At 33.3% G+C, this 72,089-nt stretch overlaps 3 protein-coding genes and 1 pseudogene across 4 annotated transcripts in view; 2 read left to right on the top strand and 2 right to left on the bottom strand.

Moving 5' to 3' along the window:
- Positions 1 to 209, top strand: part of LOC131641194 (agamous-like MADS-box protein AGL104) — a 6,017-nt gene extending 5,808 nt beyond the window's left edge. The window contains exon 11 of the mRNA XM_058911498.1: positions 1 to 209. This exon is cut by the window's left edge and continues 329 nt beyond it. Coding sequence (XP_058767481.1) covers positions 1 to 80 — 80 coding nt within the window. The 3' untranslated portion in view covers positions 81 to 209.
- A 1,216-nt stretch (positions 210 to 1,425) lies between these two features.
- LOC131641195 ((+)-neomenthol dehydrogenase-like) lies at positions 1,426 to 2,842 on the top strand. Its single transcript, XM_058911499.1, has 5 exons — positions 1,426 to 1,445; positions 1,545 to 1,791; positions 2,038 to 2,103; positions 2,207 to 2,386; positions 2,465 to 2,842. Exons 1-5 carry the CDS (start codon positions 1,426 to 1,428, stop codon positions 2,840 to 2,842), a joined length of 891 nt encoding a protein of 296 aa, XP_058767482.1.
- Positions 2,843 to 33,968: 31,126 nt separating this feature from the next.
- Positions 33,969 to 35,776, bottom strand: LOC131641196 (uncharacterized; annotated as a pseudogene).
- A 17,345-nt stretch (positions 35,777 to 53,121) lies between these two features.
- On the bottom strand, positions 53,122 to 54,138 carry LOC131641197 (protein FAR1-RELATED SEQUENCE 5-like). 2 transcript variants are annotated; one of them, XM_058911502.1, is made up of 4 exons: positions 54,019 to 54,138; positions 53,843 to 53,915; positions 53,469 to 53,772; positions 53,122 to 53,233 (listed from the first exon to the last, which is right to left on the bottom strand). In XM_058911502.1, exons 1-4 carry the CDS (start codon positions 54,024 to 54,026, stop codon positions 53,220 to 53,222), a joined length of 399 nt encoding a protein of 132 aa, XP_058767485.1. In that variant the 5' UTR covers positions 54,027 to 54,138; the 3' UTR covers positions 53,122 to 53,219. The 2 variants fall into 2 exon arrangements, with proteins under 2 accessions (XP_058767485.1, XP_058767484.1); XM_058911501.1 differs by having other exon boundaries at positions 53,141 to 53,233; positions 53,320 to 53,772.
- Between the last annotated feature and the right edge of the window lie 17,951 nt (positions 54,139 to 72,089).

Below are 72,089 nucleotides of genomic sequence, written 5' to 3'. Positions count from 1 at the left end.
ATGAATCAACAGATCAATATGATCAATGTAAACAACCTAATCATCAGCTTAATTCATGCTCAATGACACATACTAATTAATATATGCTAGCAAGATCAAGAAGCCAATTAATTCTCTTTTCTTCTTTCTAATTTTTTTTTTCTTTTTTTACTAATTTGATGTTAACCAGCTACAAATTTTCATATTAGCTGGGTAATATATCTGTAAGATAATCACCTATAATGTGCATAGAAACTATACTTACTATCGTACTTGTATTACTAACTAAAGAAAATATTAGAATAGTTAGAAAAGAAACAACAAATAATATTATTTATGTTTGTTTGTTATGACTTAAACGAATGAAAAAATTATCGTTATATTGTTTTTTTTTTCTTTTCAAAAATTAGGTTTGAAGTTGGAAAAACCTCAAGAAGATTTAGATAGTTACTGTTTCAAGGGAAAGAAACTCGGCCGACGCTTAGTTTCAAGTAGTTGATGGTTCAAGAGAATTTCCTTGAAATTTTGTTAAAAAAACGAGAGAAAAATCGATTTTGCCTGACATGTTTGTTTTCTCTAAATTTCTTTAAAACGAGCCAAAGTTTTAGGCTCACGCTTCTACCATTTATGTCTTGCCACACTTACCTTTTTTTTATTTAGGATTTTCAGATGCGAGCATTAGCGAGACGGACATGAATTTTTGTAAACTTTATCTTTTTAAATTTTGTTATAAATTAGTTTTTACTCCTAAAAAAATTAGGTCAAACAGACACACTATAACATTATTTCTATCTTAAATCATAAGTTATTTTTCAATCTTTAGTTGTTCTAGGAGTGATTGGCGCAAGACTTGGTAAGAAGGACAACAATTCGATCTTCCGCAACTGCGAGCGAATGGGTGCTAAAACTATTTGATGTTAGAAATAAATCCCAAATCGGATTAGTCAATCCAATAGCCTAGATACTGGGGTGAAAACTAAAATCATAAGTTATTTTGTTAAAAAAACTTGCAAATCATTTTAATAAATAGATATCTACTAACATATTCATAACAATATTGATATTACTTTCAGTTCTTTTAAAATAAGGGTTTTCGATCCGGTCCTATACACGAAGTAGTGTTAAGTTCTCTACAATTATGCGCAAAAGATATTCTGTTTCTAAAAAAAAGAGATTTTCAATTCAATAAATATTATTCTTTATTTATATAAAATGTAACCACAACTATTTATTCTATGTAACATCATTGATTCTTTAGAAACATTAATATTTTTGACAGTTCAATATTAAAAATTTATCTTATTGTCTTGTCTTAAAACATTAACTGAAAGTTAATTATAATATGCAAACTATGTTACTTTTTTTACAGTGTGCAATTATATTTAAGTTGTGTTAGAGTCTTACAAATAACCTCTCAAAAACTAATACTTAAATTTTTTCGGACTAATGGAAGAATCAACAAAAAGGTACCACTGAATTTCTTTTTCACTTTCTTCATAGAAAAGGTATCACAAACAATTTTCAACATCAATTTTTGTAACATAATTTGTTTAACTGGTTTGTAGGACTGCAGTTGTGACAGGAGGCAATAGGGGAATTGGATTTTCAATATGCAAACAATTGTCTTCTAATGGCCTCAAAGTTGTGTTGACAGCGAGAGATGAGAAAAAGGGTCTTGAAGCTGTTGGGAAACTCAAAGAGCTTGCACTTTGTGGTGAAGTGGTTTTTCATCAACTTGATGTTACAGATTCTGCAAGTATTGCATCATTTGTAGAATTCATTACAAACCAATTTGGTAAGCTGGATATCTTGGTAAGATATTATTCCTGGGTTTTTTTTTTGTTATGAGTTACAACTCTGACCTCATAGCACCGATACCTCTAGCAAAATGTGTGTTTGTGATGAACACCGACACTGCTATTAGTGATTAAGTTTAATTTGTCCATTTTTTTTCAAATTTATTACCAGGGTTGTTGTGTCAATGTTGTGTTCGCTGGCTCTTGCTCAATTTGATTGACCAAAAATATGTGAAACTATAATTATAAATTTTGTATATAGGTAAACAATGCTGCAATTGTAGGAGCACATATAGATGGAAAGGCTTTAGCTTCCCTAGGTGTTGTGGTATTATTCCCTCCATCCCTTATGTGATTATCACTTCAAAAGCTTAGAAACTTTTATTTAAAATTAGATTGATGGAAATTACTATCAATAATGGATTGTGCAGGTAGATCCTAGCCAAGTTGATTGGACAAACATATTTTTTGAAAACTATGTATTAGCTGAGAAAAGCCTTAGAACAAACTATTATGGAACCAAAGAATTTACCAAAGCTCTTGTTCCTCTTCTTTATTGTTCCACCTCCCCAAAAATTGTTAACGTTTCTTCATCTATGGGAAGATTAGAGGTATGTATGGTATACTAAATAGGAAACATTTTTTATATGAAGATTTATTTATTTTCATGATACTTGTTTTTTTCACAGATTATGCCGAATGGGCGACCGAAAGAAGTACTAAGTGATATCCTAAATTTATCCGAAGAAAAAATTGATGAAATTTTGAATGAATTTCTTAAGGATTATAAGGAGGGTTCACTAGAAGCCAAAGGTTGGCCAACATATAACTCAGCGTATATTGTTTCGAAAGTTGGTCTTAATGCGTACACAAGAATTATGGCCGATAAGTATCCTTCTTTTTGCGTAAATGCTATTTGTCCTGGTTATGTGAAAACTGATATGAATCATGGTAATGGTGTTCTAACTTCTGATGAAGGTGCTGAACCTATTGTGAGATTGGCATTACTACAAGATGATAATACTTCTGGTCTATTTTTTTCTCGTGGTGAAAAGACATCATTTTGATTAAGATTTAGTTTTTGCTATGAAATAAAAAATGTGACGAATTATATTTAAGATAGTAAGATTAAGCACGCTTGATAGTCAATTTTAATATAATTTCGATGTATTAAGTAATGATCCTTCTTTGGGATGTTGTTCATATTGTATTACATTACATTCTTCTAATATGTTAATCGTGTATATTTGAAAAAACAAGAGTTTAGATCAATACATAACAGTCTTACACTCTTAGTCTTATCGTATAAGAAAACGATCACAAATCATAGGTAAGAGAGCAATAATCTTGAAACTCATTAAGAAAATGATCACAAATCAAAGGTAAGAAAGCAACAAATCTTGTAAATCCATTAAGAAAATGATCACAAACCAGAGTTAAGAGAGCATCAATCTTGTAAATTCATTAAGAAAATGATCACAAATTAGAGGTAAGAGAGCAACAATCTTATAAACTCATTTCATCTGCAAGCTACCGGACTAACATACCCCATCCAGTAAAACTATCATTAAATCAACTTGTATCAACATTCATATTCATGAGGACGCACAAATATACAGGAGGCTTAAGGGACATCTTGTTTATTAGCTTCATTGAATTCTTAGATAAAACTTACAGCCTTGTTGGCAATAGCTGAAGGCATGAAATTCTGGTTTTCAAGAAATGACTTGGTTCTCGCCTCCAAACGTAATGAGTATAAAAGTTGGGAAACAAAGATGTCGTGCTAGGTACTGATTTAGGCCAAATTTTCACAGATTACCTTAAAGTCAGAAAAATGAATTGAGAAAGAGAAGACAACTAGTGTGTATAAGGAGATACTCATTCTCTTGTTAGTGTGACTAGTTATCTCTTAGCCTTCAGTTTGCCGGGGCAGCAGCTTTACCACAACACTAACTGCATCTTATACCACCAAACCTTGTAGAACCTCGAGTTTTTTGCTACTAAAGGGCACCAAGAATTGAGGTTGTTAAAAATTTGGTGAGCTTGATAGGCGTTAAAACAGATGAAGAAGAACTCAATTTTCCCTCCACTGGATCATAAAAACTTAGTAAAATGGCCCAAATAGAAGACTTTCTAGCGTTACTCGGTCCTACAGAAGCCACCTTAGATCCATATTCAATTTGTCAAGGACATTGACTGCAGGTCTTAAAAGGTACTTGAAATTTATATTCAGTTATATGGTTGAGTGTTTTGAATGATGGGGTTAGCATATTGATGGCAGTGATGACAGTTGAGATCAATGTATATAATTATCCGATAGAAGGAACTTTGAGAGAAAATATTTAGTATGGTCGTATTCCATTTTCAAAAGAGGCTTGCCGTCTGTTGACCAGAATTGTAGTGTACCACAAAGCAACGGCGTGTGTAAGGTTCCACAAGCAAAGGGAGAAGCCTTGGATGATCCCATACTTGATACTTTTTTCCTGTACTTTTTCTTTGGAATGTGAGTAGTAGATGGTGATGATGTGGCAAGGAAAATGAAATTTGAGTAGGTGATGAATCCATCACAACTAGGAGGCAATAAGAGAACGAGAGAGAGAGAGAGAGAGAGAGAGAGAGAGAGAGAGAGAGAGAGAGATTGATTATCAGAGAGAGAGAGAGAGAGAAATATTGATTGAGAAACAATGTTGTTGTTGTTATTGTTTGTTTGTTGCTGTTTATAATTATTTGACGTCGCGGATTTGGGTGCAACAACGGGTATTTGCGGAATAAGGAGGTGCTAAACCATTATCTTTTCTTTGTAAAATTATTACTTTTTAATTAAACCACTTTATTTTTATTCATTATTCAAATTTTCTATAGTTTTATTATACAAAACAAATGTATGGACATATTTTATATTTTCCTCAAAAAAAAAAATTATTTATTATAATACTATTTTACTGATAATTTTTTGTTAATTCAGCTCACATCATAGTTGTAGAAGAACATCATGTGTAGGGTTTCGAATTCGAATTTGTGATATCTCATTTATCATCCACTAAATTACATGACCAATTTAATCAAAATTAAATCGATATTAAACCAATTTAGGTATAAATTCAAGATTTAAAGGCTTGATCGAGATTAAACTAAAGTTAAATTATGTGCTTATGTACTTGAATTCTTGTCCATGCAACTATTTTTTATTGGCAATTAATATTATAATATTACATTGAAAGGGAGTGAAAAAACACCAAAGTACAATAAAAAATGCAAGTCGTGTCAAAATACAACTAAAGGACAAAAAGAACAATAAAAGAACAACAAATAGCAAAAAGAAATCATGCATACTTCGCGTGTTCAAATCCAAATCAATCAAAAAATCGCAAACCGATCCAAAAAAATCAATAAACTGCACAAAAAACTTTGTCGAAGTAGATTCCTTCTTTCTGAAGAAATTCTTCCACCAAAAGTCTCGCCTTGTGTCAAGTTACTTCTCCTTTAGGGTTCATATTCACCTTGTATACCCACTTCACGTTGATTGCCTTCTTTCCTTGTGCCAATTTGAATAGTGATCAAGTGTTGTTGACTTCGAAGGACTTTCGTTCCTCATTCATTGCTTGCATCCATGTTCATGATGGTCCTATTCTTTCTTTCAGCAGTTCCATTTTGCTGTGGTGTGTAGGGTGGCACCACCATTTATAATTTCCCTTGTGTCTATAATTCATTATGTCTCTATATTATCCCAAATAACAAGTTCAATAAAAAATTTGTTGCCCTCATCATGGAATATTTCAGAACCTCTTCATATTCAATGTCAAGGAAGAAAGGAAATCCCACACTCTCCACTAATATTTTGCAGTTGAATTCTTTTGTTAAGCTAAGATCAATCAATACACTGATAAATTATCCAAATGGTCGTTCAAAAGAGGATTTGTTGGAAGCTGAGTCAATTCAGATAGGTGTGCCTATACTACTTGCAGTAACAAAGATTATGTGTGGCCTCCAATATTCTTTGGAGAGACTGTGTATCTGTATCCAAACTTGAGCAGAAATTTGTTTAAGCGTAGAGGGGACAAAGTTCTTAGACCATGGTAGAAGCTTGAGGTTTCCCTGATTTAAGGTCTAGGCATTAACCGATCTTACTCTTTAAACTTATTCTAGAGAAGGAAAAGAAAATTCAAATAAACCCTTTTCTAATGACGTAAACCCCCCCCCCCCCCCCCCCATTACCCAATTGAAGGCCATAGATCTGTGAGTTCGAGCTTAAGATTTACAACCGTTAAGTGCGTTGGCTCTTTGGGGCCATACCACTCTTCCATGAAGATGGTGTTTGTAGGCTTTGACCCCCAAGTTGTATTCCTCTTTTTCGTATTCTAATCTCAAGTCTATCACCTTTAAGATGAGGGATTAGTAGTTGACTTAGACGTATATCACAAACATTATTTAAAGATGTCAAGCGCAAAAGATTGTACTGTTTGATGATTTTATTTCTTCACATTTGTAATAGGTATGAGATTATAGCATTTTTTTTGAAAATAGATGGTGATCTTCCATGATGATATGAAAGCGGAGAAGAAATAGAAAGGAAGACAAAGAAGCAGTTGTGAAAAAAATTATAGTGAAAACTAGTCGTTGTCAGCAGAGCGGTGTTTCATACTTTTGTTAAATTCTAGCTGCGGTGGATTTTTCCTTAAACATGCGAGAAGAGAAAATTTAAAAGAGAGTAATAAATATTTAGACACTTGTCAAGTGTACTGTAACCTTTTAGTGTCGTGTCGCATAATTAGGGGTGGCAAAATGGGTCGCCCGCCCCTCCTTAAGCACGCCAAAAAAAAGAGCGGGGCAGACAAGCTCGCCAACTAAAAATGGGCATAAAAATCTAACCGCCCCGCCAAGGTGGCGGGCAGTAGTCTTGCCCGCGGATTTTTTTTTTTAATAGATTAACAGGCTTCTTTTACCTTTCAATTAAATTTTTTATTTATTTTTATAAAGCATCTTTTTAACAAATTTTACTTTAAAAAAATTGCATATATTCACAAATAAATATACAAAATAAAGTCATTCAAGAATTGTAATTATTAGAATTAACTGGAAAAAAAAGTGTGTTTAAGGCGGGACGGACTGAACGAATACGTGTGGCGGGCTTTGGCCGGAAGCGAGTTTTGACGGGACGAGCTTTGGCGGGACAAATTTTAGTGGACAACTGACTCAAAGTTCAACCCAATTTGCCATTTATTAGCGGGTGCACGAGTCACGACTCGTTTTGTCACTCCTACGCATAACATTGCTGCCTAATGTGAGAGATAATTCAATAATATATTTTATGAGTTTAATTTAAAAGTTGTTGTGATATTTATATTATTATGTGAGTTAAATTTAATTCATTAAATAAAATATTATTAAAATACAATTTTAATTGAATATTTTCTTAATTAAAATTTAATATTTTTAAATATATTCAAATTCTCTTACTGTCTTTCTCTTTTGCCAAAAAAAACACCAAATTAATTTTATTTCTAACATTTACATTTGAAAAACAAAAAAAATATTTCTTCATTCTCTTCACAGTTTCTCATATTTTACTCTGTAATCTTGTAATTTTTTTTTTAATAAACAAGATATCATATAACCGGAGAATTTAGAATTTTCCAACCAAATTACAAAAGAAACGGCAAAAACACCAAAACAAAGAAATTACATCTCATAATTATTTATCATTTTTTTTCTTTGTTTTGTGATTTAAGAGTCAAGTAATGTTGCATTCAAAATTTGCGATCAAATTCAAAATTATTACTTAAAAAGCAAATTGTAATATTTTTTTTAAAATCAAAATAAAAAGAACATCAGAAAGTCAAAATAAAAAGAACATCAGAAAGTAAAAATGATAAAGTATATAAGTAAGAGATATGACCCTAAAGAGTTATTCATTTTCTGCTGAACATTGACTTATTCCTATCCTATCCTAAGAGTTATGTGAAATCTATTATAAATATATAAAAACTAAAGTACTTGGTAATTACACTATAATCCATTTGATTAAAAATTTAAATTAATCTAATACTATACTAAGGATAATAAAGACTATTTACACAATACTTGATTTATATTGATTTGGTAATTAATACTGCTGATGTGGCAATCCAATAATTTTTGTTGCATTTTATATTTTTTTAAATTCCTTAAATTAAATAAATCAATTAGATATTAATTGATTTGAGTTTTTTTACACATTTAATTACACAAGGCACAAATTGGAAAGGCAAAGCATATTCAAATTCAAATGCATCATTGAAATTTGTCTCCCCTCAATGAACTTTCACTCTCCTCAATGTATTGAGAATTTAAAGGGCACATTGAGAGTTGTAGTAACAAAATATTCACTTTAAATCAATTCCTTTAATACTATCATTCTTCAAACCAAAAATCTCTCTTCCATCTCTTTCGTGTCGCTATGACTGTACACCACCAGTAAACCACCACGAACTTCAAATGTTTCTTTGTTAGTCTCTCTTTGTATCATCACCCATCACAAAATCACTGAACCCTTAAGTCTTTTTCTCTATAAAAATACCATATTTCTCTTTCTATCTCTATTCCTCACTATCAACCTCTCTTCCTCTCTCTCTCTCAAGCTTGAAAGTTTGTGGTTTTTTAATTTTCTACAAACGTTAAAGTACTGTGTTGAGGGTTTCGATTTTGAGCTGTGTCAGGAAAACGATCAAACTTTTCTTAAACTGATTTTTGGGAGTTTTCTTTCTATATTTCTTTAGCTTTAAAGTGGAATAACAAATGCAACATAATTTTCTTTTGTTTGTTGCTAGATATTTTTCCTTTCTATTATTTAAAGTTTTGTTTCTATATTGCTTTTTATAATGATTGTTTCTTTTTTGCTCTGTTGAAGATTAATTGAAGCCCATTTTATTATGGATGAAAAATGTTTCGCTAGCTTATAATAGTACTCTCTTATTGCGTAGGATAATCTTTTTAACCTTGAACAACAAACTTATTTAGAAATTAACTTATTGTTTAATCTTTGTTGTTGTTAATGAATTGCAGGCAGGTAGAAAACAAGTTAGATTTTAGCCTGTTCATGAGAAGTTTATAGCTACTACTACTGGAAACATTTTCAAACTAATTGATGTTCAGACTGTTAAAGTTGTGTGCAATCTAAAGGTAACTTAAAGGCTAATTCTTATCTATAGTATACCATAGTTTTTACCTTTCATTTCACTGCTTGAAAGTTAGGTTTTGCAACATGTATCATAACGGAACAAATGAGCAGAGTTGTGAATGAGTTGGAATCTATCCATTTATCCATAGGAAAAACATCTATGTTGGTCAGGGAAATTGATAGGCTGATCAATTTCTACAAAATCCACACATTTTATTTGGCATAGTTCCTAACTTTTTGAATCATTCATAGATGAACTTCCTGACATTATTATAATAGGTTGCTACTCACAAGTGTATTATGGCATTGTTTTTCCTATTGATTATTTTTTTTTAATAACAAATTAACGTTGCTATTAAATTTTTTTCGTTTTGATAAATGAATTAGTTTTTTTAATCTCTTTCTAGATCCTGGTGCTCTAATATAACTAGGATGTGGAACAATTTCTGGCACCCTTGGAGCTACTTGTGTATACAGGGGGGGTGTTTGATGCATTTTGCATAACTTTTAAGAATGAAGGCTTTAGAGGTTGCTACAAAGGACTCTTTCCAAATCTACTCAAAGTTCTGTCAGCTGCTAGCATTACTTACAGGGTCTATAAATATATGAAGAAAAATCTCAATTTGAGTTTTTATAGTTATTTTTTATGTAATTGAGCTAATACATATTACTCAGTAAATCTTGCATTGTTGATGACGAAGAAAAAATATTTATTTTTAGTACTTAAAGCAATCATTCATTCCTTCTGTGACCTTGAAACATGTTTATGTAGTCAGAAACATGGGAAACAGTTACTCATGGTTATATGAACAAAATGTTCAAGCAATAGAATTGTAGAATTGCATAATTGTGTTGATTGTAAGTCAAGTGAAAACCATAAATGCCTTGCATTTTTTATTTGAAAAAAGTAATTAGTCATATTGATTCTATTAATAAATTAAATTACTTTTAATGTTGTAATTGATGACGGTACAACTATTTATTCCTCAATTAATTTCACAATAAATATCATCCTCTTAAAAATAAAAATAAAAGTGATGTTTTTGTATTCTCAGATTTTGTTTTGAATGTATTTAATTGCATTAAAATATATATATATATATATATATATATATATATATATATATATATATATATATATATATATATTGATATGTTGCTTTCTTGAGTAAGTTTATTTGATTTGGAATAGATCAAATAATGTAGTTTAAACAGATTGAATGATAAAATAAATAAGTAAATCATTGTAAAGTATGAATCGTTAAATATTGATGAGACGGTTGAATTAATTTTTAAAATTTTAAGAACTCCAAATTACAATTACTAAAATGTTATATAGGTATAGATATAAACATAGTAAAATGAATGGTATGTAATGCATGCATTTAATTGTAAGAAGTGAAAATATACATATATACAAATATTTAGTTTTATGAAATAAAAATATACAAATATTTAATATATGAATTAGAACATTGTTTTGTGTAAAAAACTAAATTATAAATTCGTAAAACATTATACTTATCAAATAAATTAATCTTAAAAATATGAATTTATAAACTACATAACACATATATCATCTCCATCGAAAGATGTTTTAACTTAATAGAGATCAATATTATCAAATATCTCCCATTAAATGGAAACATTATAATAGATGTCATAACCACCCTCATCTCTCTTATGTGTACCATTGAAAAAATTTAAATATTTAATTTGTAGACAAGAAACTTATTTAAATACTCTTTATAGGTATGTTACTATGTTCTATACTCAATTTAATTTGTGAGAGTACAAAGCTTTTTCTATACATACACTTTTTTATCATAAACAAACAGAAGCAACACGATTCAAAACCTATTCTATTGTGTGCAGTGGTAGATAGTACAAAGAAATCGCATTGATCAACCAAAATTCACTGATTTTGTGACTTACTTTTTCTAGTATTTCATCAAATTTGTAAGTTTACATTACACAAGTATAAATTACTAGAGCAATAGTTTCCTCTTTTATACATTACTGTCAAATAAATCCAACCAGCAATCTCAATTTTAGTTGCTAATATATTGGTGTCTTGATCTTTCGTATCTGCGCAGAAGCTCCACTTTGCAAGAAACCATGGCAAGACCAAATCTACAACAGGAGCATGATTTTGAGATAATCAAAGATGTTGGTAAGCAGGTAGAGGAAGTGCTACACAGAACTGTTGCTATAAGTATGGAGGAAACACACTGCACAATCACGGTAATGCGGTCAGCAATTATGATCTTGACCATGGCAGTATCGCTGATGATGCGCGAAGTTAACAAACCGACAGTGTTGTCGGATTTGTCAAACCAGCCTACTTCAGCATTAATTAGCGGATTCATTAGGGGAACTATAAATTAAATTTGAGGCATGACTCCCCACTTCAAACTCAGCTTGACCCGAGGGCAGGGAACCAACTCTCACCCAAAATTTTCACCCTCTGCCCATTTCCAATGTTCCAGCAGGCCCCCATGTCAATGACACTCATCCACTCACAGTTGAAGTTGAAGACCAGATTGTGCTTCTAATATGGTAGACCGGGGGAATTTTTGGTCCTTGGACACTTTAGCAGCTTGTTGAGCATGACTAGCCATCCAACTCAAAAGTGTCCCTGCATCAATTTGTAAATATCACGGAGCCGATCACAGATAATCTTAAAGTCAGAACAATGAACTGCACAAGAACAGTAAGGCAGCCAAATTTAATATGGAAGATATATTGAAATTATAGATAGAACAAGTTCATTTAATCATTGCAATGAAGAAAACTAAGGGTAAATCGAAAACAACCTATCCCTGCAAAATTGCTAGCAATCGTCACATACAATGAAAATGCAAACATGTGGCGAGCCTTATTCTATTTGTAGTTACTCATGGAAAACGGAAACAAGTATAGTTAATTGCTTTTTATTAATGACATAAACAGATATTAGGAAATTGAACTAAATCAGATTGTTACATTAAAATTTAGATTCATGACATTGATTGATTAATACAACAGTTTCCAACAATTCGATAATGTGAGGATTATCCCTCCCTATCATCTGATAAACTAGTAAAACTAGTGTGTGACTACTTATCTCTTAGCCTTCAGTTGAGCTGAACTTGCTTGGGTAGAAGCTTTAGCCAGTGAGGTTGGTTTGAACACACTCTTGTGGTTGAGAACCTTCCTAAGTTTGAACATAGCCTCCGAAACTGTACCAATTGAATGCCCTGCAGCGTCAACGCCTTCATTTGTAACCTCAACTGCTGGCTCTCCCTATCAAATATAATCGAAAGAAACGAAAAAGGATCACAAGAAAATGGTTAAGCCATAGAATACTGGCTTAAGTTATATGTATTAACAAAACCATAGCTTACACAAAGCACAGTAAAAAAGAGAGATCAGAGATTAGCATAAAATCAGCCAAAATGAATAAAAATATTGAAATTAGACAATCAACAACATGTTCATTTAATAATTGCATTGAAGAAAAGTAAAGGGTAAACAGAAATACATTACCTGTAATTACCTGATAGTCATCATGACACAAGCATTGTAACAGATGGATCAAAAATAATTTTGGGAAATAAAACAACATACCTGAGAGCTGATTGATCAAGAATACACAAATGCATAATAATGGATTGAAAGGAACAATAAGTTGAGAGTTACTATCTAAATGACATCAAGATTGCAATTTTCCTCTTTCTTTGGGCCTCAACGGCTTCTTGGGTCTCCTCCATGAGACGGTACAGTTCCAAACGCATCTCACCAAGCTCAATGATTTCATCCATGAATTCTAACCGTCTTTTGAGCAGTGGTGAGGAAGTATGATGAGGTGATGATAGCGTAATCATGTGAGAAATTTCATCTAAAAACCGAATCTTCCCATTCTTATTAGGTTTTGGTGCTGGTGGAGGTGATGGAAATGAAATTTGAGAAGATGGTAATGAATTTGGTGAAGCCATCACAGAAGATGGTGATGAATTTGGGGAAGCCATCACAGAAAAGTAATCAGAACTCAGCAAGAAGCGAATGAGAATGAGGGAGACAAAGATTGAGAAACAAGATTATGAGACAATGTTGTTTCTTTGATTGTTTTTGTTGCTATTTATAATGTTTCACCTTCGCGGATTAGGGCGGATTAAGGCGGATTATATTCCCGGAATAAGGCGGTGCTAGTTTGTAGTTACTTGCCTTATTTTTATTATTTATGTTTTAGCAATTATTTTAGACACAAAAACTTTCACCTTCTATAAGTATTTTTAAACTAGACGTCCACCCGTGCGATGCACGGATAAAATTCTATTTAATTATTATTTTTAATTGAAAAAAAGAATTTTACATATATTATTATGAATATTTTTTATATTAATTAAGCTTATTTGAGATAAATGAATAATATATCTATTAATTTTTGAAATTAAAATTTTATAACTTTAAACAGTAAAAAAATAAGAATAATAAAAGCAAATTAAACTTCTAAGCCCTTCTAAGAAATTAACTGTTTCAACAACATATTTAAAAAAACAAAGCATTTTATGATGCTTTAAAATCTATACTTAGAAGAAATAATCAAAATTAAGAATAGTAGAATTAATTTATAGCTAAACTTTATCATCGTAATTAAATTTTTACATCTTAAAGTCAAACAAAAAGAAAATTGAAACATATTATTTTTATAAAATTAAAACGGTAATATAATTGAAAATAAAAAAATTATTTAAAAACTAAACAATATGTTAAATATATTTTGTGATGTCAAACTATATACCCATAAATAAATAATATGTTTTAAAAAAATTAAAACGGTAATATAAAACAAAAATAAAAATGAAAAATATTATTTATGAAATTAAAAAGGTAATATAATTGAAAATAAAAAATTATTTAAAAACTAAACAATATGTTAAATATATTTTGTGATGTCAAACTATATACCTTTAAATAAATAATATCTTTTAAAAAATTGTATTTTCTGAGTATATATCTACAAATAAAACATACAATTATTTATATATATATATATATATATATATATATATATATATATATATATATATATATATATATATATATATATATATATATATATATATATATATATATATATATATATATATGGAGGAAAACAAATTTAAACTAATAAAAAAGACAATAAAACAATATATAACTATCAAATAGATAAAAAAAGATTTTTCTGATGTCAAAGTCAATACCTACAAACAAAACATAATAAAGAATTCAAAGTTAACCATAATATTAAAAATAAAAGAAAATAAAAAATTGTAAAACAAAAAGAAGACAATAGTAAAATAAGGTATAAAATATAAAAGAGAAGATAAAATGAAAAACAATTTTACCAAGTAAAAGTTGTGACACTTCATTGTGAGAATGAATGAATTAAATGAATTAGCATGGACATAAAATTATAATTATTTATAATTATGAAATAGTACCATTTATTTATTAAATTAAATTATGATTTGTTATTTATTTATTAAATAGTATTATATTTATGTTATTTATTTATTAAATAGTATGATTTATTTATTAAATTAATTAATGATAGATTTTGGCGGGAAAATTTTGGAGGGAAGAAGTTGTAGGATTATAATTTAGTATGATTATTTTTATTTATTTATTGTAAAAAAACAAATACTTTAGATGACTCTTTTATTCAATCAAATTTCATACATTTTTATTCAATTAAATTTATTTTTAAAAATAAGTGAAAAATTTAATTGAAAAATAAAAAATTTATTATTTTATTAAGAAATAGAAAATATAGGTGGTCCGTTTTGCCACCCTTATATATATATATATATATATATATATATATATATATATATATATATATATATATATATATATATATATATATATATATATATATATATATATATATATATATATATATAGTATTTAATTAAGTTTTTTAATCCAAAAATCAATTTTTTTAATATTTTTAAAAATATAAAATAATAAGGTATTTTATAATTGATCAATTTGTTTTTACTAAAAATGCGAGTAACAGATATAGGTATAGGTACTTAAGTACCTATAGGATACTTGTATTTAAGTAAGAGGGTTTTTTCAAATCATTGATATTAGGACGATTACTATACTACTTAGTCCAAATTCTGTCCATTGTCATCCCGACACACTTTATTTATTGTTTCAAATAGAAATAATGTTGAAAATGTAGACCATCTTATTTTTAAATCATGTGGTATGACAACTCCAAAAACTACCATCGGATCAGGAATTAGCAGAAAATTCCGTAAGAATACCTGCGGATTTTGCTGAGGAATATATATTTCAAACAAAATCTCCCACTATAATAAAATATCGCAGGAAATATTCCTGCGGATTTTGCTGCGATATTTATTTTAATAAAACCTAACAATAATAAGAATCCGCAGGTAATTCTGCAGGAAATTTACCTGCAGATTTTGCTGCAAATTAAACATATTTGTAACTTATGTTTGTTTTAAAAATAATTAATCATTATTTTTTCTATTTTATTAATTTTTATTATGTTTTCTATTTAGTTTAATTTTAATCTTTATTTTTTCTATGCTATTACTTATGATGTATTTTAATTAATTTTTAATTTTAATCTTAGTTTTTAATAAAATAAATGGTATGCAAATTTTGATATATATTTATTTAATTCTTCAACTTATATTTTAATAATAAGTATGAAAGTTTTGAAAAATAAAATTGAAAAATTGAAAAAAAAATCTGATAAAGATTAACATCAAAAAAGGTATAAAAAGTTTAAATTTTTTTTAATGAGGATTAGACCAGTACTAAAAATCAATCCCCAATTTTAAGACATATTGCACCAAATATATGCCACTAAGACACTATATTCAATTGTTATTTTATTGGAACAAAAGTTATCTATACTTTATTAATATTGAATCTTTAAATTAAAAAGTAATATAAAAAAATATTATCTACGAAGGTTTTAACTGGGGACGAAAAACCGCATCAAACGTGTTTCTTGCGGAAATTTAGTTTAAATCCGCAGGAAAATTGAATATTTCTAGTAGTGTACTCTTAAGAAAAAAAATGGGGGAAATCTACCCCTTTCCTACTATTATGGGGTCTCGTCTAACCTTGTTGAAAAGTCTGACTCGTTGGTCAAATCATTTTGAGTTTCACCAAAGCTAAAGCAGAAGGTGGACTCTCTTGAAAAATTATCATTGAGCAGTGTAAAACCATTGGTTAGAAAGAAGTCGCTCTGGTTGTGGCAGTGTTGGCTAAGAAAAAACTAAAGAAGGAATGTGACAAGGTAGTTTATAAGAGTCTCGATGTTTTCAACAGGAATTTTTTCCAAGCTCTTTTCTATGCGAATGAGCTTCACCATTTGATTTTATAGAAAATTAAAGATGTTCAGCAGAAGATCTCCCGTGATTGGAGCATCAATCGAGACTTGAGAGTGTTAAAATAAGAGCACTAGCGAAGAAACCAAAATATCTAGTGGAAGAAATTGAGAATGCACTATAGGAACCTAAGGATGTGTTAGACGAACTAGAACATGTTGGGGGAGGAAGGTGATTCTTTTAGATCAAGATATTTTGGTTTACTAGTTCCTACAAACCATATCATTGTCTCATATTGAAATTTAAGATGATTGGAGACCATCATGGAATGTTTCTGGTGCATCTGAGATGATTCTTCGATGAACAAAGATAGTACTTGCAAAAAAGGATAGCACTCTAATGCTGAAGTTGGTAAAATATTGAGTTGAAACTTTGCTAATGGATAATGAATCTTATTTTAATGTGAATTAGAGTCACACTTATATATGAGAGGTTGTTGTATTTGTCTCTCTATTATCATACTTGAAATACGCACGACGATTAATGATGATCAAGTGGTTCAAAGTAAATGAGAGATGTGCTCTTGTGTGGTGATTCTTGAGAAAGGTCCACATGTGTAGGAGCATGAGAAATCCCCAAAAAGAATAAACCAATATAAATTAATCCATCTAAAAATAAAAACAAAAATAACATAATCTATAATATATGAAGATGGATGGTTGTGGAAAAGACCAATTTTCCCTATATCTAGTGTTACCATCTATCCAAGTGAGGGGTTTTCTTGGTCCAATTTCTGCATTCCTCAATCAAATATCCCCTCTGGTTCTACTATAACCTATTATTTTTGTTTCATTTACACCTATTTCAAATGTTCCCTCCACATTTCACGATTGAACATTTTATTTTTATTTGTAAATCAAATATAGGTAAAATTAATTTGTCTGCTTTTCCATCATAATTTCCTTTCAACCATCGCATTTCCATTACATATATCTATTTCTCTCCCAAATTTCAATTTTTTTTTACCCACTTGAACAACACACTTCCATCCTTTCTTCTATTAGTTTCACAAAATCACTCTTTAAACCACTCTCTCCATCCTTTTTCTCTCACTCATCTTTTCCTTCTCATTACCTTTCTTCTTCCTCAATTTCAACTTTATCAGATTACTATCTATAAAGCATAAAATTAGTCATTCTGTTGAGAGGGAAGTTTCTCTCCCTTCTTTTTGCATATCTTATGCTTCGTTGTTTTGTTTTATTTATTCTTAGAAGATGTTCTTTCATAATTCATGTTTTCTCTTTGTTGATACAAGAACATGTCTGATTTTAGTTTTTTTTCTTTTCTCTTTCTACATTTTAGATAACTTTATTAATGTACTAACTAATGTTTGACCATTTAAATGAGTTTGATTATGTTTTTCATGATTTTATATTTACATGATTTTGGTTTCATCATTTCCTTCGCCAATTAATTTTGTGTTTAACGATTTTTCTCATGTGTTTATGAATTTGATTGAAATATTTTCAAGTTTGCTATTCACGTTGATTTTGTTTAATATTTTGCCATTTTAATGACTTTGATAAAGTGTTATGTCTCTTTTTTGTTTTTTACAACATTTTTAAGGACTATAATATGCATAAGAAAATTAATATTTTTATTTTTTTGTTAAAAGAAAAACAGATCTACACAAGTAGCTTCAGTATAAACTCTGTTGACATGAGACCGTTTATGGTTATGGTTGTAGGCGAGGTTGCTCTAATTGTTATTAGTTTTGACTTGAAAAAAAAAAGAGAAAATGATTAAATAGGGAATACATATTTGGGGTGTACTAATATTCTTCATTTTATTTTATATTTAAAGTTTTTTTACAATAAAAAAATACTCCCTCCGTCCCACAATGAGTGACCCAGCACACCATTTCACACAGATTAAGGAAAGTGTAAAAAAGTAAGAGAGATAATATTGTTTTTACTATAGTACCCTTATTATGTATTGGAAATGGTGAATTTTTAAATAATTAGAGGGTAGAATTGGAAAAAGTGTATTGGAAATTGAAATGGGTCATTCATTTTTGGACACCATTTTATTCCAAATGGGTTACTCATTGTGGGACGGAGGGAGTAGAAAAGAAGAAGAAAATTGCATATAAAAAGAGGAAGGGAGAGAGCGTGATAGAGAAATATTTTGAGAAAAAAATGATTTGAGTATAGAAAGATTGATGTGATATTCTCAATATTGTAAGTATAAATCATTTTTTAGTTAATTACATTAACCATGAATCTGATTTAGTTTTTTTATTCAAAATAGTATCTTATTATTCTTTTTATAATATTTTCAAAATGATACCATCATTTTATATTCAAAATAGTTTGTTATTATTCGTTTTACAATATTTTCAAAATGAAACCTTCATTTTATTTTTATCTTCAAAAATAATTAATTTCTCAACCTAGAAAATATGCATATAGTGTTTTATTACTTCCATAAAAATCATTTTAACAAAAATACTAGATAGTATATGACTATAGAAGCGCAGGATGAGGTATGTACCATACATGTAATTAAAATAGTTTAATATTAAAATATACGAGTGGTTGTGGAAATTGGAAGACAATAACAAAAGTCTAACATAATATTAAGAGAAAAACTTGCATGGATACGAACATAAATCATTAGTGTTAGGAAAAACCAATCAGAAAAGAGAAAATTTTAAATTTATTTAAAATTTAACTTCTTTTTTAATTGGATTTATGAGGTGGTTATGATTAAGTAGGAGAGAGAAAAAAAAATATTTTTGTTTTTTAATTAATAAAAATTTGTGATTGGTTGTTTGTAAAGTCATTTGTTATATTTGTGGTCATGCAAGTATTTTTCTAATATTAATTAGTTTTTTAGGTTAATATAATCGAGTTCCAGTTTACATTGATGTTATTTTTTGTTGTTGTAAAAATAAAATTGCCATGAGAAAATGGGTGATGCACTGACAGTATAAAAAAGTTTTACACCGTCAACCAATCACGACCATGAATCAGAACAAATCCGATTATAATTTTAAAAAAAATTATATGACATGGCAAAACGATTTGTTTCTATTGGATGACAGTGTAAAATTTTTTTACACTGTCAGTGCACTACCTTTAGCCTCAATTGCCATATATATATATATATATATATATATATATATATATATATATATATATATATATATATATATATATATATATATATATATATATATATATATATATATATATATATATTGTGTTCCTTTAAATCTTGATCGAAAATCGCATATTTCAGGTGTCTATGTTATACTATGTGGCATTATTTTTTTATTTTTCACTTTTTTAAATGACACCTAGGCAAACTTAAGCCTTATTTTTTCTATTTTGCACTAATGAGTTTCTTAATATGTACACTAAAAAGTAAAAATACAAACCCAATTTAAGACATAGTGGGAGAGTCGACATCACTCAAGTACACGCAACCTTTCATGACCTTGTATTGCTGTGTTAAAAAATACAAAAAGAATTCAATAATTTATTTATTGAGTTCAATTTAAATGTTGTTAATTATGAGATTTATTTTATTCTATAAACTAAATTTAATTTATTAATAATTAAATAAAATATAATTAAAAACCAAAATAATTGTAGTTGAAGAGTTTTTAATGAAATAAACAGTTTTAAATATAATCAACTTTTTTATTATCTTTCTCTTATACTAAAAAAACATCAAATTAATTTTATATCTAACATTTTCCATTCAAAAAAGGAAAAAAAATCTCATTAATTTCAGTCTTTTTAGACTCTCTCACATCACCATAAATAAACACAGTCTTAGTGATCACCGTATGCAAACGAGTCCCTTCAAAAGCTAGAAAACATAACTTTATTGTTTAATCAAGTAATGATCTATTTCTCATAACTATTTCTTATTTATTCTCTTATTGTTTTGCAATTATAAAGTTTCAAACAGAGGAAACACGATCCAAATAAATCACATAGATCAATCAAAATTCACTGACTTAGTGAATCATTTTTTCTAGTATTTCAACAAATAGGTAAATACATGGAAATCATATTTTGTAGTAGTTCAATAAATAGGTAAAAACTTGGTAAGTTTACACTATACATTACTGTCAAATAAACCCAACAATCTCAATTTTAGTAGCTGTAATTGGTGTCTTGAAGCTCCACTTTGTAGCTTCTAGGAAACCATGGCAAAACTAAAGATTGAATTACCAACACATGCTGTTATATAAGTATAAGAATCTAACACGCACTTTTATAACAAGTCTCTGAAAAAGGAAAAAGAACAAGATAAACTTTGAATCTAACACTCACTTTGAATTACCAACACAACAATTGCAGGAGCTTATAAAGAATGCACAGGGCAATCATAGGTTTGAAAATATTATCTTTTTGCAGGAACAACATACTAGACTAGATCACCATATGCACATGCAGCAGGATAAGGAAACCGAACAACATATGGAAAGACTATATGAAGACAAAATCAGCACCTAGATCGGAACCAAGAAGATTATATGAATATGCACGACGGAATGGACAAGAAAACCCAAATCCAAGACACATCTCTCAGGCAGGAACCAATTAGTTTTGGACGATATCGCCATCATTCAGGAATCGTGGAACACGTCTCAGAAGGAGGACACACCCTTTACGCTATATGTCTCAAAGAATTAAAAAGAAAAAGAAACAATGAGCTTCCCAGGAGTGAAGGAATCACTAAAGAACTTGCATCAACATTCATTTTCTTGAGAAGCCCCCCCAAGTTGCGGCTGCAGGTACATGGGAGGCTTAAGGGGCATAATTTTCATTAGATTCATTGAATTCTTAGATGAGTTTTGCAGCATTGTTGGCAATAACCGAAGGCATGTAAATCTGGTTTTAGAAATATGACTTGTTCTTGCCTCCCAAAGTAATGTTAGAGAATTTGTATGATAATCCTGGATATCTTCAAGAATCGTGTTTGTTCACTTTCCGAACAAAGTATTTCGACCCTATTCTTTGTCTGGGTTCACGAAATCTTTGCGGGGATAATTCTTGAAGAACAATCTGTTTCTGACAATGGAGAACAGATCATAATGTAGAGAGGAAGTATGTAATTTCGTCTTCCAAATCGAGACCAAAAGACTCCTTATATAGGAGACCAATAATAGAAGCGAACAGACACACCTCTTCGGAAACAGTTATGTCTGTTGGAACGGGTGCAACTATTCAAACGAATCGTTATGTCCGTTGGGAACGGGTGCAACTATTCAAACGAATCGTTAAGTCCGTTGGGAACGGGTGGAACTATTCAAACGAAACGTTATGCCCGTTTCTATTATTCATATTCAATTACGCGTTTGGTTCGACGAGCGTGCACTCCGCACTACCCTAACTCGTTTCAAACTTAACGCATAATTGCATTGGCCTATAGTAAATCACATTACTACCAAAATGCATTGATGATACTAAAATCACCAACAAACTCCCCCCATTTTAGTATAATCCTTGATTTACTTTACAGGTATAACGATCAAACAAATGCATAGAAGAAAATGTCTTACGATTGAATTTTCATCTTAGTACAAATACACATTCCAATTATTCGAAAATCGGGGTGTCATAATGATTGAACCCGTCAATCCATTTGAATATTTAAAGATATAGTACACATATGTTTCTTACAATACTCTACTATTCATACTTGACACTTTACAAGCCATGTGTCCTTATCCATTAATAAGCATATAGGAAGTCAAGTCCAAGCTTCTTGAAGCGGCAAAACTTCATGCTCACATAGGTGATCCTTTTAATCTTGCACCTGCATTTGCAATTTTTCAAAAGAACCATTAAGAAGATATACTTCAACCTAGCCATCACTTGCAGGTCTGAGCACATACCTTGGGAAGATAAACACAATTGCTCCAATCTTTAACTATGATCTTTCCACATTGAATTCTGCTTCTAACGTTGTATTAGAAGGGAATTGGGTATACCATAACTAATAGATTTAAATGGACTTTAATCCCATCCCAATTACCGACTTCTTCACTAAGTCTCTTGCTAACCCCTTCGTCAAGTGGTCAGTTAAGTTTTGTTGCGACCGAACAAACTCAATAGATATCACCCCATTCATGATTAATTCCCTAATCATACTATGTCTAATACCCAAATGTCTAGACTTTCCATTGTATATTTGACTATACGCTTTAGCCAGTGTGGCACTGCTATCACAACGGATAGAAATTGGTGATATCGGTTTAGGCCATATCGGAATCTCATATACCAAGTTCCTTAGCCATTCTGCTTCTTTACCAGCAGCACCTAATGCTACAAACTCAGATTCCATTGTGGAACTAGTTATACATGTTTGCTTCTTGGAAGCCCATGAGATGGCACCTCCCCCAAGCAAGAACACCCATCCACTTGTAGAGGATGAATCTTCAACATTATTTATCCAACTAGCATTCGAATAACCCTCTAACACCGAAGGAAATCCCATATATGAAAATCCATAATTCATAGTACCCTTCAAGTACTTGAATACCCTAGTTATCGCATGCCAATGATGTCTTCTAGGATTACTAGTAAATCTACTCAACTTTCCAACCGCATACGCAATATCCGGTCTAGTGCTAATCATAGCATACATCAAAGAGCCTATAGCTCTTGAGTATTCGAGTTGATCCACAGGTTTACTTGTATTTGGCATAAGCTTTTCTCCTGGATCCATGGGAGTACTTACTGGAGAACAATTTTCATAATTGAACTTCATGAGTATTTTCTCAACGTAATGAGATTGCGTAATTACAATTCCCTTATTCTCCCGTTTAATCTTAATACCAAGAATAACGTCCGCTTCTCCCATATCTTTCATGGAGAACTTTGATGACAAGAAATTCTTTGTTTTATCAACTTGATTTTGGTCGGTGCCAAAGTTCAACATGTCATCAACATATAGACAAATGAAAACTCCTTTACCGGATGTATCGAATTTGCTATATACACATTTGTCAGCTTGGTTTAGAATGAAACCATTAGACAAAACAACCTCATCAAACTTTTGATGCCACTGCTTCGGAGCTTGTTTCAGCCCATACAACGACTTAACTAGCTTACACACTTTGTGCTCATTACCATGCATTACAAAACCTTCAGGTTGCTTCATATACACTTCTTCTTTCAAATCACCATTCAGAAATGTTGTTTTGACATCCATTTGATGAATCACTAGATTATGAATAGCCGCCAAGGCAATCAACAATCTAATAGTAGTGATACGGGCAACTGGAGCATAGGTATCGAAATAATCAATCCCTTCTTTTTGTCTGAAGCCTTTGGTTACTAATGAATTCTTGTAGATGTTTAGTGTATCATCACTATGATACTTCCTTTTAAATATATATCCAAAATATATTTAATGCATAGCAATCGTTGACGAACTTTTGATTTGTGTTTTCAACAATCCTTGGAGAACTTTCCTCACAAGGTTTTTAACTTGTGAGAATCTCGAATTCTTTATCATCCACAATAAGGTTCTCAAAATTCTATATAAGGGGATTTAATAAGACTCCAAATTCATAGAAGTCATGAACCATCTTTAAATGATCTTCATGTGTCTTATAATAAAAAGTCTCATTGAACATAAACATGTTAGTCACATAGAATACAAATCAAAACTCAATTGCATAATTTAAAATCATGAACTTTAATAAATTCGACTACTTTAATAATCAACCAGTTCAATTTATACTTTAAAATTTCAAATTACAAATTTTAATTGAATCCAAAATAAATATAATAACAAAACTTATGCAAGATTTAAGATACATGCATGATATATATGAATTCTGATATATGTGAATTCTGCACCAATTAATAATAAACATTTATATATTTTGACATCTAATATTAATATCAACAATTGTGATATTAAATTGACTTGATAAAACATATACATACAGAATACACAAACATCCAATTATTAATGAAAATCATAATGATCATAATCATGTTAATAAATATTTTAAAAAGATTTCATCTTAAACGATATTCAATCGAAACACTATGTAATATCGCATACCAAACGAGATGTTACAGTGGAAATGTTTCATATCTCAATAAATTTTGAATATGGGTGTGAAGCGTTGCAATGCATGATAATATATAGACTTAATTAATTTTTCATTGTCACAATATTATTCAAAAAAGAACATGCTTTATAAGATTTCGTTTCGGATACGTTGCCTGAATGCAGAATGCATTACACTAACAACATATCAACACCCTGTGATAACAAATATATTATAATAGAAAAGTGCATATACTCAAAAGATTTTAAATTATCGAATTAAGCATTAATGAAAAACTTATAATATTGGTAACCAACCTTTAGAAAAGATTCATATTTAAAATTTGATATTAGATTTTCACTGCACATTAATTTCTATGAAAATTAATAAGAACGTACCCGGATTTATGATGACAATTATTATTCTTGTATTCAGAATGAGTCCATGATACATCAGTTCATTCTTTAATGCTTGAAACGGAAGTCTCCATTATCATTAAACAAAATACTATAAGATTGTTAGAAAAATCAATTTAAACCGAATGGAATCAAGGTTAGAATTGTGTACGGAACACTTTCTTTATAGTATTTCAAGCACTCCCAATTTGTCTTGGAGTTTCTACGCAGTAACAACCAGGATAATCCAGTCTTCTCGAGTTTGCGCAAGACCGACGAAAACTCGAATGTAGCGAAGAGTGCTCTGGAATTATTATAGAGGATTTGTATTTTTGTGATGTCGATTATTGTCCATGCAACTTGTCCAATTTTCTGAAACTTTTAGTCATCTCCTTGACGGTGCTTCCTCCTCCAGCCATGATTATCAGAAAAATTACTTTGTTCGTTTGTTAGAGAATTTGTATGATAATCCTGGATATCTTCAAGAATCGTGTTTGTTCACTTTCCGAACAAAGTATTTCGACCCTATTCTTTGTCTGGGTTCACGAAATCTTTGCGGGGATAATTCTTGAAGAACAATCTGTTTCTGACAATGGAGAACAGATCATAATGTAGAGAGGAAGTATGTAATTTCGTCTTCCAAATCGAGACCAAAAGACTCCTTATATAGGAGACCAATAATAGAAGCGAACAGACACACCTCTTCGGAAACAGTTATGTCTGTTGGAACGGGTGCAACTATTCAAACGAATCGTTATGTCCGTTGGGAACGGGTGCAACTATTCAAACGAATCGTTAAGTCCGTTGGGAACGGGTGGAACTATTCAAACGAAACGTTATGCCCGTTTCTATTATTCATATTCAATTACGCGTTTGGTTCGACGAGCGTGCACTCCGCACTACCCTAACTCGTTTCAAACTTAACGCATAATTGCATTGGCCTATAGTAAATCACATTACTACCAAAATGCATTGATGATACTAAAATCACCAACAAGTAATGAGCATAAAAGCGGGGAAACAAAGATATTTGACAAAGTAATGATTTGGCACTGATGTATGCCAAATTTCATGCCATATTTACTTGATCCAACTATTCCCACATTCCCCACTAGTTTATCACCTGCTTCCTGCATCGCGTAATTTCCCATCCCTTCCACCAGCACTAAGTTGCCACAGCTGAACTCATTTCCTCTCCATCACACCCTCCTCACATTGAAACAAGGCTCTTCTCCATTCTCATTCATATACGCCAATACGCCAATATCCGCTTATAAAGTCTACACATGTCACATCCTTGCCTAGCACCACAATTCAAACTCAGTCTGACCCAGAACCAGTTGTCAGCCAACATTTTCACCTTCTGCCCTTCCAATGTTCCAGCAGGCCTTCATGTCAATGACAGTCGTCCACTCATAGTTGGGTTGAAGAACAGATTGTGCTTCCAATACGGTAGACCGCGGGCAGCTTCTGTTCAGGAACACTCTAGCAGCTTGTTGAGCATGACCAGCAACCCAAATCAAAGGTGTGTCTGTATCACTTTCTAAATCTCGTGGAACCGATCACAGCAAAGCAAACTTCCTACCATGTTTTTGAGATGTTGGCTTTCCTTTATATTTGATCATACTCATGAGCATAGCAAAGGTGTGGTACCTGCAAAGACTCCGACGATCAAGTTAGTTATGAATTCAAAATTATTTTGGAAAATAAAACAACATACTACCTTAAAATGAGCTGAGACAATGACAAATCCCTGCAACCACATTGAAGGAAAACCACTTCAGAAAATTTGTACAATTCAAATAATATGAAGGATGTCTTTTGCCCAAGATCCCAATAAAATGATTTTAGAAGTCATACAAATATAATAATATTATGTAACTGCAAAATTCTTCAACAAATTCATATGGTCCAGTATGAAATTATCAATAACTCAATTATGTACCAAAATTTTGTGCAGTGACTGCCTCTACAACTCCACCTATAAATTGAAATAATTATCTCTTTCATTAAAAGCTCCAAAAAGCAAAGACAAAACTAGACCATATCATCATGTAGAGAGATATAAGGTTGGCTTGATGGTTGGAGGTTGAAGTGAGAGAGTTAAGGTTGATGGCTCTATTCCCACCCACAACATAAAACTTACATACTAACATTTGTCATTAGAAAAAACAACATCATCAAATGCATAGCATTTGTTTCCTGCAGCCAACCACATGATACAGGATGAGAAAACATTGCTAACTAATTAAGTACACAAAGTAAACCTTACCTTTAGAACACCTCTAGCATGACTTGCAGCTAAACCAACAACAATCCACCAAGAGCATCGGAAATTACCAGGATTTGAAATGAATTAAAAACAGAATGCAACTTCTCAAGTTCATGTACATCAATATCTATTAAAGACATTGTTACTACATTTGATAAGAGGTGTAGGTGCTACAGAGAAATTAACAAACAAGTAACACTTTTCATCTAGTAGAATCACAAATGTATGTGATTTAATTATAATGAAGTGCATGGAACTCAGTACAAAAAATAGCTGGGATGCAGACCAGATTATACTTCCAAATCAAAGATGCCCTGCATCTCTTTCTGTATCTTATGGAACTGATCACAGATTACTATAAAATCAGCAAAAATGAAATGAACAAGTGAAGTAAGGCCGCCAAATTTAATATGGAAGAAATATTGAAATCAGACAAAGAGCAAGCTCATTTAATCATTGCATTAAAGAAAACTAAGGGTGAGTCGAAAAAACATATCTCTGCAAAAATGGTGCGGTATGGGAAGCCTTAAATTGCTATCAATAAGTGAAACAACAGAATCCAATACAATGAAAAAGTCAGATACACATGCTTCCTTGGTGGGTCCTAATTCTAGTAACCCCTGAAAAATGCAAACAACTATAGTTGATTCGATTGCTTTCTAATAATGACATAAACAAAACTTAGGAGTTTGAACTAAATCAGATTGTTACAGCAGAATTTAGATTCATATCATTGATTGATTAATATGACAGATTCCAACTATTAAAGTGCAAACCCTATTCAAATCAAACAATGGAAGAAATAATCTAAAGCCAAACTCAAACATAATCAAATGGTCATTCATGAAGGAAAAATTGAAATAGAAACAATATCATAACATCAAGATTAACATGTATGCATTCTATAGGACATAAACAGAAACATGATTGATTACCATATGAGAGAATGTGGGACAAACAATTAACTGTTATATCACAGTAAGGGCAATGACATGATAGATATTAACTATATCATTTTAATATTCACCAACCTTCTTCCAAGTAAATAAGCTCATTAGGACAACTAAAAAAGTGTTCAAATCAAGAAAAGATTTGACATTTTTATAAAACAAGTACATATTAATTAGATAAATGAAATCAACGAATGAACCTGAATAATTTGTTGAGCTCAAGCAAATCAAACCAAATGAAAAGAGTGAAACAAAAGAATGACCTCAAGATTGATTTTGACCTAATCGTGACATGAGCATATCATAGCAAAGGTGTTGGTGATTTTAGTATCATCAATGCATTTTGGTAGTAATGTGATTTACTATAGGCCAATGCAATTATGCGTTAAGTTTGAAACGAGTTAGGGTAGTGCGGAGTGCACGCTCGTCGAGCCAAACGTGTAATTGAATATGAACAATAGAAATGGGGATCCAAGGGGCGTAGCCCCTGGCGGGGTGTGGGGGAGCGCCCCGTCGGGGTCCAAGGGGCGGAGCCCCTGCCGGGGTCCAAGGGGCAGCGCCCCGAGCAAAAATTTCGTTTGAATAGTTGCACCCTTTCCCAACGGACATAACAATTCGTTTGAATAGTTGCACCCGTTCCAACAGACATAACTGTTTTCCGAAAAGGTGTGTCTGTTCGTTTCTATTATTGGTCTCCTATATAAGGAGTCTTTTGGTCTCGATTTGGGACACGAAATTACATACTTCCTATCTACATTCTGATCTCTCTCTATTGTCAGAAACAGATTGTTCTTCAAGAATTATTCCCGCAAAGATTTCGTGAACCCGACAAGAATAGGGTCGAAATACTTTGTTCGGAAAGTGAACAAACACGATTCTTGAAGATATCCAGGATTATCATACCATATTTCTAACAAAAGGTGTGGTACCTGCAAAGTCTCCGACGATCAAGTTAGTAATGGATTCAAAATAATTTTGGGAAATAAAAAGAGTAACTTTTTAGACTATAAAGTAACTTTTTAGACATATACATTACCTGAAGACGGATTTTGTCCAGCTCATCAATAATACAGAAATAAAACAACATACTTGACAGATGATCAAGAATGAATGCAGAAATGCATAATGAATTGAAAGGAACAATAAGTTGAGAGTTACTATCTAAATGACATCAAGATTGCAATTTTCCTCTTTCTTTCAGCGTCGATGGCTTCTTGGGTCTCCTCCATGAGACGATACAGTTCCAAACGCATCTCACCGAGCTCAATGATTTCATCCATGAATTCCAAGCGTCTTTTGAGCAGTAGTGAGGGAGTACGGTGAGGTGATGATAGTGTGATGATTTGAGGAGGAATGTCATCTAAAAACTGGATCTTTAGTTTCTTATTAGGTTTTGGTGGCGGTGGGGGTGAGGAAAAGGAAATCTGAGAAACTGGATCTTTCGTTTCTTATTAGGTTTTGGTGGCGGTGGGGGTGAGGAAAAGGAAATCTGAGAATGTGGTGATGAATGTGGTGATTCCATCAGAAGCAGAATTGAACACAGCAAGAGGAGAGCAGACCAAAGATTGAGAAATAAGATTGTTAGAGAGAAATGATTTGATTGAAGCAACGTTGTTGTTTCTTTGATTTTGTTGCTATTTATAATGTTTGGCTTCGCGGATTAGGGCGCGTCGGTACTATCGTATTCGCGGAATAAGGCGGTGCACCTTTTCTTTGTAAATATTGTTTATCACTAAACATTATTATTATTATTATTATTATTATTATTATTATTATTATTATTATTTTTAAAAAGACACTTGAAATTGTTACAATAATTTGGTCTAATGACCCACACGCCATTATCATTTTCAGATTTATTCTCTGATTCGGAGATGTATCTTCGAACGCATCATATTTTATTTTTTAGAGATATTTTCGGAGCTGCATCTTCAAAACACATTTTTTATTAAATTTTGGACTTTTCGGAGATGTATCTCCGAATTAGGATTTATACATTAAATCCACGAAATCTCTACTTTCAAACTCAAACACCCAAAACCTCTCAAAATCTCTACTTTCAAAACTCACATCAACTAATTTCTACTCATTTCAACTCCTAATATCAACACATTTCAACAATTCTCAAAGCTCCAAACTTTAGTAAGTTTCTAAAAATTCCTTTTTCTATCCTGCATGTGTAACCATGGTCAAGGAAGAAGTAACTACAATAAAAAAAGGAGAAATTCTACTTGTTATAATTGTGTAAAGTTTGGACACAAATCAGCTGATTGCAGATACAAATATCAGGTAAAAGTGGCAGAAAGTTCGTATCAAAATATCGGTGGGTACCTTAAAAATCCATAAAATTTATTTTTGGCAAGTAAAGCATTTGTAGAAGAATAAAATATTTGGTATTTGGACACTAGAAATAGTAATCATATGTGTGGAAAACGGAATTACTTATTCTCTAGATGAAACAATAAAGTTAGTGGTAAGTTTTGGAAACAATTCTATTCTCATTTTGGAGAAAGGCCAAATTTCTATAAGGTTGAAAGTTGGGTCACAAAACTTTATTGTTGGTGTTTTTTATACTCTTGGTCTACATCACAATCTATTGAGTATAGGACAACTTTCAAAGAAAGGTTACAACATACATATTCACAATAGTTTGTGGACGTTGATTTACAGAAATGGTATATTTATCACAATGGTAAGAATGACATCGAACCACCTATCCCTTTGAAAATTCAACATGAAAAATTTCCTTGCTTGAGTTCTATTATTCCAAATGATGATTGGTTGTGGCACATGAGATTTGGTCACTTTCATTTCTCTTGCTTGAATTACCTATCACGAAAATAATATGTTTCTAGTTTGCTTTTTATGAATATTTCAAATGAAGTATGTGGCGGGACTTGTCAAATAGGAAAAAAGCATAAAGACTCATTTCCAGCTGGAATATCTTGGAGAGCGAAGAAATTGTTGCAGATAATTCATTCATGCTTGTGTTTAGTGGAAATATGGTTGCAAGTACTTTATTACTTTTGTTGATGATTTTACACAAAAATGCTTGGATGTATTTCTTGAAACAAAAATAAAAAAATGTACGATGCCTCCAAGACATTCAAGGAATTTATATAAAATAAAGTGGTTGTAAAATCAAAACATTGAGAACAGACCGAGGTCAAGAATACCTCATTGGTACAAGTTTCTTTGAGCAACATGAAATTGAGCATCAATTAACAAAAATATACACATCTCAGCAGAATGGAGTTGCTGAAAGAAGGAATAGAAAAATCATGAATATGGTGATATGTATGCTAATATCCAAACAAATGCCAAAAGAATTTTGGGCAGAATTAATGGCTACTGCAGTTTATATTTTAAATAGATGTCTAATAAAAAGTGTTCAACAAAAGACTCCCAAAGGAGCTTGGAGTGGAAGAAGACTTTTAATCTGACACCTTAGAGTTTTTGGATGTATTTCATATGCTCATGTACTAGATCAACTGAGAAAGAAGTTACATGACAAATGATAAAGATGTATGTTTGTTGGTTACAGTTCAAACTCAAAGGCTTATAAGCTTTATAATTTAGAGGCAATGAAGGGGACTACCAATCGAGATGAGAATTTTGATGAAGGAGGAATATGGGATTGGTCCTCAAAGTTACAAAAGGATCCAATAGTGACTTCAAATGATTATGAAGACGAGAATGAACATAATCCAACACCTCATGATCTAGAAACATCCAACAGACAACAAAGGTCGTGTGGATTATCATCCAGACTGCAAGATTGTGTTTTGGGTAACAATAATGAACCATCTGGTGAAGAGATTATCAATTTTAATTTATTTGTAGATTGTGAGCCATTAAATTTTGAAGACGGCTTGAGTGATGAAAATGTGAGAAAAGACATGAATGAAGAAACCAATGCAATTGAGAAGAATCAAACATGAGATTTGACAACAGACAAAAGGCCTATATGAGTGAAGTGGGTGTACAAGACAAAGTACAAACCCAATGGTGAAATTGATGATCGCCTTAAAGCGAGGTTGGTGGCTAATGGGTACAAACAAAAACCAGGTATTGATTACTTTGAGGTTTTTTCTCCTATTGCAATATTGGATACAATTCGAATGCTTATTTCGATCTCTACTCAAAATATTTAGAAAATATATCAAAATGGATGTTAAGTATGAGTTTATTAATAGTAATTTGGAAGAAGAAATGTATGTTGAGCAGATTGCAAGATATGTAGTCAAAGGAAATGAAGATAAAGTCTACTGATTGGAGAAAGCATTATATGGCTTGAAATGTGTGCCGAGAGCTTGGTAGAAGAAGAATGATTCTTATTTTGTGTGGAATAATTTTCATAGATGTTTGTTTGAGCACATGTTATATATTAAAATTTTCGAGCATGGAGATGTTCTTATTGTTTGCTTGTATGTTGATGATTTGATTTTTACCAAAAATAATTCAAGGATGGCTACAGAATTTAGGGAGGTTATGATAAGGTTTTTTGAAATGACGGATTTGGGTCTAATGTCCTATTTCCTTGACATTGAAGTCATCCAATAAAACTATGGAATTTTTATTTCTTAAAAGAAGTATGCATGTGTTATTTTGAAGAAGCTCAAGATGGAAAATTCAAAGCCAATTTACACGTACATTGAAGAAAAGTTGAAGTTGGCAAGAGGAAATGATGGCGAGTGGGTAGACTCAACCCAATATAAGTTTTTGATTGGAATTCTGAGATATCTGATTACCACAAGAGAAAATATAGTATACGAAGTTGGATTGCTTATATATTCATGGAAGAATCACACATTAGTCGTATATATATACAAGTAGTGATTGGGGAAGCGATATAGAAACAAGAAAGAGAACATCATGGTGTGCATTTCATTTGGGTACTGGTGCAATATTGTGGTCTTCGAATAAACAATATATTAATGCACTTTAAATAATTGAAGCAGAATATATTGCATCAACTAGTTGTGTCACTCAAACAGTGTAGTTGAGAAGAATTTATAAGTGATATGCAAAAATAAAAACAGTCCAACAAATAAATTCTGTTACATCAAGTTAGTAATTGTAGTGAGTAAGAATCTAACTTTTCATGGATAGTTAGCTCAAGTGGTAGCAGGAATTGCTATGAATATGTACTTAACCCCTAGGTACATGGTTCGATTCCTGCAGGAGGCAAAAACAATATTTCCTGGGCAGCCGATAAGCGGACCTAGGGGGATTATTGATTCTGCCCAGGAAATATTGTTTTTGCCTCCCGCAGGAATCAAACCATGTACCTAGGGGTTAAATACGTATTCATAGCAATTCCTGCTACCACTTGAGCTAGTAGCTCAAGTGGTAGCAAGAATTGCTATGAATACATATTTAACCCCTAGGTACATGGTTCGATTCCTGCGGGAGGCAAAAACAATATTTCCTAGGCAGCCGATAAGCGGACCTAGGGGGATTATTGATTAAGCTGGTGACATGCTCGGTTGGCCGACACGGTTGATGCGTGTAACAGATATCGGGGTGTTACACCAAGCATATTGAAACTCAGTTTCATAATATAAGATAATTGATAGCTGAAAAAGAATCGTTGATCGAGTATTGCCTAACTAAAGAATAAATTACATATATATTTATAAAGTCTGTGAAAATTGAACTATTTTACAAGTTAAAGAAGATGTTTGAATTGATTACTTTAACAACTTGATTTAAAGATATATATATATATATATATATATATATATATATATATATATATATATATATATATATATATATATATATATATATATATATATATATATATATATATATATATACATACATACATACTGTGGCGGAGCCAGCTAAAAAATTTTGGGAGGGACGTTAATGTAAAATAAATATTATAAATAAAATATCAATAATATTTTAAATAAAACATTAAAGTTAAAATAAATATAAAGTTAATTACTAAAAAATTAAATTACATGACTTAAAACTACCTTAAAGTAATGCCTTACGCGTTCTGAGTGACTTGAAATCATCAATAATTAACTCAGAACTAATGCTTGCATTAATCTCCCTTTCAATATATACTGTCATGCTATCTCCAAGAAACCCATCATCCATCTTGTTTCTCAACTTAGTCTTAATAATTTTCATTGCTGAAAAAGATCTCCCAGTTGTGGCCGTAGAAACGGGAAGAGTCGTGATAAGACGAAGTGGTCTATCAATCAAGAAGTAAGTTTCAGCCTGTCCAGATGCAACTAAACATGAACATATTTCTTGAATAGTTGATAAATTATTCAAGTTTGATGCTTGACGGACAACAAATAGAAAATGTTGGAGTTGAAATTGCAAATTATTCTTCTCTTGATCACTAAAATCCATAGGATCAAATTTTTGAACTAAAGAACAAATAGTATCAATGCTAAAAGCTTTATATCCATCCTTAGGAGACAAAGAACAAGAAAGAGTTAACAAATCCATTGATTGCTCACTGAATCTGCTATTAAACTCTTGTAACTGTTTGTCAATGGTAGTGAAAAAGATTTCAAGTTTAAAGTAATGTTGAATCGTGACTTGATTCTCTTCAAGACGGGAGCGTCCAAATCTTGTTGTTGAATGAACATAATTAATATTTTTTGTTGAACGAACCAAGTTCATAGCATTAACTACATCTTGATTTTTTTTGTAAAGCTTGACAAAGCATATCTGTTATTACCATGATTTCTTTCATCAAGTGCAAAATAAATATAAAATCAAATGCCTTCAAGTAATTGTAACAACTATCTGCATCCCCACGTGTAGCATAACTTCTTATATCTTTTGCAATTTTTTTAAAAACTGAACAAGTTGCTTCATACATGTTTATCAAGCTAGAAATAGAATCGTAATGTGATCTCCAACGAGTATCTCCAGCTCGTTTCAATGTACCAACATGATTTGCACCTTAACCAGTTACAATCTCATCAATCTCTAACAAATAAGCAATTTCTTCTAATTGGGTAGCTTGTAACTCATCATGGCGCTTTGTAGAAGAACAAACAACATTCACAATAAAGATCAGCTTCTCAAAAAATTTATGAACAGGTTTGACTTCTCTTGATGATGTAATTAATGCAAGTTGCAATCGATGAGCAAAACAATGAACATAGTATGCATAAGGACAATCCTTCATAAAGAGGGCTTGTAAACCATTCCATTATCCTCTCATATTTCTAGCACCATCATACCCTTGGCCACGAATGTTAGAAACATCAAGGTTATGTCAAGAAAGTATATCACATATTGCTTCCTTAAGAGTTAAAGATGTGGTATCTTTAACATGTGCCACATAAAAAAATCTCTCTTGTATTAAACCAACTTTATCAACAAATCTTAATACAAGAGCCATTTGTTCCTTTTTTGACTCATCACGAGCTTCATCAAAATTGATGCAAAATTTGGAATCAACAATTTCCTCACGAATACTCTTTTTCATCCTACTAGAAAGAATTTTTAAGAGCTCTTTTTGAAATTTGATGTGAAGTATACTTTCAATTTTGTGGAGCATTTTCCAACACAACTTTTGCAATTTCATCATTATAGGATGCTAAAAGTTTCAATAACTCAAGAAAGTTACCTTTATTTCTTGATTTGCTAGTTTCATCGTGACCCCTAAAAGCACAAGCTTGTAGTGTTAACCAACGAACAATGTCAATTGAAGTCTTGAGTCGTAACTGATTATTCATTCTTTGACTTGAACTTTGTACTTGAATAACATTTCTAATATGACCATCTTGATTCAACAAGTCTTTACAAGGTTTCATTGCATTGTTGTGTGGTGAGCAAGGATCCTTCCCTACGTGTTTAAGAAAGGAACAATGTTTTCCATTCCTAACTTTCTTCTAATTTCTAAAACCCATAGAAATAGAGACAAAGTATGTTGAATATTCTAACCATGATGGAAATATGCTAAACCAAGTATGTTGAAATATTTTTGGATGATCCTTGTTACCGGACAAAGGATAGTTTTCTAAATGAATTTGATATGGACCCCATTTTAGATAAGCTCTTCGTATTGCATCCACTTGATTTGGTGGTTATGGACCCCATCGCGAAGATAAATCAAATCCGGCATGGAAGCATTGTTTTCCTTCTCCGAACACAAAAAGGTTGCAGTGCAACTATTGTGGGGAAGAGTTTAGTGGAGGAGTGCATCGACTCAAACATCATTTAAATGGTTATAGTAAGGACGTGAAACCTTGCAGAGCTATTCTGGATGAAGTTAAAAAGGGAATAATGACTGTTGTTATTGATTTGCAAACTAAGTTAATTATGAAACCAAATTTGTATGAAATTGAAGAGCCTAATAGTGTCGGTGGATCATCCAACTTTGTTGCAAAAACAAAAAGCGAAGAATAGATTTTGAACACCACAAATATGTTTTAGAAAAGTGGTGTATGAGTGACTTCTTAAGCAACCATTAACATCACGTGGAAAAAGGAGATGAGGGAAGATACGTGTAAGGCCATCGTTCTAAGTATTCACACCAATGGTATTCCATTTAATGTCAAAAATAGTGAAGAATGTAATCATATGTTTGAAGTTGTTGCTAAATATGGTCCAGGATTTAAACCACCATCCAATTATGGGATTCGAGGGAAATATTTAAATCATCACTTGAATAGGATCAATGATTATTTAGATGAACATAGGGCTTTTTGGAAGAAGTTTTGATGCACCATAAGACTGACGGGTGGACCGATAGGAGGAGAATGACTATACTTAATTTTTTGGTGAATAATCCTAAAGGTCATGTTTTCTTGAAATCTATTGATGTATCAGTGTTATACCCCAAAATTTGCCCGCATCTTTTTTCAAGAAAACTCCAATCTGAAAATTAAGAGTCTCATATAATCATGGATTTTTATTTCAACAAATATCCTGACATATGAAATACTTAGTTTTTAGAATTTTTCTTATACAGTAATTTGGCTTGCAGTTGAATTTATTCTTACGCAAACGCAAAATACTGTTTATTACTTCACACATGCTATTTATTTATTTACAGATAAATAGTACTGACACAATTGGTACAAAGTTAAATCTTTTTGCAGGCGATGAATCAGGAAACCCAGACTGTACTGGTAACAAATAGATTATTATTATCTTTTGTTTCCCACTAATTTTTGTACTATATTCCATTATTTTCAAAAATATTTTCAAATCTCTTTTTTCAAAAATTAAATCCTAACTTTATTCTCTACATCTCTCTTTTTCCCAACACTATCATACACTTTCTTTCAAATCTTACTTCCACTCAAATTTTCCTTTTGTACGGAATCACATCATTCCCCAACGTCTCTATCCTTCTTTCCACTCTATAAATACCTCTCATTTTTTCATAAAAATCTCACATCAAATTCTAATTCATCTCTCAAATTTCTACTTCATAATCCATCCTTTCTTCTTCCCCGACAAAATGGCGAAGCGGTGGGAAACGTGTTTTCTTATGGTCATCGCCATTGCTACGGTGATCATGTCTTTCTTCTGTCTACATAGCCCGGAACACTGTGGACCTGGGATGCTTATGCTCCCAATCATCTACATGTTACTATTTGTAGCATGGGTTATCAATCGTCATTCTTAAAATTTGCCGTATTTCTTATTTCTTAAATGTACCGTTTATTCGTACTGTTCAATATAGTATGTAATATTTGTACTGTCAGTATTAAATGTTGTACTATTTGTCATAATATTGCTTAGTTACTCAGATAATATTTTGTGTGTTTTCTGCCAGTCAAATATTCATTTTTCTGTGCATTAAATGATTTTCAGGGTTATTATCGGTAATTTTGCCCGCATACAGTAAATATTAGTTATTTATTATGTCTGTGTTTTTTAAACAAGTCATGTAAATAAACTTTCATTTTTCACATAAAACAAAAACAAAAACAACAAAAAAAAAGAAAATTAACTTTGACTGTTGATTTTTCACTCTAACTGCTACGTCAATACCTGAACAGTCAGTTGACAGCCAAACTGCTGGCAGTACAATTCTCAGTGTTTTGTACCATCAATCAAATCAATCTTTTACAATTCAAAATTCCAAGATTTTTGTTCTAGAAGTCTTCTGAATATCACGCGATTAGCAGAGACTCAACACTGCACAAAAATCAGGTACGCTTAACTATCTCCTACACAAACAGTCCCTGACTAGGGTTTTCTTGTTTTTACAGGAGAAACAAGTTTTTGAGACCTCAAATGGATTTCATGCACATCCATATATCTCAAAGTACCATCATACAAATTTTCAAACTTCAATTCACTCGGACGCACTGTCAGCAGCTCAAACAGTCAACAGACGACCCGTTTGACCAAAAAGTCAACAGACAGTCAAAATGAATTTTTTTGTTAAAGTCCATATTTTGTCAAAGGATTCATCATTTGATCATTGGATGATCATAATTCATCAAGGAAAGATCAAAAATCAACAAAACCCTAAGATTCAAAATTAGGGTTTTTGCCTGAAAAGTCAACTCAACTTTGACTGGTCATAACTCTCTCATCCTTCATCCAAAAAATTCAAACCAAAGCTCATTTTGAAGGAAATTCAATTATATTTCAAATGCAATTGATCCCATGGTCATTGCATTCACCATTTGAAAAATATGACCAAAGACATTACAGGTCATTTTCAAAGTCAACAAAAAGACATTTTTTTCAAAAGGACACACAAGGAGCATCAAAAATCATTTTGACATGAGACCAAAGACATTGGTTAGAGGACTCTTTGAGGTTTCCAAAAAGTGCAAGAACTCCTTCATATGACAAAAATTGAGGGATTTACACCTTGTTGAAGTTGGCTAAATTTTGGGAAAATGCATGAAACCAACATTGCTCAAAAATGTATTTTTTCCAAATGGGGCCAAGTTTTCATGGTTCAAACATCATTTCCATAATATTATGGGCCTCCCACGACCAAGACTAAGCCCATACCATTTTTATCCATTTTTGGCTTAATTTTATCTTATTTTAAGATTAAATTAAAAGGAAAAATGAATGGATAATGGATAGCTTACAATCTAAGCATGAGTCATCCAAAAATCTTCAATTTTCTGCAGAGGATTGAGGTACAAGGCAAGAGCATTGAAGGGAAGCAAGACTTGGTCAACAATTCAAAGGTTTTAATATAAAAAATCAAGAATTCAACAAAGGCAACAAGATGCTTCTTAGCTTCAATTCTAAGCACAACATAGTCTATATAAAGGCTATAACACTTCACAATCAAAGGAGGACGAATTCAGAAGCATTCATAAGCATATATCACTCTTGTAACAACTTGTAATATTCAAAGAAACTTGAAATTCGAATTTTGTTTCAGTCAATTTCAATACAAACTAAACATTCAAACATCATCTCTGAGCTTCACTGAAACTATTCCAATCAATTGCAAGTCTTAAACCTCATTGAATCGAGCCACACAGGTCACGATTTGCTCAAACAAAAACCAACTCATATCTGATCATACACGCACATTTAACAAGATGTAGATATATATTTGTGTTTAGAATGGTGCTCTGCTCGTTTCTGGAGCTTTAATTAAGTTTTAATGACCGTTTGCACAAAACCACCATTTTAGGGTTTCTAAGCTCAAATTTAGGGTTCTTCATCAGAGCCAAAATTAAACCAAATTAAGGGCATGGTTACATTCAGTGGAACAAGACGAATTTAATGGTCCTATCGCGCCTGATTTCTATGCTTGTTTACACCTATTCGCTATTTTGCAGGGATGAGTTTAATCTATTACAGCGCTTCTAGCCAGAAAGCGCTGTTAAAAGTGGTGTCTGGAGGTTGAAGATGATGCGTGTCCTCACCCCATTGGCCAGCCAGCGCGCGCGTTCTTTTAAATTTTCCTCTAATCAAGTGTTTTGCAGGTATACTGATTGCCATGCGCCTCAAAATCTGAGCCTTCTGATCCACTTTCCATCCAATCCAACGCGCCAGATCATGCATGAACATCATACTCCCTCATAATCAACCACATCTGATTAGTATCCTTTTATTTTTTATTTCTATTTTAATTTCTTTGCAAAATTAATTAAAAATAGTTTAAAAAAATCCAAAAAATACACAAAAAATATTTTTAAGCTTCTAAAATAATATATTATTTTCTGAAATAAAAATATTTTATTTTTCTTCATAATTCCAATATTTTGCATAATTAATTAGTATATATTTATATATTTGCTTTTTAATTATTTTCAACCAATCAAAAAAAATCATAAAAAAAATTGTTCTTTATATTAAATATTGTTTATATATTATAAACTAATTTTGTACATATTTAGGATAATTTTCTCTTTAAGTTTTAATTATTTGTATAATTATTTGCATAATTATGTCTTAATTAACTTAATAAACTTCAAATCAATTTCAAAAATTCCAAAAAAAATTAGTTTTGTTTTAATATTAATTAACAAGCACATTTGAACATATTTTTAAGCTTAATTTCTAGGTTTAAATTTATTTTCTTTTTCTCATTTTAATTTAATTAATTATGCATTAATTTTAAATTAAAATCAATCATAAAAAAAAACCAAAAACATGCATTTCTCTATTTATCTTATTGCAATTTAAATTCCTAGATAAATGTATAGGTTGTCAAAATCATGTAAATAGACTTAGTTTACATTTCCTGCACAATCGATGTAATAGCGTAGATTTACTTTCCGCACTTTACATTTCCGCATTTTAATTTCCAGCAAATATAAACTGCGTGTATGTCAAAGATAAAATTGAACCGTTAGATCACTAACTTCAAAGATAAAATATCTGAATCCAATCACAATCACACTTGCACCTTTTAAGGTAATCCCTTCTCATTCTTTTCAAAATCAAAGTCAAAATTCTACTGTTTCGAGTACAAAATCGAACCTTTTGTTTGTATCCGGTGAAAGGATAGATTTTTAAAGGAAATAGGATAAAGACCTTACAACTCAGGGTAGACCTCCTAGTTTGCTTGCTCAAATCAAAACAAACAAAATTCTCATACACTGTTGTTTTTCAAAACAAAACTTTCCAAAAAGACAATATTTTGTATACATCCAAACACGGATCATTACAAAGTTAACGTTCTTTTCAAAACATCTTTCGAAAGATAAACAAACATTTTGTATACATCCGCACAAGGATCATTACAAATTCAATTTACAAAGGTATTTGAAACCACATATGAGCATTCTAAAGCAATTGAAAAGTGATCGAAAAACAAGTGAGCTAAGCAAACTTAAGAGCCCATGGATAACCATGGATACAAAGGGTGCTAACACCTTCTCTTTGTATAACCTACCCCCTTACCCAGAATTTCTTAAAGGTCTTTTTTCTGTTTCTTTTATAAACCTTTCCTTAATTGGATAAAATAAAAGGTCGGTGGCGACTCTGTGAATTTTCAAAAATGCGAAAGCATAAGCGATAAAAAAGAGTCAGTTCACGTATCTCTCCCGCTCAGAGGTATGGCCCGAAAAACGGAGGTCCACAATCAGACATAAGCAAGACTGCATACAAGGTTTTAAGATGATTAATGATGTTGTTGAGGAGGTTAGGGAAGATAATGTTGTCCAAGTTGTTATAGATAATACAGCAGATTACAAAGCAGTCGGAGATTTGTTGATGCAAAAGCGGAAGCTGTTGTATTAGACACCTTGTAACACACATTGTACCGACTTAATCTTAGAGAAGTTAGAAAAGAACAAATAGACGATTTCAAAAGGTAAGAGGATCACAACCTTTATTTATGCAAGAACATGTCTAATTTCATTAATGCATAAATTTTCTAAAGACGGTGATCTGATTCAACCCGACCTAACTCGCTTTGCCACTTCATAGTTGACCTTGGGGTGTTTGTATGAAAATATGGCATCACTAAAAAACATGTTTACATCAAACGAAGGGAAGTCTAATAAAATTGCAAAGAGTAGTGATGGGTTCATTGTGGAAGGTTTGGTTTTATTGATAAGAAATTTTGGAAAGATGTTGTGTATTGCATAAGGGGTGCTTTCCCCTAATTAAGGTGCTTTGCATGGTGAATTCATATAAGAAACTAGCCTTGGGTTACATTTATGAAGAGACGGACCGAGCAAAAGAAAGGATTCGATCAGACTTAAAAGGAGTTGATAGCAGGTAACTATCTTATTCTTATCTTTCTTTGATTTTTAAATATACACACTTTGTTTCAAAACTAATTCATTTTGCCCATTTCTTAACTACAAATTGATATGGAAAATTATTGATGAAAGATGGGATAAACAACTACATCGACCATTGCATGCTGCTCGCAATTTTCTTAACCACGTCTTACATTATGCTCTAAATTCACTATTAATAATGAAGTTGTAGAAGGGATGTATGAATGTTTGAATAGGATGATGTCGGACTTGGAAAAGTGCACTAGGATTGATTACCAACTTGAAAGCTTCAATGAAAAGGATGGAAACTTTAGTAGTGATTTAGCCATGCTCACACTTAAAACCAAAACACCAACACAATGGTGGGGATCTAATGGAGGTGCGCATCCCGAATTGTAGGGCTTTGCCATGCGAGTATTGAGTTTAACTTGTAGTTCATCCGATTGAGAAAGAAATTTGAGTATCTTTGAAAGGGTAAATAAGATTTGCAGTATTCAACTTTTAAGAATCTTTATTATCTTGTTTTAATTTTTTATAATTTATTTAGTTTCACACACATAAAAGAAATCATTTAAAGAAAAAACAATGAATGATGTTGTTTTTGTGATGGCTAATTTAAAGTTTGGCAAAAAGAAGGAGCTAGGAAATCATCTTATAACTTTTATGAATATATTCCATATGAAGATGAATGACAAAAGAATAGAGATGATAATGATCGTATAGATGAAGACGTCATGCTTAATGTTGGAGAAAATGTCCTTATTGGTGGTGTTAGAGATGATTTGGATGTTACTCTTAGTCCTTTTAATGATATATGATCCGGTTGATGAAGAATTAGAAGAGAATGAAGATGAAGAAATAGAAGAGAATGAAGATGAAGATGGGGATGAGGATGACTATGTTTATATGGAATTTGATGACATTTTAAATGTTTAGAATAGTTACTTTTAGATTGTTTTCATTTTTAACTAAGTTTTTCTATGTTTTGTTTGAATGTATGATTATTATCGTGAACTTATTATTTTTATATATGATCATTTTGGAGCATATGCATGTAATTCTACATGTAAAAATATTTTTTTTCTATTGGTAGTAGAATCTTACGATCCTAGAGTTACGATTTTCGAATCCTCTATCGATTTGTAGTAAACTCTCATTTTTTAAACATTGCCGTGAATGTTTTCGATGTGATTGAGATGGTTTTTCAATAGACAAATATGGTATCTACGAAAAATGTTAGCACTCTAGCACTCAAATTCTCATTAAAAAAAATTGAGGTGAAAATTTACAATTACAAGTTGAATGATACCTTTGCATAACTAATGGTCACATTCATATATGAGAGACTATTGTAATTCTGTCAAGGGGAGTAGCGCAACTTACCGTTAGGCGGAGATCTTATGGCTTAGAGCAAAATGGAGGTTGCTTTTGTGTGGTATTGTGAATGGAGGACTAATTTCAAAACATTGCCTTGAGAGGCCTTGTGAATGTGTCTATCATAACAAATAATAGATAAAATTCAAATCTATTTTTTTATGCAACAAATCTAATATTTTTTAAAGTATGTAAGATGAGTTTTGCATATAGCGTTGTTCTCACTCCTGGTGGTTGGTTGGTTGGTAAGTAAAGGCAAACATCAATGTTAGAAAAGCAAACGTAGGAAACAAGACAACACACTGTATATAGAAATAATAAGATGTAAATCTAAAAGCGTTTTCTCAAAACCACGGCAGTCCACTAGTTGAAATTGTGTAACGACCACGGCATACGTTTGCAATGACATACTCCTACCGCAAGCAATTCATGTGGAAGATCAAATATCACTACAACGACAACGACAACATAAAAAACACTAACGTTAAAAATAGGTAAATGTGAACCATACTTTTTGAAATAAGAAAAAAAAAACAATAAATGGGTCAAAGTCAAACTAAACGGTATGAGACGGATTTTCTTTCCTTGTTCCCCAAGCCTATACCAACTCTATATATATCCAAATTCTCCCCAACTTTCTTCTCATTTTTCATTCAATCATTCGTACTATTTTCTAACTGGGCATGGCATCTGGAGGGTATGGACTGGCTGAAACATATGTGATGCAGAAGCTATACAAGGAAAAACTGAAGAAAATATCACTAGAAGAGAAACTACAAGAGGAGAAGATGATTGATCCAATCAAAACAGGTTCTATGGATAAAACATCAAGTGGTTGTTTCTCCTTGTTTCCCAAGAAACAACACAGCAAAATTTCTCATATTTCAGATTCTAACGATTCATAACCTGAAAGTGAAACTGCCAATTCCTTTCTTACAGAAAGGATGTATTATAATTTCCTATTACAAAGATTACTTAATTCATTCTTTCTTTGAAATACTAAACATTATCTGTTATTTTCTGTTGCTTAGTAGCTTTTTTGTTAGTTATTTTATATTTTCTGCCTTGTAACTAAGATAATATTTCCCAATTCATATCAATAATATTTGAGGTATATTTAGAATTTTGTTCTTGCTTCTACTGTTATTAATATGAACTCTAGTTATCCTATGTCTATGATGATCTCATGTTCATAGGTCACGGCAATATTTCCAAAGATATTACGTACTTTGAATCTACATTAATTGCATGCCACTTATCTCTTGCCATTACTCTAGTATAAACTTCCCAAATTCACACTAATTCAGTACTAGGGAACTCCACCCTATCTTAAGTGCCATCTGCATCCACCACTACCCATTTAAACATACTTGCACCAAACAATAAGAAAACAAACCTCAAGATACATCTTTTTATTGGCACAAAAGAGGACCTAAAAATTCAGAGGAAAGTATAGACAAGAAATTTTAAGAAGTCAAGGAAAAGTGACTCCTATAATTAAAATGGCTTTTAAACCATTTGCCGAAAGAATTAAAAGAATGAAGAATTCATTGTTGTTCAAAGCAGATGGATTTAGAAAATTTAACTAATGGCACAAAATTTTTACTTTAGTTTTAGATAAAAATAAATTTGTTTAACAATATTATCATTATTTTTTCCGTCCTTAAGTTTTTTTCTCTATATTGAGAAGTTGTAAAATTTTATAAAATTATTATAAATTTTTTTATTTGATTGATAAATAAATAAGAAGAGCAAATAAAATAATTAAAATTAAAAAAACATAAAAATTTACTACTGTAAAACTTGTTATTACTGATATTCAATATTTGTTGAACAAAAGAATCAGATATTTGAAAAAAAATAATAATTTAATGGGGCATTAATTAATATTTAATAGTATCAATATAAAATTATTCAACATTCTCTCGCCAATAGAATGAAGGAGTGCTTATCTAAATGCGTGTCTAAGGAGCAATCGACTTTTGTTGAAGGTCGGTCTATTCTTGACAATGTTTTGGTAGCCTTTGAGATTATCCATGCTCTGAAAAGGAAGATGAAAGGAAATAAAAGGGAGTTGGCTCTTAAATTCGACATTAGTAAAGCTTATGATAGAGTGGACTGGAGTTTTGTGAAAGGTGTGCTTAGCCGTATGGGCTTTGCAGAGAGGTGGATACATTGGGTGATGATATGTGTTACATCGGTTCATTATTCAACTTTGATTAATTCATATAGAGTTTGACCAATTCATCCAGGGAGAGAATTGAGACAAGTGGACTTTTTGTCTTCTTACCTTTTCATCCTAGTAGCAAAAGGTCTTTCCGCTCTTATTAATAGAGCAGTGGCTAGAGGAGATATCCATGGCGTTCAAATATGTAAAGGGACACCTCAAGTGTCCCATCTACTTTTTTCTGGTGATTGTTTCCTATTTTGTAAGGCTAGTTTATCAGAGGTGACACATCTTATGAAGTTGCTTAGAGTATATACAGAAGCGTCGGGTCAGAAAATAAATATGACCAAGTTTGAAGTGTATTTTAGTCGCAACATTAGTATACCAGCTCAAGAAGACCTAGCTCGAATAATGGTTGTCTGTCAGATGTTAGGCACGTGAACATATTTAGGATTAGCGCCAATGATTGGAAGAAGTAAAAATGCTACTTTTTCTTTTATCAAGGATCCGATTTGGAAGAGAATAAACTCGTGGAGGGTAGGTCGTTGTCTAAGGTAGGGAAAAAGGTTATGATAAAGTCAGTTCTTCAAGAAATACCATATTATATTATGAGTGTTTTTATTATCCCATATGCTATTGTGAATGATATTGAGAAGATGTTGAATTCTTTCTGGTGGAGGGAGACAATAATAATAAGGTTATAAGATGGCTTGCGTGGGAGAGATTAACTTGTACTAAGATGGAAGGGAGCTTGGCTTTAGAGATTTCAAATCTTTCAATATGGCTATGGGGGCTAAACAGGGGTGGAACATGATAGCAAAACCGGAGCCTTTGGTAGTTAGAGTTTTTAAATCAAGGTATTATCCTTGATCCTCTTTTTTTGAAGTTAATCTTGGTAATAATCTGAGCTTTGTTTGGAGAAGTTTATGGAAAGAGAGGCATGTCTTGTCTCTTGGTTGTAGGTGGAAAATTGGTTATAGGAGTAAGATTAAAGTGATGGTCAAACCTTGGTTAAGAGGTAAAGGAGAGTGTGGCTTAGGAGGTCCTCAAGGTCAAGGTGTGTACAATATTACTGTTAATGATCTTATGTTAGCTAACGTTAAAAAATGGGATGTTATGAAGATAAGACATTTGTTTACGCATGAAATTGTTAGGAAATTCTAAAGGTTCCCTGGTGGAAGATGTGTTAGAGGATTATATGGCTTGGAAAGAAGAGCAAAATGGAGATTATAGTGTCAAAACTAGTTACAGGTTGATGAGGAGTGTTCAAGCAAATTGGCTAAACCGTAGCGTAGAGGGGGATTGGTGTAGTTTGTTGAATATTATAGAGCCTTCTAGAGCCAAGCACTTACTTTGGCAGATAAGCAGGGGCTTCCTTCCTACCAGGATTAAGATTCGTCAATATTTTGTTCATTTTCATCTGAGCTCACAATTGTGTGAAGATAGTGAGAAAGATGAATGTAATGTATTCCTTGGTTATATTATTAATAATCAATGCTGGAGAGTTTCATGTTTGTCTTATATTATAGATCCTCGTTTATAAAATTTTAATGATGCAAAGGCCACTATTCATGATATTTGTAGTAAAGAGAATAAGAGGGTAGGAGGTAGAGTTGTTATCATTTGGATTCTTTAGAATAATAACCTTAACTTGATTTGGAATAATGAAAGAGATGAGGTGTCTAAGTTAGGCATGCAGGCCTTTCATACTTGGCATGATTGGTTTAAAGAACAAGAGTTCCATGGTATTGATAATGATGGCCACAACTATCTAACAATTTGGACTCCTCCGAATATAGGGTGGGTGAAGTGTAATATTGATGTAAGGTTCAATAATCAAAGAGGAACAACTAATAAAGGATGGTGTGTTAAAGATTGTTATGGAAGATTTATTATTGCAGGTGTAACGTGGGATCTTGGTATTTATTCTATCTTAGAAGTAGGAGCCATGGCCTTAAAAGAAGAGGTTCAGGCAGCCATCCATATACAATTAGATTATGTGATTTTTGAAAGTGATTCTCACATGGTAGTTCAAGATATCTATGCTAATTTTGGTGGTAGATAATCATTATTTCTATTAAGAGTTATTACAATTTCATCCCAACTTTGAGGTAAAGTTTGTTTAGCACCAAGCGAATTGGATTGTTCACTTGTTAGCTAAAGCGGACAGTTCTTAGAATATGCGTAGTACTTTTAATTTGATTCCTCCTTTTATTGAGCAAAAATTGTTTAATGAAATGAGTTAAGTTTGATTGTGTAAAAAAACATTCACTAAACAAGCAAAAAAACCTATATAATTTAATTGGGGCATTAATTAATATTTAATAGTATCAATATAAAATTATGGGTTAAATAAGTTTTTGGTCCCTATCATGGGAAGATACAAAGCGTGCTTTACAAAGACAAGTCAAGATCTAGAACAATCTTTTGAGCGTGCTTCTGATAGAATGCAAGTCATCGCTTCTGATTGTGACTCTGATTAGAGAGCTTCTGAAGACTCTCAAGATCTGACTTTTGGCGCAAGTTCTGAAGACCGAGTTTTGAAGACTCTGAACACAAGGTTCTAGAGAACAAGTTCTGAGATTTTGAAGACAAGGTTCTGAAGACTTGGTTTCATGATTTGATCCTTCTAAACATGCTTCACCAATCTAAATTATGCAGCCTCTGAATATTAGAAGATAAGATCAAAGGTTTTACGTGAGACGAGATAGTACACAGTATAAATCAGACATTCCTTCCATTATAAATGTCTTGCGGTGCAAGGACTGTACGATTGTAGAATATTGTCTACCAATCTCTACTGACTGTTATGAAGAGTACGACTAAGATATTTCGAAATTCCATCTTCACCCTCCAATGGATATTTTGATTCCTATATAATGAAGAATTGGAAGATTGCAAGAATGATAATGAAGCCAAGTAAGTTATTCATCAAAATACATGGTTTTGTCATCATCAAAAATGGGAAGATTGTAAGAAGAAGATTTGATTATGCATCTATCCTTTAGTTTTGATGATAATAATTCATGATATCCTAGAGAGCAATTTTATGCCCTAATGGTTTTTGTCTATTGTGTAGATTTTACTTTTAGGTTCAAACTTTGATAGAATGGCGTGTGACGTCATCAATTTCCGGAATCAAGACACTCTAACTATGGGAAGATACAAAGCGTGCTTTACAAATACAAGTAAAGATATGGAACGCTATTTTGACTGTGCTTCTGATAGAATGCAAGCCATTGCTTCTGATTGTGACTTTGATAAGGGAGCTTCTAAAGACTCTCAAGATATGACTATTGGCGCAAGTTCTAAAGACTCTAAAGACAAGGTTCTAGAGAACAAGTTCCGAAGATTATGAAGACAAGGTTGTGAAGACTTCATTTCAACATTTGATCCTTCTAAACATGCATCATCAATCTACATTCTCAAGCCTCTGAAGATTAGAAGATAAGTTCAAAGGTTTTACGTGGGATAAAACAGTAGGTACAAATCAGATATTACTTTCACTACGCATGTCTTGAAGTGCAAGGATTGTACGGTTGTACAATGTTGTCTATCACTCTCTACTGATCATTATGAAGAATATAGCTAGGAGATTGTGCAATTCCATCTTCACCCACCAACGGATCTTTTTATGCCTATATAATAAAGACTTTGAAGATTGCAAGAACGACAAACAACGAACTACTTAAAAAGAATTTTTGAATACGCTGAAACTCTGTTCATTTGTAAAACTATAAAAAGAAATGAACTTTTGTTCATTAACTTGCTCAAACAAAGTTATATTATCTTTGTATTTCATTTGTGTAATCTTCTTTCAAGAAGTATCTTGTAAACACACACTCTTTGTATTCCAACTGTTGTTTCTGCGTGTTGGCAGCAATTTTGGTAAAACATGTTATCATGATATTTTTGTAAGATGTCAAAACAGATGTCTTGACATCGTGTCTTTAAATATGATCTGTTTGATTATTCCTATTTTAGGGTTTTATTTGTGTTAGGTTCGTTTGCTTAATCTCAGGAGGAATCTTCTCAAGTTATTCCAACTTTAGTGGAGTAATCATAACCTGACTGTTTAGAGTTATTATGGGTTGCTTCTGAACCATATTTGTTGGCCCAAGCCTATGCTTGCTTGTCCGCTGTTGCTATTTCTATTTAAGGGCTGCACAATCCTAATTGTGTCGTGGCTTTTGTTAAGGACTCTGAGTTTTGTTTTACCTAGTAATTAGGTTTGTGAGTCCATTGTAATCCTCTCTTGTATCGGGTTGATACTAGAGGTGGAGTAGTTTCTTTGAGTTGTAATTTGTTGATCATCCATGAGCTTTTAAGCAAGTGATGATCTTGTGTCTTTGAAGAGTGTGTTCTTCGTTTTTGTTTGTTTTGTTAAGTTGTCACAGGGGTTCAGTGATTAAAGGAATTTGAGGAGGGCCTCATACCTAGGGGAGTCTTAGGTAGAAATCATAAGAAAGGTAGTGATTAAGTGAGAAGTGTAAATGGGGAATTTGACTTCGAATTGATACTATCGAATATTGGTTTCATCCCTGGCTTGGTAGCCCCAGAGTAGGAAGGTTGTTTCCGAACTAGGTCAACATATCGCTGTGTTCTTTACTTTCTGCATTATTTTATCTGTTGTCATATACTTGGTCATAACTATTATAGTGCTCATATATTGTGTCGTGACATCTCATTCGACATCTTATATCTGATACAAGAATTTCATCAACTTGTAAGTTGATTGTGTTCCTTGAGAGACTAGGGTATAGTCACAATTTCTCAAGAAGACATTGACGGGTAGTCTTTGTGGTGTCTGTAATCAGTGTGATTATAGTGGATTAAGTCCTTGTTGATAAGGAAAAGTCACCTTTGTGGGTAGACTTGAGTAGCTTTGTTAACAGTGAACTACGATAAAAATATCTTGTTCTTTAGTTTTATCCTTTTCTCCTCTTTGTTTGTTTTGGTTAAGCAAAAGTTTTAAGTCTTGAAACCCAATTCAGCCCCCTCCCTCTTTCTTGTGTTTCCCTTTACCTTCAAGACTAAGGTTGAAAAATTGTGATCAATCACAATCTGATTAACTATATTTATCAAGACTCTAGAGTCATTGATCTCAACCATATGATTTGTGAATCTCTCTATCTTTTGATTTTGATTATGACTATTTAACTCAAAAAAAATGGTAATTATAAATACTGCATATAATTCAGTTTATAACAAAAAGAAAAAATACAACTCAATATATATATATATATATATATATATATATATATATATATATATATATATTTATTTATATATATATATATATATATATATATATATATATATATATATATATATATATATATATATATATATATATATATATATATGAGGAAGGTTATATTGACTCCAAGAGTAAGTGTTCAACACTTACTCCAAATCATAACCGTTGATTTTCATTAATCTAACGGTTTTAATTGTTCATTTAATCTAGTTATTTTTGGAAATATTTTTCTATATAAAATTTTAATTAAAACCGTTGGATTAATGATAATCAATGGTTATGATTTGGAGTAAGTGTTGAACACTTACTCTTGGAGTCAATATAACCCTCCTCTATATATATATATATATATATATATATATATATATATATATATATATATATATATATATATATATATATATATATATATATATATATATATATATATATATATATATATATATATATATATATATATATATATATATATATATATATATATATATATATATATAGTTTTTATGCATCTCATTGACTTGTCAGATGATTTTCGATTGATGTCAACGTTTATAGACATGATCTAAATAATAATAGCTTTCAAACCAACAGTGGATTTGGTTATACGAATATGCGTGGTAAAGAATTATCGGAGGTGTCATGTTACTAAATTTGACACCTTAGTGTCATTTGATCTTGGCTATATATATATATATATATATATATATATAGGGAGCGTGAGAACTGATATATTTTGTGAGAAACGAGAACTATAAGTAATAATCGTTGGATTTAATTAACGATCCAGATTTAAAAAAATTAATTAAAGAGCACGTTAACATTTGCCTACCGGAACATTTTTTTATTTGCTATATTCAAATTGATTACACCTACCTCTACTTGTCATCCATCGTCTTCAAAATTAAAACACGTTAAGCCATCAATTATAAGCAATTGTTTGTTCTTCATATCTTCAATTACATCATGATAGCTATACCGCAAATAAAACCTACTACTATCGAAATCCCTATTCTCCATTAATTCAACTCTGATTTTCAATGGTTCAATGATTTTTGATGGTAACGTCTATAAGAAATCACGATATATGGATAAATTCATTGCAAATTCAGTTTTTGAAATCAAATTGATGATATAGAATCTCTACCACGCTTATTCTGGAAAAAAGTTGTTCTCCAATCCAAGCAACAACATCGAGTACCATGATCACTTGCAGAAGTTGATTATTCACTCCAAGTGTTTGATCAAATGTCTAAGTGTTTGGTTCGTCGAAGTCGACATCACTATGGGGTGCAAAAGGTCTGAAAGGTGTTTCTTACTTTCTTATAACTTTTGAATTCCTAATGCTAACGTTTTGAATTACTGATTTATAGTCATTTACCTCTCAAAGTTCTGTTCATAGTGGTATTCAACAGTGATGAAAAAAATGCAGAAAACAAGCTGAATGAGTTAAACAAGCTCCTTGACAAGTTAATTTTTTTCTATTGTTTACAGTTAATTTTGTAGCTCCTTGACACGTTAAACAAGATGCAAAAAATGGATTTTGTGACAATACTTTGAAGCCTATGAAATAGAAGGAATGAAAGGGTATGTTAAAGTTCAACGTGGATGCATCGGTGTTTGAAGAACACGGTTTAGGAGCAAATATACGGTATTTGAAGAACATAACTTTGAAGCGCGCATTAAAGAAATATGCATTCTACTTGGCATTCTAGACAACTCAAATTACCACAAGCATTGAAATTCTATACTAATCACTAAGCTATTGATTCCATTGTCTTGTATTGAAACCATTATTTTTAACGAAATGACTAATTCTGTTTTAGGGACTAGTTCAAATATTCTTTGCTGCAACATAAAACTATATGCTATGATTATTCTTTGCTGCAACATAAAACTATATGCTATGATTGCTTTTTGACTAGTCTAAATTTTCTTGACTACAACATGAAACCCATATGGTATGATTGCTTTAGGAACTTGTTCAATTTTTTTTACTGCAACGTAAAGCAAATAAAGAAAAATTTCTAAACAAGTCAAACAAAATATTCAAATTGTCTTTACTGCAACATTGAACAAGAAAAGAAATATTTCCAAACTAGAATACAAACAAAACAACAAATTTAAACTTAAATAAAACTAATATATGTTCTAAATTGAACAATCTATCAAACAAACTAAAATAAACACTTATAAATAAATATTTCTTGTGGATAGCAACAAAACAAAACAATCCTTCCAAACCCAAAAACAGATTTGCAATCTCAGCTTTTCATTAACCAAGTTTATCTTTCAATCCCTACAAATAAAAAATATGAGTTTGTTAGTTTTAAATAAATTGTGAATAATATAAATCTAAGTAAATGAGAGTGGTATTTTTTTTACCAAGATTAAGGAGATAATTTTGCAGGACAGTTACGAGTGTCATGATATGCATATTGACCACATGCTTGCCGATCTAAGAAATTGTCTCTTTTTAGGTGAGGCAAGTGCATGTGTATGACTCTCTTGAAATCGAGTTAGCTCATACTTACCTCCCTCTAACAGCTTGAAAGCATCTTTCACATCACATCCTTCTCTTGTAAGACTCCTCCTCTTGACTTTAACTCCCAATTCACTCACTTCTTTCTCTTTTGATACATTTGGTTTGTAACCCTCTTTTGAGCAGACGAAACGTTTGACACCATCTTTATTTTTATTTTCTGATGAACAACGCACACTAAAACCAACACTATGTGCATAATTTTTGTAAAACATTTCACCATCTTCGAGTGAATCAAAAATTTGTCCTACCTTAGGCTTGATTTCTTCATCACAACTTGGAACCTCTTGATTTGTCTATAAGAAAAAAATAAAATTAAAATTGAAATATAGCCCGTTAATGTAAAGATAATATAACTATAATTACCTCAATTGAAACAGGTATATGAACATCTTGTGTAGTATTAAGCGTCAGTTCATCATCTTTGTTTGACTCCAAACTTTAATTAAGAGATATAAAATACATGGATTATAATTTATAATTTAAATAAAATATGAAATAAGTATCTTAGAGATAATTTAAATAACATAATCCTTTCTTACTTGTCCATTGGAATTGTAGTCAATGTATAGAGAACAGAAATTCGGCAATAACGTAAGAGAGCTGCTATTTTGACACTGAAAAGTGACACCGTATCCTACACCATATCCCAAATACATCATACATGTGCTTGTTTGTATCAAGAGAAAAGAAAAAAATAATTATTAAACATAATGAAAAAAACAAAACCGTATATTTATACGGTGTAGTGTCAATTAGTAGTGTAAGCATAACATTTCTCTAACGTAAAGTAGCTACAGGCAAATAAAAAAGAAAAATGACTAATGTAATACATAATCGTAAGTAAGTATAGTGAATGCAATAAAAAAATAACATGAATACCTTTGTGTGGCAATGAATAATACACTATCCTGAGAAAGATGGCGGCAACCTATAATAGGTTAAGGACCGAGTATTAAATATTTGAGTGTAATTTTAGAAAATAGAAATTTTGTTCCGATAGACAAATGTTAATATGCTCCTTAATTAAAATTTTAAAATCTGAATCGTTAATTAAATCCAACGATTAATATTTATAGTTCTCGTTTCTCATAAAGATATTAGTTCTCACCGGATACGCTCCCATATATATATATATATATATATATATATATATATATATATATATATATATATATATATATATATATATATATATTCTGACTCGAAGAGTAAGTTAGTTACTTCAAATCTTAGCCCTTAATTTCCATTAATCTAACAGCTTTAATTGATTCTTTATTTAAAAAAATATTTTCAAAAATAATTAGATTACATGATCAATTAAACCTGTTAGATTAATCAAAATCAATGGTTAAAATTTGGAGTAACTCTTTGAAACTTACTCTTGGAGCAAAAATATCCCTTTTCATATATATATATATATATATATATATATATATATATATATATATATATATATATATATATATATATGATCTTACTGGTTGATCAGAACTAGAAGGTGGGCCAGCGGCGAGAGCAGAATATTGGTGATGATGAGGAGGGGGTGTACCTGCAAGGTACTTAGATGCTAAAGTAAGTGGGAGCTCATATATGTTTAAGTGTTTCTTAGGGTTTGAATTGAATTACCTGACCCTCTTAGATGAGAGGATATTTATAATGCCCCTAGCTTGGCCATTGGTCCATATGTTGGGGTGAAACTAGGAATCCTGAAAGACTGCCCATAACTTGTCGTTAGGGGGCAGAGATGTACTCTTGGGTAGCAAATGTGCCCAGTGAGCAGATGGTCATTTGTCCTCAACTGCAGGGCAGAACGAATGTTTGGGTGTTGGCGCAGGCGGGGCCTGACCCAGGACAACGATGGTTTGCTGACCTTCTAGTCAAGTAAATATATGTCCCCGACGGAGGGCATGAGGCAAAGTGTTCCTCAATTAGATTGGACCATCTAGTTGGGGTTTCCTTGTAGTAGCGTTGGACTAAGCCCTGCCCGACGGTGGATCAGCTATAGCCTCAATCCTAAACAAAAATGTAATAAATAATTATGATTATTTAAATTTAAAATATAAAAATTAATTGCGTAAATATTAAAATAGGATGATTAATTAAATAAGTTATTAAATTTTAGAAATAGTTTTAGGTTGGAATCACACTATATGCTACTAATAATTTATGTGTTTGTTCAAGTCAATAGAGAGTTTTCTTTTTACTAATAATTGGTATTGTTAGAATAGTGGATAGTAAAATCGAATAGTAACCTTCCAAAAAAACTCTAAAAAGTATTATTTTTAATTTGTCTCTTTCAATAATAATCTTTCAAATAATAATATTGATATTAGCTTTTGAAATAAGTTATAGTTCTAGATAAACAACTTATTCATCTCTTAATTATATTATCTTTTGTTTTTAGTCATTCTATATAGTGTGACATGTATATGTATAGTCTAATTCTTTTTGAAGTGATTAAAAACAAAACAAAAAAACAATTTAAGATTTTAAGTGTCTGAGTTGTATTATGTGGACTTTGTTAAGAGCAATGCTATGCATACACTAAAAGTGTACACCTTATCTTACACCATATAAAATACAATGAATATATGTATCTATTTACATTGAAAAAGATGGAAAAAATAATTATTTAACATAATAAAAAAAACCAAACCGTATAATATACGGTGTAATTGTAAGATTCTAGTGTACCAATATCAATTCTCCTTTGTTAAACCCATGCATAACGAGGAAGCACCCAAACATTTTGAAATAAGAGAAAAACAATACAAGAGTCAAAGTCAAACTAGACGGTATCTGAAACATATGTGATGCAGAAGATATACAAGGAAAAATTGAAGAAAATATCACTAGAAGAGAAACTACAAGAGGAGAAGAAGATTGATCTAATCAAAACAAGTTCTATAGATAAAACATCAAGTGGTTGTTTCTCTTTGTTTCCCAAGAAACAACACAGCAAGATTTCTCATATATCAGATTCTAATGACTCATAACCTGAAACTACAAATTCCTTATTGATGTCAGGATTTGTAATTTTCTATTACAAAGATTACTTAATTCTTTCATTTCATTTTTTGAAATGGTAAATGTTAGTAGTTTAGTTTGTTCAACTGTTGTTTTCTGTTGCTTATCAGCTTTGTAAGTTATTTTTCTGTTTTCTTCCTTTGTAATTACAAAGATTTTCTAATTCATATGAACATGTCAGATTATAAGACACTGTTTGTCAGAGTCGAATGTCTTTGTTTCCTCTCAAAACTAGGATCTCATGGTGAATCTTCAACCGAAACTAACATTGTTCACGGCCACTAGAAACCTCCGACCTTACCCTATTTTTACTAGCCCATTTGTGAAGGTAACAATGGAATCTTTGAACGCACTTCATTTACATCTAAGGGCAGACCCTCCCTCTTCTCCTTCGTTTTTTTGAATATTTTTCTTCCTTCCATTGGAGCTTGTGAGCAACATTGTTCCAGTCATTTTTTCAAGCAACAAAAGAACCTCTACTTTAATCTTACTAGTCCCAACTTACTCCACACGCTACATTCAACATTGTTCATCCTCATCAACACATTTTTGAGTAAGTTTTTCATTTTATTCCTACATTCTATTCCTATTTCACACAACATAATCAGCTTTTGATTACAGTCATACAACTTCAAAAAATTGTCCCTCTTGGTTATTGAAAAACATTTTCAATCAGCTAACCTACAATCATCAAATTGCTCTTCATGCTTGGAACATACCATACATCTGTTAGCTGAAGATTTTGTTTTGAAGTATTTATCCTTCGAAGGAGTTGAGAATCGAAGGAAAGATGGTTACTGATGGCCATCCCTTAAAAATAAAAGAATGACTACTGATGGTCATGCTTCGAGAGTAAATATTTCTAAGTTCACTATGAAGATAATGAATACTGAAAGCTAGTGAAAAGTATGTGTCTTCGGGGACTTAGACGAATTTGTAAATATATTCAAGTATTACTACTTAGCGTGTTTTTTCGTAGTGTTTGTTTAATACACTGCCACGCGTCGAAGACGGACTCAGGCGGGAAGATTTGAAATTCGAAGACGGTTTCGTAACTGTCTAATAACAGATGGCTCCGTTGGAAGTTCTGATGAGAAACGTGGCAGCAGATTAGTATAGGACCGTTAAGGTCGAAACTAGTATAAATAGGAGTCTTAATGTTAGGATTCTGTGTGTTCATTTTGTACAAATCACTCACATATTTACTCAAGTATCAAGCGTTAAGAGAAAGAGTTCGCTGAGAAAATGTACGTATGACACCACCATTTTAATACATGTGTATTATCCTTTGCTTTTAAATATCTTTCAGAATTACTGCATTTCGTTTACTTCTTGCCATTTACGTTTCTGCATCTTTACTTTAATGTCATTTACTTTCGAATTACTTTCATGCTATTTACTTTCAAAGTCTTTTATATTTCTGTAGTTTAAGATTCTTTACGTTTCAATTGTCCTTTTAATTTTCTATGTTATGTCACTTATCTTTTCGTTGAAGTCACATTTATATGTAACAAAGTGATTGTCAAGACTATTTGTTCTGTTAATCGAACAACGCTTATTGAAGAAGACAAATAATGGATACGGTTCGAATAAACATTGATAACAATCTTCTTGACTATGTGTCCTAGGATCAATCTAGTCGATCCTGCAAGTAACCAAATCTTATTTATTATAGTTTGGAAGACTAGCGGTTGTTTACCGGAAATCACCGTAAACAAATTGGCACGCCCAGTGGGACAGTGTCAAGCAGATTGTTTTAATCAATTGCTTTATTTTTGTCTAGACAATATCAAGATCTTGTATGAACCTTAGGAACGGTAAATTAAAGAACAGTGCACAACCGATTCCCAAACGAAGGTACAACAGGAAAATGGTCGTTACGGCCAGTGCAGGGGGTAATCAAGATCCCCCACAAGGTTCAGGATCAGGAGCGGCAAATTCGACTTCTACTCAAGAAACACGAGATGCAACGGGTCCAAATGGATCGAGACCTGCAGATAATTCCCAGACTATGCCTGAAAATAATACAGGACCCTCAGGGACTATTCCAGTTTCAGCGTCGACAACCGCACCCTCATCCACAAGCGCAGAGGACGTATTGTTTGCCTCGACAAATGCTGCAAACAATTTGTTTGGTCAAGGCGCGAATTCTGCTTTCGAATGGAGACCAAATAATCCATACGGAATGCCATACCAATATGGAACAGGCGTACGAGGGGCAGGACCTATATATGCCCCAACTAACAATGCGACATTTTCACCGAATGTTAGTTCAGTGGGTCGAAGTGCACATAACACTGGTTTTTCTACCCAGGTGCCTCATTTTACCACAAATAACCAAGCAGCATTTCGACAAGAAATGGATGCAAGCAACCATGATATGGTAGGGGTTTTGGCCAGAGAATTGACTTCAGTTCTAAGCCCACTAATGGCAAATGTTACTACTACAAATAGAGAAAACATGGAGACTTTCCAAAAGATATCATCTCAAATGAATCGAATGGCAGAATTCATGGGAATAACGCCACCTAAAAGGAAAGACAAACAACCTTCGAATCAAGAAGAGAGGCCCATTTTAGAACGTGTACAAGACATAGTTCCATCATCTAGGACGGCTACTAGGGATGCAGGCCCCTCACGAAGAACAGAGATGTTCGAAGGAACTCCAATAATTAACTTAGAAGCCTCAAATCAAAGAACCGTCCCCGTTCGACAAGAAACGGAGGAGGAGCGACCCAGATTAAGGATTGTGGGTAGGAACGAACATCCAGATGAGGTTGTTCAAAGAGTCAGAAGAGAAAATCTAGTCACAGAAAATAATTTAACTGCCATGATAGAAAGGGTTATGGCTAATAATGGCCTTAGTACTGGACTTAGACGTCCAAACTATACATCCCCTATATCAGATTATATCATGCAGACAGAATTGCCTAGGGGCACTAAGGAACCCAAATTTACAAAATTTTCAGGCGAAACGAACGAGTCAACGGTGGAACATATTGCTAGATATTTGACAGAAGCAGGAGACTTAGCGGGAAACGAGGATTTAAGGATCAAGTATTTCCCTAGTTCGCTGACAAAAAATGCCTTCATTTGGTTTACTACTTTGCCACCAAATTCGATAGATGCATGGGCATACTTGGAAAGACTTTTTCATGAGCAATTCTACATGGGTCAAACTAAGATAAGTTTGAAAGAATTGGCCAGTGTTAAAAGAAAATTCACAGAAACAATTGATGATTATTTAAATAGGTTCCGTCTGTTGAAATCAAGGTGTTTTACAACAGTCCCAGAGCATGAACTTGTTGAAATGGCTGCAGGTGGTCTAGATTATTCAATAAGAAATAAACTAGATACCCAATATCTTAGGGACATGGCCCAATTAGCAGACAGGGTTCGACAAGTCGAATGACTGAAGGCAGAAAAAGTTAGGGCGAATAAAAGTTATAAGAAAGAAAGAGTAGCGTATGTCGAAGCCGAGGATGCTGATAATGAGTCTTTCAATGACTCGTATAGCCCTGAAGAAGTCGAAATAGACTTGGCTGAATTGAAAGAAGCGCCACCTTACGCCTGCAAATTGCTAAATCCTGCCAATGGAAAAAACCCAGTAGAAAACGATAAGAATGATAGGTTCCCTAAGAAAACTTATACATTCGACATTACCAAGTGTGATGAAATATTTGATTTATTGGTAAAAGATGGCCAAATGATACTACCTCCAAATTCAAAAATTCCTCCGTTGGAACAACGGAAGAAAAGAGGTTTTTGTAAATATCATGGGTTTTTAGGCCATAAAACTTCTCAATGTTTTCTTTTCAGGGATCTAATTCAAAATGCTCTCAATGATGGAAGGTTGAAGTTTGCTGACAAGACCAAGAGTCATATGAGGGTCGATACCAATCCCCTAAACATTGCTGACGCTAGCCTCTGCGAGGTAGAAGATATCAACATGGTGGAGGCTTCTGAAGTCGAGGTTGTGGAGACTAAAGCAATGTTCAATGGAAAACAGGCTACTGAAAGCCTAAAAAGTGAAATAGTCTTCAACACTGTTGTTGAAGAATCTCCCAAGACAGAAATAACTGAAGAAAACAGTGAGGCCACTGAAGACCTCAGGATGAAACTCCAGAAAATCCAGATCTCTGAAGTTCCTCCAGCAGCGGTTAACATGGTTAGCGCCAAACGACCAGTGTCTGAATTTGGCGAACTAGAGACATGGCTGACGAGGAAAAATGGGGGCATCGAAGTTCCTCCAAGAACCGAAAGCCTCAAAGAATATCTCTGGAATTGCCACGAGAGAAATGGTGGTAAGCGATGGATGTGTCCAAGGTGTTCGATCATGCTGAATCGAAGGGTCGAAGCCAACTTCGAAAGGGTTCGACGCGAAAGGTGGGATCACCCAGGAAGAGAGCCAAATCCCCTACTACAACTGTACCCAAAGATGGAGGAAAGCTTGGTAGGATTTTTGGTCAGATGCCACAAAGAAAACACTGAAGTTGCTCTCTGCCCAAGATGTGGGGCAGTCTATGACGAAATGCTAGCACGATCATTCGAACGTGTGTATTGCTACATGAGTCAAGAAACTCAGGGGTTGCGTCCTAACCTGTACGGTTTCGACACACAGACTCCAACAAAGAGGCCTGATAGCCCACACCCCAGAACTCGGAGGGTAACTTTCAGAATCCCTGCAGATGCGCCAAGGGATAGGTGGGTGCAAGCTGATGCAAGAACCAACAAATGGCGAAGTTGGGACCAAGGTGGAAGAACTGCAATGGCATATAGGAAACAATTCCAAAGACCAAATCGAGAGGCGTATCGGTCGGAGAATTATAAAGGAAGAAATCCTATGTCTCGGTCTCAGTGGAGAAGGCATCAGAGAATGAAAAAGGCTCAGAAGGAATACAGGCCAAGAGAAGCTGGAGACTCTAGTAGCAACCAAGTCCCATATCAGGGGGCAAAGCCAAACAAACCTCCGGTAGAACGCAAATTATTCGAAGCTGAAAAACTCTTGGATGAAGAAGACAAGATGCGTTCAAATTCTTGGAAAGAAGAGGATAGAATGACAAATGATTTTGATTCTGATGGAGTGTCATCTATAAACTTGAATTGTAATGTTGTTTCCGTACTCCCTCACGAGTTTAATCAGGAAACTGAAGTAGAAGACTGTGAAGAGGCTGATATCGAAGAAATGACAAAACACAAACCTGTGTGTTACTATGTGCTGAATAATGGTGCAGTAGAAGAACAGAATGCTTTCTTCGAAAGGCCTGATGAGGGTATGCGAAATCATTTGAAGCCACTCTATATCAGGGCTAAGATTGAGAACGTGGGCATTAATAAAGTCTTAGTTGATGGAGGAGCAGCAGTGAACCTAATGCCTCAATACATGCTAAAAAGAATTGGTATGTTCGATATGGATATAAGGCCACATAACATGGTTTTATCTAACTACGAAGGCAAAATAGGACAAACACTGGGAGTTGTTCAAGTCAATTTGACAGTAGGCTCAGTTACCAGGCCAACCATGTTCATGGTTATACCAGCAAAGGCAAACTACAACCTTTTGCTTGGTAGGGAATGGATTCATGGAGTAGCAGCTGTGCCCTCAACAATGCATCAGAGGGTGACAATTTGGAGAGAAGATGGTATAGTGGAGAATATCGAAGGTGATCAGAGTTACTACATGGCTGAGGTCAACCAGGTGAACAAAAACAACTTCGACAGGAACTTGGCAAACATAGGCCCTTGTCATGCTGCAGAAGAGATGTATACCCCAAATAAAAATGCATTATACTATTTAACTTTACACCCAAATGGATTCCAATGGGATAGAGAGATCATGGATGGTCCACCAGATACAGCACCATTGGAGAATTATCCGACAGTACGGCCAACAAGCTGGGACGATGACATTAATCATGTCTGAGTCTTCGTTCTTCGAAAAGATTTCGGCCTATGTGGCCGAGAACAAAAGAAAGGCGGCTCTCGAAGCCGAACTATTAGATACAAAGATAGATACAGTTCTAACCAAAGAAGGAATATCAGAATTGGAAATACGTACGAGTTTCGAACTCCCTGAAGATACGGTTCCAGTTGAAGAGATCATAGGAGAAGAACCAAGTCAAAGGTTAGATGCAATATACGACGAAGAACCTTTGGGATTCGAAAAAGACCCGATGGCGTCGAACATAAAGATGTTGGCCCAAGATCCACTTGAAGAAGTCAATCTTGGAGACAATGATCAAAAGAGAATAACATATATCAGCGCGAAACTAGAACCAGAATTGAAAGCAACGGTCACCAAAATGTTGAAAGACAATAGAGATTGTTTTGCTTGGGATTATGATGAGATGCCTGGTCTCGAAAGAGACTTAGTCGAATTGAAGTTACCAATAAAAGAAGGGAAGAAGCCAATAAAGCAAACTCCCAGAAGATTCGCGCCAGAGATTCACTCGAAGATTAAAGCAGAGGTCGAAAGACTCTTACGGTGCAAATTTATCCAAACTACAAGGTATGTTGAGTGGATTGCTAATATAGTACCTGTAATTAAAAAGAATGGCTCATTAAGAGTATGCATAGACTTTCGTGACCTTAATGCAGCTACTCCTAAGGACGAATATCCCATGCCTATAGCAGAAATGTTAGTAGACTCAGCCGCAGGTTTTGAGTATTTGAGCATGTTGGATGGATATTCGGGATACAATCAAATTTTTATAGCGGAAGATGATGTATCCAAGACAGCATTTCGTTGCCCAGGGGCAATAGGCACTTACGAATGGGTTGTGATGCCTTTTGGTTTAAAAAACGCTGGGGCAACTTATCAAAGAGCAATGAATTCTATATTTCATGACTTTATAGAAACATTCATGCAAGTGTATATAGATGACATTGTGGTAAAATCTACCTCGGGTATGAGTCATCTCGATCATCTGAGCCAATCATTCGAAAGAATGAGAAAATATGGCTTGAAGATGAACCCCCTTAAATGTGCTTTCTTCGTGCAGGCAGGTGACTTCTTGGGTTTCGTAGTCCACAAAAAGGGGATAGAAATCAACCAAAACAAGACAAAAGCCATTATGGAGACCAAGTCTCCCTCCACGAAGAAAGAATTACAATCATTGTTGGGTAAGATAAATTTCTTAAGAAGATTTATCTCTAACTTAAGTGGACGCACGCAAGCTTTCTCACCTCTACTTCGGCTTAAGCAAGGAAAATTCGAATGGAGTGCTGAACATCAAGAAGCTTTCGATCAGATAAAGCAATACTTGACTTGTCCACCAATTCTATCTCCCCCAAATGGGAAGAAGCACATGCGCCTATATATTTCAGCATCAGATAAAACAATAGGCAGCATGCTTGCCCAGGAGGATGAGAATGGCATCGAAAGAGCCATTTATTACTTAAGTAGAGTACTCAATGATGCAGAGACTAGATATACTGATATAGAAAAACTCTGCCTTTGTTTGTATTTCTCCTGTATCAAACTTAAGTATTATATAAAGCCAGTTGATGTTTACGTTTCATCTTATTGTGATGTTATTAAACATATGTTATCTAAGCCAATACTACATAGTCAAATTGGCAAATGGGCTTTAGCCCTTACTGAATATTCATTAATATTTCAGCCTCTCAAGGCAATGAAAGGTCAGATTGTGTCAGACTTCATTGTCGACCATGCAGTGGTTGAGAATCATCAGCATTTTGTGGACTTAAAACCTTGGAAGTTATATTTCGATGGTTCAACGCATAGAGAGGGTACTGGGGTTGGAATATTGATAATTTCTCCTGATGGAATTCCAACAAAGCTCAAGTATAAAATCGAAGGTCCATTATGCTCCAATAATGAAGCTGAATACGAGGCTTTAATTGCTGGACTTGAGGCTTTGTTAGAATTGGGGGCAACCAGAGTCGAAATTAAAGGAGACTCCGAATTGGTCATCAAACAATTGACAAAGGAGTACAAGTGCATCAGAGAGAATTTGATCATGTATTTTATCATCGCAAATAGGTTGCTCAAGAAATTCGAATACGTGGAATTAAAACATGTACCAAGGGTGAATAACCAGGAAGCAAACGACTTGGCTCAATTAGCTTCGGGATATAAAGTATCAAAAGAAAAGTTGGAAGAGTTGATTGAAGTAAGAGGAAGAGCAATGTTTACTAAACTTTCGCCAAGTGATCTGGAGGATTCACAATTGGGTTATGCCAATAAAGAACAATTCGAGGTACTAAATATAGATTCATTGGCTGACACAGATTGGAGGAGTCCAATTATTAACTATCTGAAAAATCCTTCGACGGATACAGACAGAAAAATCAAGTATAGAGCCCTGTCATATTTTCTGATGGGAAACGAATTGTTCAAGAAAACTCCTGAAGGGGTATTGTTGAAATGCTTGGGACAAGCAGAAGCATACTTGGCTCTGTCGAACGTACATAGTGGGGCATGTGGTGCACATCAAGCAGGGCACAAAATGAAATGGCTTTTGTTTCGTTATGGGATGTATTGGCCTTCGATGCTAAAGGATTGCATAGAGTTCGCGAAAGGGTGCCAAGAGTGCCAAGAACATGCAGGTATCCAACACGCTCCAGCAAACGAACTAAGTACAATAGTAAAACCATGGCCTTTCAGGGGATGGGCACTAGATTTGATTGGAGAAATTCACCCCAAGTCATCCAAAGGGCAAAGATACATTTTGGTAGGAATAGACTATTTCACAAAATGGGTCGAAGCAATACCACTGGCAAATGTGGATCAAGAGGCGGTGATTGAGTTTATTCAGAAACACATTATATATAGGTTTGGAATCCCAGAAAGTATAACAACGGATCAGGGGTCAGTCTTTACTGGACGAAAAATGCAAGACTTTGCCAGAGAAATAGGTTTCAAGTTATTTACTTCTACACCTTATTACGCCCAAGCAAATGGACAGGTTGAAGCAGCAAACAAAATAATAATTGGCCTTATCAAGAAGCATGTAGGAAAGAGGCCCAAGAATTGGCATAAGACTTTAGATCAAGCACTTTGGGCTTGTCGAACATCTCCAAAAGAAGCTACGAATACAACTCCTTTCCAGTTGACGTTTGGACATGACGCAGTACTTCCAATTGAGATATGTTTGCAATCAGTAAGGATACAAAGACAAGCAGACATTCCTCCCAACGTATACTGGGAGTTAATGATGAATGAGTTAGTAGATTTGGACGAAGACAGACTTCGAGCACTGGAAATGATAAAAAGGCAAAAGGAAAGAGTGTCCAGAGCTTATAATAAAAAGGTGAAAGGTAAAACTTTTGTTAATAATGACTTAGTCTGGAAAGTTATTTTACCTATAGATCGAAAGAATCAGGCACTTGGTAAATGGTCCCCACATTGGGAAGGACCCTTTCGAATCTTAAAAGTATTCTCGAACAATGCTTATGAAATTGAAGAATTAGCAGAAGATCATAGGATCTTGAGAGTAAACGGGAAATATTTGAAGAGATATAAACCTAGCATGCATGAAGTAAAGATTGCAAAGACGTAGATACTCAGGGTACTACGAAAAGCCAAAATGGTCAGGCATGTGTCAAAAATATACTTCACATTGATCAAAATGGCTTCACAATCAGAAAGAATTATGGAAAGAAAAATCAAAGAAGACACCAAAATATTCTTTTCATTTCAAGCGTAGAAGTACATTCATTACAAAAAGATCCAAAGAATAGGATCTGAGGTTACAAAAAGAAAGGAAGGCATATATATATAAAAAGATTAAACCTAAGGTAAAAACTTGCTAGTCAATCCTTTGGTTTAAATTGTCCAAAGACAACACAGGAGAAGGTTCAGCCTCGAACATATCTCTGGCTCCAGAATCACGCATCCTTCTCACTACGCCTTTCTTAAGAAAAATGTAACTAAGGAGTCTCCCGTAGGGAAGACAAGTCACACTCCCTCGACGGTCAACACCGGCAGAGACAGCTTTAACAAGTCCCTTGAAGATCATCAAAGGTATGTTAATTTTCCTCCCTCGAAGACCACAGAGGATGAACTCCAAGTCTTCAACCATGATGTTGTTTTCGTCAATCCGCCGAGGTTGGAAGTTCCCCACGAGCATCTGGTGCCAGATCCTGATGACTTTGGCACTGAAGCGATCATTGTCCATAAGAGTTCTTAGCATGAGATGAGTAGTCATGCTGAAGCTGTTGTCATCAAAAGTTTCACCAGAGTTATTGCATTTTATCAGATTGGCAATAGTGGTGGGAGTAATGCTGAGACGAGCGTGTCGAATTTCAGAATCAATGGTGGTCCTACCTTCAGGATCTATGCGTAAAGACGCATTCATCCAGAATTCTGCCACCATGTTGGGGTAAATAGCACCCTCCAGGACTTCCTCAAAGTAGAAGTTTAGTTCCTGGTTAACAAACAGGGTTTCGATGGTGATGAAATGGCGAACAAGTTCATCCTCAGAGAGTCTGAACTCGCCTCTGATGAGGGCTTTGATGTCGTTAAAAAAGAGGGGTTCAGCCATTACAAGACAAGAAAGTTGTTCTGAAAGAGAAGTTGTGTGTTTTTCTTTTTTCTGTGTTTGGTTTGGAGAGAAAACGCATGAATGAAGAAATAAAGGTGATATTGGACCCTTTATATAGAAGGGGAATACTGAAGGGTGGGTTTCAATTTTTAATGAGTGATTGGACTGCGGTTGGTTTTCCAAAGAAAGAAGTTATGGCTTCCGCCGTTTCCCGCCCTTGGAAGTTGAGAAGTAATCATTAAACTGATGCACGCACGTCTTAAAACCGACGTTTTGGAGAAAGTGACGTCACTTTTTAATAATGATTATGGCTAGAAGAAGTGGAAACGTCAAGTCTAGAGGTAAGAGTGCCGCGAAGGATGTTCAGGTTTTACATGTTGCATTTAATAAAAGCACTGTAGGAAATCTGAAGATATATTTTGACAAGAAATTGAAAGATTTGCTAAATCAACACTGGAAAATATGATAGAGATAAATGGGAGTCAAGCGTACAAATATTATATGTCTACAGTGGTCTCGATTACAAAATAAAGATGCAATAAGTAACAAGATCGAAAACATCTAGTTGAAATCCTCAGGGAGATCCTTTTTGATCTTCAAATATTGAGTCTCCCATGAAGACATGCGAAGTTCAATTAGTGCCCGGTGTTTCTTCAACCTTTCGATTTCTGGCACTAACTTTTGTGCAGTCTCGAAATGTTTCATTCCTGACTGCACCACTTCGAGCAAGTCTTGTTGATTAGACTTTTGTAGGACTTCTTGACAACTTTCAGCCTCCTTTATCTTGCCCTCGAGTACTTTGATTTCTTGTTTCCAAGAGCCGATTTTCTTCTCATAATCATCAATGGCCTTCTGATTTTCTGAATGTTTGAGCCTGAGGGCCTCACCTTGTTTCGTTGCGTCCATAGCAGAATTCCATGAAGAGTCATGAGAGGCCTTTGTCTCAGATAGCTCTTTTTCGACATTTTGCCTTCGAAGGATGTTAGCTTGGAGTTGCTCGAGTAGAGAGCCCAGCAGAACAATTACCTCTGAAACTTCTGTGGAAACTTGAAGCAAATCTACTTTCTTTAGAAGTTGATTTAAGTTGTGGCTCTTAATAGGGTCCCGGTTGAGAACATCTACAAGATTGACCCCAAAGAATCTTTCTTTTATTTGTCGAAGAAGACTGGGAATATCTTCCTTGTCACTAGAGTCTGCAGTTACAGCTGGTGAGACATTAAGCTCCGGAGGCGAAGGAGTATTCACATTCATAATGGCCTTTAAGAAACTAAGAGGATCAGTTTGCTTAAGTTGTTCAAGCTCTGAAGGAGTAAGCTTTGCAGGGGCAGGCGTCGAAATCGTCTCAGGAATGGTTTTTGCGTCAAGAGTCGAAGTTCCATGAGAAACTGGTTTTTCAGGCTGAGAAATCTCTTCCATAGCATCTTTCTCCGACGCAGAATCTTCGTTGTCATGTGATTGCTGGTTCACATTGTCGCTGCCTGAGAATGGATGATCCTCTTCCAAATTTTTGCCTTGATGGGTAGGTGGGGATTCGTCAGTAGAGTGGCTTTCTTCGACTGGTTCATTAGGCAATATGGTAGCAATTGGCCTAACGTCTTCAAAGACTGGCGAAAGAACACGAGTTTGATTTTGAGAGGTACCTATGTTAAACAGAGCAAAGTTAGTCATAAAAATAAACTTTTGAGGAGTTTAGTTAACGAAAGTTAAAGTTTGACAATTACCATAAAGTTTGTCAACATCAATGGTGAGGCCAGGGTCTTTAAAACCGGAAGTAGCAGTGCCAGCATCATCCTGCAATAACAAGGTAAAATGTCAGTACAATTATTTAGTTAAAATCACAAGATAATATGTGGGACAAACCCAAAATACCTTGGGTGGAATATTGTCTGGACTTGAATTATGGCTTTCCACAACGAAAGCATTACTAGCAGCTTTCAAAGGAGACTCTTCAGAGGACGCTTTATCACCAGGAGAAACAGCTTTGGAAGGACTTGCCTTTTTCCCTTTTCTTGAAGGGGTAACAGCTTTGTGTTTTTTTTTCTTTTGTCCTTGTCTAGTTTGAGGAGGGGATTTATCTTCGCCATCCGAACCAGTGGTCGAAGAAGCTTTACGCTTCGAACCCGTTGGGGGTTTCGAACTCTGGCAAGTGGAAAATGAGAAAGATGAGTACTAATCACAGATTGTACAAGATTGAGAGTATGAGATAAGTATGTACCGTGGGCTTCTTATCAGTGACGAGGGAGTCACTCCCACTTGGTTTATTGCTTTTAGATGTCCCAGAGTCTTTTGGGGCAGAAGCTTCCTTAATCTTCCTCCTTCGTGCAACAGCTGTAGTTGAGACTGAAATCAGTATATCAATAAAGAAAAGATAAGTCAGTCGAAAAGATTGTCTTAATCCAGACCTTCAGGTATTGGAGTCAGGACACGAACATGTTTAAGATCTATATGAAGATGTCCTTTGAAAGTATCCAAGGTATGCTTAGTCGGAACCACTCGTTCAGCGCGTTTTTTGGTACTCTCTTGAAGAATTTTGAGAGCATTCCCACACACGAACCAGTCTGGGAAAGGAGGACTTAGAGCCACACCAAAATCAGCACTTGGTAGTGGGGGGAATTTTGGAGGATTGAGTTTGAAAGCCACTTCATAACGTAGTTCTGGTCGAACATACGAGGGCAACTTCAACTTATCCAGTTTGGCGGAAAACTTTTCGCGCAAAGTAACTGCAGCCTCACGAACGGTCCGACTAAGATCATCAGGCCTATAGATAGTTTCAAAGAATTTTTGAAAAGCTTGGATTTCTTTAATATGAGTGGAAGTACCTTTTTGGAAGTTCTCCTGCACATCATTGAAAGCTGCAGTTAGTTCCTGAGCAAGGCTATCAGCATCAAAAATTTGAGAGCTATAATACTCTGTCCACCATTGATGAAAATCTGGTGTAGAGTAAAAAGAAGGTTCAAAAGGAATAGGAGAAAGATTGGTGACGTCAACGTATTTGTCGATTTTTTGTTCACATTCTTCTTCAGTCAAATACAAAGTGTGGAAACACATATGGTTCCTTTTCTCATATAAGCACTTGGGTGTTATTTGAGTTAGCCCAAACTGTCTCGAGACCAAATTTGGTTGATAACACATGAGGATACATTGACCCTTTGATGGTCGAAGACGGTGGGAAAATAATCTTGGAGTCAGAAAGGCTTCCCAAATTTCCATAGATTCAGTTTGTTGATCCTGAGATGTTGGTGGAAATTTTCGAGTAAACCATTCAGGACCTATTGTTCAGTGTACAAATGGGGCCATAGAAGGATCGAACTGGTCACGCCGAGCAAACATCATCGAATACGCCAGGAAATGTTCATGAAGCTTTCCCATTTCCTCTTTTGGAGTTAGGTAAGCTAACCTGGTCCCCTCTATAGTTCGATTTTTGATTGTGCTATCCTCCTCATTGACATCTCCTCGAAAGGGAAGATGAGTTTCGAATGTAGCATTAAGCCACAGTTGCAATAGCCAGAAAGGACCAGCGTAAAGTAAACTACCAGATTTGAAATTCTTGGTAAGGTTTGCAGCTTCACTAAGGTTTTCATAAAGAGACCCTAGAAGTAGTTGGCTGAGGTTGAGCTTTTTCCCAGCATGCAATTGATTAGCCATGCAAAGGTACCTTTTCGCAACTTGGATAGACCTTGAACAGAAGGCATATCGTGAAAGCCATAATGCTAGAAAAGCAATATGCTCTTCATCAGATACTGTCGCTTCAGTGGTAATATGATGCTTCTGGATGAATGCCGTATAAGTGACTTGCGAATCGTTAAAACCAATAGTGTCATTATCCATTTCATTGGGATCGAAGGTTTCACCAGTTGGTCGAAGTCCTGTAATAGCGGTCACGTCGAAAAGCGTGGGGGTAACCATTCCACATGGGAGATGGAAGGTGTTGTGAGAAGCATCCCAAAAATGAACCGCTGCTACTAACATGGGTTGGTTGTATTCTAAACCCGTTCTTGACAGTTGAATCAAATCGTATATTCCTAATGTTTTCCAGAAGGATCCTTTTTGTTTCTCTACCTTTTCTAGCCAGGCATAGTACAAGTCAGGATCTTTGGCTAAAGGGATTGACCTAAACACTTTTACAGAATTGGTCATATAGTTTAACCTAATTTTGGTTAAAGCTAAAGGGGTTGCGGTTGAAGTTTCCTCAACATTAGCAGATTTGCCTAAAGGAGAGCGACCGTCTTCATCTATCTTAACTTTGCTAACTAATGGTCTAGTCTTGTAGTAAGCAGGGAAAAATTTATTCACAGATTGGATACTTTCACTCGGTAACGGACCCATAAAGGCAAGAGTTTTTCCAGAGAGTTCAAAGGGAATGATTACCTGGGAAGCGTAAATAGCGCGTATTTCTTCAGTGTTAGGGTTTGGAACGAACTCTCGTTCCCCAGAACGTGTTGTTGATTGGAGCTTCAAAGCGGATTGAAGAACATTTGAAGATGAAGCCATGGAGAAATTTTTGATTAAAAGAACAAGATTCTAAAAAGAGTGAAGATGTTTCAATTTTTCGGTGAAGAAGATGAATGAAAGGCGGTATAGAGGCACAAGATCAAGTATTTAAAGGTTTAACGGAAACCTTTTTAAATCTTTTGGGTAAAGCCCGAGAGACACGTGGCGGCTGGTGATTTAATCCAACGGCGGTCGAATGAGTTAGCTTCACTCCTAGTATGTAGGAGTAATGATCAGGAAGTAAGGTTAAAACGTGGGAATGTAAGTTATGAGAAGACATCTTTGAAAATGACAAGACGTTTCGGAAACAGGGTCATCAATGATTATGACGTTAGTCAGCAGTCTTGGAACTCTCAAAGATCAATAAAGAACGAAATCTTATAATGACAAGAAATGCCTATTTCTGTTGACTCTCGAAACAGGCATTTATTGGGGGCAATTTGTTAGCTGAAGATTTCGTTTTGAAGTATTTATCCTTCGAAGGAGTTGAGAATCGAAGGAAAGATGGTTACTGATGGCCATCCCTTAAAAATAAAAGAATGACTACTGATGGTCATGCTTCGAGAGTAAATATTTCTAAGTTC

Source organism: Vicia villosa, unplaced genomic scaffold, assembly GCF_029867415.1.
Source record: "Vicia villosa cultivar HV-30 ecotype Madison, WI unplaced genomic scaffold, Vvil1.0 ctg.003570F_1_1, whole genome shotgun sequence".
NCBI classification, from domain to species: domain Eukaryota; kingdom Viridiplantae; phylum Streptophyta; class Magnoliopsida; order Fabales; family Fabaceae; genus Vicia; species Vicia villosa.
This window is presented reverse-complemented; position numbering and strand designations above follow the sequence as displayed.

Excerpts from the sequence above, each read along its gene's own strand:
- LOC131641195 (XM_058911499.1), top strand. The coding sequence starts at position 1,426 with ATGGAAGAATCAACAAAAAG. Across the intron at positions 1,792-2,037 it reads TTGGTAAGCTGGATATCTTG|GTAAACAATGCTGCAATTGT; the intron begins GTAAGATATTAT and ends TTTTGTATATAG. Across the intron at positions 2,104-2,206 it reads TAGCTTCCCTAGGTGTTGTG|GTAGATCCTAGCCAAGTTGA; the intron begins GTATTATTCCCT and ends TGGATTGTGCAG.
- LOC131641197 (XM_058911501.1), bottom strand. Across the intron at positions 53,773-53,842 it reads ATATACCTGTTTCAATTGAG|ACAAATCAAGAGGTTCCAAG; the intron begins GTAATTATAGTT and ends TTTTTCTTATAG.